Here is a 72,089-nt window from a genome sequence, read left to right as displayed (position 1 = left end):
CATTGATACTAGTGTCATTATACCGTGATTTTAGATCAAGCTGTTATTTTTACATTGCTGTGATTTTAATCATTTTAGATGATAATGACACTAGTGTGACAGTGTCATTATACCGTGATTTTAGATCATACTCAATAAAAGATAACGGTGCAGTACAATTGTTTTATGTAACGGATTCCTAACCTAACCTAAAATAATGCTGAGGATTTTCCTCACAATTGCTGTTAGTGTTGCTACCTGTGAGAGGAGTTTTTCGAAACTAAAACTGATCAAGAATTACTTAAGATCTACTATGAGCACCTTGCGGTTGAGAAGTCTTGCCATACTGTCTATAGAGCAACAATTGACAAATGAAATAGTTTTTGACAATGTCATTGAAGAATTTGCCAACAAAAAAACAAGAAAAGTTACTTTGTAGAAAGTTGTAGTTTTCATTTCAGAAATAAAGATGGTCCTAATTTTTTACACTTTTTTTACTTTTTTCCCTATCCTATATGTCGTTTTTGCCTTTTGTTTAACTGTTACTTATAAAGTTTAAGTATGTTTGGTGTGTATTTAAAGCATACTATATTTGAGTATGTGAAAGTACACTAATATTATAATGGTACACAAACTATTTAATATATATATATATATATAAAAGAGTGAGTCACTGTGCAATATGTATTTTTTGTGGGGGCACGGGGGGGGGCAAACTCAAGGGCCGCCCCGGGCGGCACACGCTCTAGCTACGCCACTGTTACCACTCAAGTTTTTATGTTGTTTATGATTATGTTCTGGGTACCAAGTTCTATCTACAGGAGCGAACACAAACACCTGTAGGGTTTTCGTAGGTTCTATTTACTGGACAAACAGAGATACACAAGCGAGTTGGCTCTCCTTACTCTCTCTGGGGGTCAACTAGCCTTTCAGGCGACATGTGGCAAGTGATACATTAGCAGCTTCCATATGTCGCCAGGCACATTAATTAAGCGTGTGGGACATGGTAAATACATCACCACATGCTGCTAGCTATGCTGAATAAATAATGTATATAAATGGTGCACATACATAATATACATACAGCATACATAATATACATACACCTCCCTCCCCCCCCTATACGCTCATAGCAATCTTGAGCGGACCTTTTCTTTTGGATCCGTTCTGAGCGTCGAGGGACTTGATCACTGGGGAGGGTATGGGATTCAACACTGGTGGCAGGGTCAGCAGAAGGCGTTGTTACGGGGCGGAGAAAACGGCGGTTCCTCCACCACACACGACCGCTGGGTAACCGCACCTGGTAGTCCCGTGACCTACCGAGACCCATGACTACGCCCACTTTGTCCCAATGTAGGGAGGTCGGGTCCTGAACACGGACTTGGGTGCCGACACTCAACCTGGGGAGAGAAGGGGCGTGGTCGTTGTAGCGGGCAACGACATCTTGAACACGTTCGGCGGCTCGGCGATCACAATCCTCTGTCTTGGCCTGCCACTCCTTGGAGAAGGACTGAGGGTGAGCAGGGACACAAGAACGGAGGGGGCGTCCATACAAGACCTGGGCAGGGGAGCGTCCGGTGTAATTGGGTGTGTTGCGGAGTTCAAGAAGACCCCGGTCGAAGGCCTCGCAGTCAATATTCTCAGAAGGGGCCACCTTAAGGATGAGGTGCTTCAGGGATTTGACAGCAGCCTCAGCGTGGCCGTTGGACTGCGGGTAATGGGGCGATGACAACACATGCCGGACTCCACATCGGTCAAGGAACACAGCAAAGTCCCGGCTTGGGAACTGGGGCCCTCCGTCGGTTCGCAGGCGCATAGGAACGCCCACGTCACGGAAGTAGTGGCGGAACTTGCTGATGGTGGCTGCAGATGTAGTATCATTGCCGCACTTGATGACAACCGGCCAACCAGAGAGACGGTCGACGATAACAAGGAAGGACTTTCCTGACACACAGAAAAAGTCGGCCGACACAGACTCAAAGGGGCGGGTGGGGTTGTCGTCACTCATGAAGGGTTCCTGCTGCTGGCTGGGTTGTAATACTTGGCAGGGCTCACACGCACGGACAACATTGGAGATGTCGGAGTCGATGCCGGGCCAGAACACAGTCTGTCGTGCACGTCGTTTGGTGGCCTCAGCTCCACGGTGACTGTCGTGAAGGCGAGCCAAGACGTGGGGACGTGAGGCAGCAGGGACAACTACACGTGCTCCGTACAGAACAAGGTCCCGTCGCAGTAGAGTTCATCGCGGAGTTTCCAATACGGGAGCAGGGTGTTGTGAAGGTCGTAGCGGTTGCTAGGAAATCCATTCCTCACACACTCGACGAGTCGGACGTAGGAAGGGTCATCTCGGGCCGCTGTTCGAAGGTCCTCCATTGCCTTGTCGTCATCTGGTGACAGGTCCGAACGAAGGGATTGGACGGCGTGTAGGGTGACCACAGTCCTGACGGAAAGAGCGAGGTCGGCGTCGAGCACATGGTCTTCTGGAGTAGGGCGGCTGACAGGAGAGCGGGATAAGGCATCAGGGATGCAGAGCTCCTTACCAGCACGCCACACTGCTGTGAAGATGTACGCCGAGAGCTTCTCTTTCAGACGCTGGAGGCGAGGGTTCTCAACGACGTCCAGCGTGTAGTGGTTGAGGATCGGGACAAGCGGGCGATGGTCGGTCACTGGGTGAAAGTGTTGCAGGCCTATGAGGTAAAACCTGCACTTGGACATCGCCCAAACCACAGCCAACAGCTCCAACTCAATAGTGGCGTAGCGCGTCTCAGTGTCAGAGAGGAAACGTGAGCCACACTGGATGAGCCGGAACTGCCCTCCACCATGATCATGCAATAGGGCGTATCCCACGCCGTACAAGCGTGAGGCATCTGTCTGCAGAACCGTCGGGAAGGCTGGGTCAAACGTGGCAAGGACAGGTGGACTAGACAGGGCCTGTTTCACTTGCTGGAAGGCCTTGTCGTGGTCGGGGGTCCACAGGAATGTCCTCTTGGGGCTCTTCAGGGGGCGAAGTGGTTGGGCAGCTGCGGAGATGTCCGGCGAAAACTCTGCTAACTGGTTGACGATACCGATGAAGGACCTCAAGTCGGTGAGGTTAGCAGGGGTGGGGAAATCCGTGATGGCGCGGACCTTCTCCGGGTCAGCTGCAATACCATTCCCTGAGAGGGTGTACCCACAAAAGTCCACTGAAGAGCTGGCCAGAACAAACTTGTCGGCATTTAGGGTGATGCCGTTCTTCTGGCACCTGTTGAGTACCTCTTAGATACGGCAGAGGTGATCCATGTAATCCTCATCATACACGAGTATGTCGTCGATCACTTTCACGCAGTTTGCCAGGCCTTGTAGAGCCATATCACCTCGAAGGCAGAAAGCATCTCCTGTAGCTGCGAATCCCATGGGGCCACGGCAATAACTGTAACGTCCATGCGGGGTAGTGAAATTTGTAAGTGGTCGGTCTTCTTCGGCAAGCTCTATCTGCCAGTATCCACACAGGGCGTCCATCGTCGTCAAGAAGCGCGCCTTCGGGTTCACACTGCGTATAGCTGCAAAGGGCGTGGGAGAAGGGTGCACAGGACGAGACACCTGGCTGTTGAGCTTGGAGAGGTCAGTGGGGATCCGAACACCACCTTTGGGTTTTGCGACGACTACCATAGGGTGACACCATGGAGACGGGTCATCACCGGCTGGTGCAATAATTTCTTGGGCGACCATGGAGTCCAGCTCGTTTTTGACTGGCTCGCGGAAGGCCAGGGGGACCAGTCGAGGGGTGTAGATATCGAAGGGCTTCGCGTCGTCCCTCAAGTGGATCCTCATGGGGGGACCTATCATCTTCTTGAGAGGCTTGGATTCCAGAGCGGACTTGGTCACCAGAACGTCGCTGAATTCCTTCAGGAAGTACTTCCGAGCATCCGAAGGAGAGGTGTCACTGGCAAGAGGCAGGGGTAGGGCAACAGCAGGGTAGTTGCTGCTCCCTTCGTACACCCTGTTGGCGTGTTTTACCTCGAGAATAGGTTTTGGGAAGTCTTGGGAAATGATGGCCAACTCATGACAATGTCTGTAGGACAGCAAAGGAGTCGGGACACCGTTATGCACATCAATCCAGGCTTGACACGACCTGTTGCCAAAGGTGACCTTTGCTTGGAGTGAACCTAGGGCTGGGGCCATCTGTGAACCATCTGCCGTGAAGCGGAGATCCTTGGGGGGCGGTCCTAGATGACTTGGAGAGAGCCCCAATCATTGCAAATGCTGGGGGCCAATGACTGTAGCATCAGCGCCGGTGTCGAGCAACATCTGAAGACGGGATGACACACTGCCGTAGGTCACGATGACGCTGATGTGCTGAGGAACTTTGGTCCTGGGACGCGAGGGGGAGCACACCTTCCTAATATGGCTCGAGCGTTGTCCAGGGTCGTCATGCTTCTGAGTGGACGACTGTGGGCGGCCCTCACTGGTGGAAGGGCGCTGCTGCTTCTGCCGACGCTGTCCCTCAGGTTTGTTGGTAGGGCAACACTTGTTGTAGTGGCCCAGACGACCGCACACATTGCACTGGACGCGTTTGGCTGGGCACCGTACTGTGAGTGACCAGTGGCCCTTACGGTCACAACTGTTGCAGGTAGACTCAGCAGCTGGACACACCTGTGTTCCGTGCTGCTTACCACAGTTGTTACAAAAGGAGCCGGGCGTGGGCGTGGTGGGCGAAGGCGTTGGAGTAGACTTCTTGTCCTTCTTGTACCGGGACACAGCACATACCGCTGTAGGGGGAGCTCGGATGGCAGAGGTGGCACACCTGGCAGCCTCATAGGAGCGACATATCGTCAACACATCCTTAAGAGAAGAGGAAGAGTCGAGGGAGGTGAGGCGTTGGACAAGCTCCTCGTCCTTAACACCCATCAGGATCACCTGCTTCAACTGGGTCTCCTTGCACTGCTGGTAGTTACCTGGGCATATATCTACCTCTTCCGAGGCTCTTTTGAGTCGTACATAAAAGGCATCAAAAGTCTCGCCCTCCATCTGTCTGCAGCTAAACATTTCCCTCCTGCGTAGAGCTTCATTCCGCTGCCCTTTGATGTGCCGTTGCAAAATATCCAGTACCTCCTCTACAGATAATGAAGAGGTCGGAGGTACCTGCAACGTATGTTCCATGACACGCTGTGTTTCTAAAGACAGGCACATATGCAGCTGAATAAGTTGTTTAGGCTGTGACAAGCTCTGGAGATCCACCATTGTAGCATAATCAGTCCAACCGTCGCCGCCATTCACAAAAAGTCTGGAAATTCACATCAGGCTTCAAGATGGGTGGTGTTTGAGCGGCAGCTTTAGGTGGGGCTGGGGGGTGTGAAGAAAGCATTGATGAGGTATCTGAACCAGTCAATACCGAGGCAGTGTTAGAGCCAGGGGCTTGGTTAACAGTGAGGCGAGATATCAAGGCTTCAAACCGTGCACTGTCTTCCAATCTCCGTTGGTGGTCTCTCTCTGTCTCAGCTTGCCTCCTTTTTTCATCCTCCACACGTATTTTAGCTTCGTCGTGACACCTTTCATCCCTCATACACTTCATTAACGCAATTATCTCTGAAGACAATGCTGAAGATCGAGGGGAAGGGCTGCACGATGTGGTGGGAGGAACTGGAGCCTCCTGTTCAGCCTGGTCATCCATCTCTGCAGAGCTGTCATCCGACTGACTCATCCAGGCGTTGGCTTCACGACTGCATAAGGCACGAGACATAATTACTTAATCTGTGTACTTTGTCTTAAATCAGTGTTGACCGGTCAGCCCGTTGTATCAACAAGATCTGTGACAAAAAAAAAGAATTAAATGCACAGATAAGTAGATTACAGTCGGCCCTTAACATACGCGGGTTTATAATACACGGATTTGCAAATACGCGGATTGCCCCGCCGGAGGAATATTCTGTACATTGAAGTAATTGAAGTACATTCAAATCGCACGGCACCGAACACGGGACACCGCCCGCTCCCGTAACCTCACACACACGCATAGCTCTCCCTCACTCAGTCAGTCTCGCTGTAACCACGCTTGTGTTGACATCAGCATTGTAGTTGCAAAAATATTACATTTCCGTGAATGTATTATATCAAGCACAGTATGAATAGAATATCACTAATATAAGAGTATTTTAACCAAAAACTACTAAAAAAACGAGTAACATATCTTGAACATCGGAAGGTTAGGTAAAGTCTTTTGTTTTCATGTAGTTTATCCTAATTTACATTGAAATGCATTACGTTTCAGCAAAACTACTATTTATTTCTGAGAATATGGAAATGTAATATTTTGCTGAAATGACGTACGTATTACAGTGGAAAGTGACGAAAGCAATGACTCGCTTTCTTTCGCTCAAAAGATGTTAACGTAATCGCTTTTCGAATGGTTTTCAGTTAAAAAACTGTTGTATTACAATAATATTCTATCCTAATTCACTTGTGATGCAACAGTTTTTTAACTGAAAACCATTCGAAAAGCGATTACGGTAACATCTTTTGAACGAAAGAAAGCGAAAGTCATTGTTTTCGTCACGATTTTATCCCACTTTCCACTATAATACGTACGTCATTTCAGCAAAAATATTACATTTCCTGTGAATGTAGTATATCAAGCACAGTATGAATATAATATCATTGTAATATAACAGTATTTTAACCGAAAACTATTAAAAAAATGAGTAACATCTCTTGAACATTGGAAGGTTAGGTAAAGTCTTTTGTTTTCGTCATGTATTTTATCCTATTTTACATTGAAATACATCACGTTTCAGCAAAACTACTCTTTATTTCTGAGAATATATTCATTCAGGCACAGTTTAGGTAAAATATACATGTGCTGTAACATTTTTTTAATTGAAAACGATTCGAAAAACACGTACCCTCTAGCCCTGGGAGGAGCTGTTTGGTGCTTAAGACGATGACAAGGAAAATGATTTTGATGGATTTTAATGAAAATATTCAGAAAGACCCTGGCACTGTCAAGGAAAGTGGCTGCTGAAGGCTTCCGGGACATGGCAGAGGACGAGATTAGGGAGTTAATTGAAGAGCACGACACTGAGCTTACCGAGGAGGATCTACAGGAGTTAGTAGACTCAGGCAAGGAAGAGGAAGAGGAAGAGGATGAGGAAGAGCACCAAGAAATAACGTTGGAGAAGTTGGGGGAGATGACCAGGAATATTGAGGCACTGAAAAACCTGGCCTATAGTATGGACCCCTCCATGGTGCGTGCCCTGAAATTCATGCGAGGGATGGATGACGTTTTCGCTCCATACAAAAACATCATGGAAGAAATGAAAGAAAAAGACGACAACTCCCCATCACCATGTTCTTTGATCACCGAAGGAGAGATTTAACACCATCAATCACTGGCGGCAGTGAGGAAGCAGCTGAATCCACCGTCGCCCCCACTTCACCACCCGTTATGGAATTGAGTGACGATGAGCCCGATGACCCCCGTCCTGTCGCCGAGGATAGGTACTGTACAGTAAAGTGAAATTTTCATCTCTTTTTTTTAATAGCTTTTCTTGCCATGTTTATTGTTTGTAAAAATGCACAGCACAGTACAGTTCAGTACTGTACATAGGAAGTGGAGGTGCAGTTATTCACAAAACATTTGTGTTCGTTGTCGGCAATAGTGACGGGGTGGAGGCAGAGGGGGTGGAGGAGGCAGAGGAGGTGGAGGAGGTAGAGGAGGGAGCGAGTTGGGAGGAGTGGTGACCTTGGACGCGGGAGCAGGGACGAGTGAAGATGCCAGCCAGTACATTACGGGTGTATTAATTGTTTTTATAGCTATTTTTGCATTTTTATATTAAATATTGTACATTACGTTTCAACAAAACTACCATTTATTTCTGCGAACATGGAAATGTAATATTTTTGCTGAAATGATGTACGTATTACAGTGGAAAGTGGGATAAAATTGTGACGAAAGCAATGACTTTCTCTTTTTTTCGTTCAAAAGATGTTACCGTAATCGCTTTTCGAATGGTTTTCAGTTGTGGGATTATAAGGCTAATGATAGGATAGAATATTATTGTAATACAGTACGAGTACAACAGTTTTTTAACTGAAAACCATTCGAAAAGCGATTACGGTAAAATCTTTTGAATAACGAAAGAAAGCGAAAGTCATTGTTTTCGTCTTTCCACTGTAATATGTACGTCATTCCAGCAAAAATATTATATTTCCATATTTATTTCTGAGAATACCTATATTCATTCAGTCACAGTTAAGGTAAAATATACTTGTGATGTAATATTTTAATGAAAATACCAGGTATTTAGAAATACGGTATCATAGTTTTCTTTTGTTTCAAATTTAATTAACAAAGATTGATGTTTCAAATGTAATGAACAAAAATTTATGTACAGTATCTATAAATAAACTTTAAAGAATGAATACTTTATGTTTTACATCGTCCTGTGCATACCATACCATGGATTTGGCTACTTTGGGCTTGCTATAATGACGCAAGAGATCTGCCCTGGCAACTGTACCAACACTCACAGCTGGTGGTGTGTTGGTGTGTCATTTCCATTGTTTACTGGTAGTTACTGGTAAATATTTTTCAACCTAACGAAACTATTACCCGTTTAGAGGTCAACCCCCAATTTTTTGCCAAATAATTTGGTCTTAAAAACTTGAACTACACACAGGTATATACGGTAAAAAAGGACATGGGGGGGGGGGCAGCACATATACACGGATTTTTAACATCCACGGGTATCTTTGTTACGTAACCTCGCGTATGTTAAGGGCCGACTGTATATATATAAAATATATATAAAGGGATGACTGCAGTCAATGTGTTCGTGCATGTATGTGTGCGCGCCTCGGGCAGTGTCTCGCTGGGAGGTAGAGGCGGCGACTCAGTCAGTCGTCAGTTACCCTCTAGACGCGGTCAGAGGAGGCTGCACTGAACTCTACTCCTCACAAATGCCCTGAACATGCCTTCCACCTTGGGAATCCTTTAAAACAAGGTCACACACTTATGGCACTACACACACAATGCACTTATACACTTCACAGGAACTTGCTGTCACTGACGCTGCTCAAAGTTGCTATAAATTCTTGGAAACGGCCATTAGCGGTTGACGACAGAGCAGGGGTCCACAAGCCGGTCTTGCCACAAACTTTACATTTCACTTGTATAATGATCCAGTTAATTAACACACTGCGCCATGTATATGTTCTGGGTACCAAGCTCTATCTACAGGAGCGAACACAAACACCTGTAGGGTTTTCGTAGGTTCTATTTACTGGACAAACAGAGATACACAAGCGAGGCGGCTCTCCTTACTCTCTCTGGGGGTCAACTAGCCTTTCAGGCGACATGTGGCAGGTGATACATTAGCAGCTTCCATATGTCGCCAGGCACATTAATTAAGCGTGTGGGACATGGTAAATACATCGCCACACGCTGCTAGCTAGGCTGAATAAATAATGTATATAAATGGAGCACATACATAATATGCATACAGTATACTCATTGCCACTCACTCAAATACTACTTAGTGCAGGAAGAACTTTTTCATTGTTACTTAACACAGGAGGTGCTTGCACTGTTACTTAACACAGGAGGTGCTTTCACTGTTACTTAATACAGGAGGTGCATTCACTGTTACTTAATACAGGAGGGACTTTCACTGTTACTTAGCACAGGAGGGACTTTCACTGTTACTTAACACAGGAAGGACTTTCACTGTTACTTAACACAGGAGGGACTTTCATTGTTACTTAACACAGGAGGGGCTTTCACTATTACTTAGCACAGGAGGGACTGTTACTTTGCACAGAAGGGACTTTCACTGTTACTTAACACAGGAGGGGCTTTCACTGTTACTTAGCACAGGAGGGACTTTCACTGTTACTTAACACAGGAGGGACTGTTACTTAGCACAGGAGGGACTTTCACTGTTACTTAACACAGGAGGGGCTTTCACTGTTACTTAGCACATGAGGGGCTTTCACTGTTACTTCGTGCAGGAGGGGCTTTCTCACTGTTACCTAGCACAGGAGCGGCTTTCACCTTACTTAACAGAGGAGGGGATTTCACTGTTACTTAGTGCAGGAGGGGCTTTCTCACTGGTACTTAACACAGGAGGTGTTTTCACTGTTAACACAGGAGGGACTTTCTCACTGTTACATAGCACAGGAGGAACTTTCACAGTTAACACAGGAGGGACTTTCTCACTGTTACTGTTATATCGTGAGTCCATTAGATATGAAACATCTATCTAATGAACTGTTTAGAGGTGAGTCCATTAGATATGAAACCTCTATCTAATGAACTGTTTAGAGGTGAGTCCATTAGATATGAAACCTCTATCTAATGAACTGTTTAGAGGTGAGTCCATTAGATATGAAACCTCTATCTAATGAACTGTTTAGAGGTGAGTTCATTATATCGAGAGTCCACTGGATGTGAAGCCCCCATTTAACGGGTTATATGGAGAGTAGTCCTGTACTCAGAAGTCCAGGTTCATGATACAGTATTTGAAAACTCTGGCTGCACTGAACAAGGATATAGTACATCAGAATTTAGCTATTCCTTATATGGAATTTGTCCCTTGTTCAGAATTTATCCCTTATTCAGAATTTATCCCTTATTCAGAATTTGTCCCTTGTTCAGAATTTGTCCCTTGTTCAGAATTTAGCCATTATTCAGAATTTGTCCTTTATTCAAAATTTATCCATTATTCAGAATTTATCCCTTATTCAGAATTTGTCCCTTGTTCAGAATTCATCCCTTAATCAGAATTTGTCCAATATTCAGAATTCATCCCTTTTCAGAATGTATCCCTTATTCAGAATTTACCCATTTTTCAGAATTTATCCCTTTTCAGAATGTATCCCTTATTCAGAATTTATCCCTTATTCAAAGCTTTTCATTCAATCTCATTTATTTCTTGTTTTTGCTTGAAGGCTGAGTGGCACCCTAGGAATGGTTCGTTTGTTGTTCGTGCTCAGACCAGCGAGGCAGCCCGCACGGCCTCTCATCACCACAAAATCTATTTTGGGAGGCTACCAGATGTACCATAAAAAAGACAGAGTCAATTTTATTATTAAAGTCAATTTTAAGCCTAAATAAGTGTTAATACGGGGTATTTGAATGGTGTAAGTTGGATGGTCCAGAAGGTGTACTGTATAGTAGAGTTTGTTCCTTACACTGGTGGAATACAAAATGTTAAGTTTTATATTATATATAATATATATACAGGTATATATATAATATTATTATAATTATATTTATATTTTTTTACGGGGATTAGCCCACCCAGACACAGGTCACTGACCGGCATCAGGGCCTGGGGGGTGAAAATGTAATAATAATAATAATTCACATTTAAAAAAATTATAATAAAAATACAATTAAAAATAAAATAATAAAATAATAATGATAATAATAATAACACTAATAATAATAATAATAATAATAATAATAATAATAATAATAATAATACTGTAATAAAGAACCATAAAGAAATGCAAAAAATAAAAAAACAATACAGTCAACCCTAACTTTACGCGGTTAATGTAACCCACAGGGTACCGCGGAAAGTGAGAAACGCGTAAAGTGAATAACATAACATATGGGATTAAATGAAATAGAGACCAGCTGACCCCCAAACTCCACTTTTTCCAACACAATACCTATGTTCTAGTAAAAATAACATCTTAATTTTATGATGGTACATGCACACAATTAATACTTAAGAGAAATAGAGAAATACAGTCGCCAAGTTAATGTCCATTCAAATAATGGACATGACTCCCTCCCCCTCTTCTCACACTGCACTGCTGGCTCTTCCCTCTGAGAAATTTTGGGGGGAAAACCAGGTATAGTAATAAATAATACCTCAAACTAAAGTTAGGATAATATAATTGACATTGCTGGATTCCTTGTAAGACCAGGAATATTTTGAATATAAATGTCATATATTTTTCACAAAAGATAACATATTTACTCAGAGTGAACATTATATCTAAAAATTTTGTCTAATGCAAAATATATGATGTTTATATTCAAAATGATCATCAAATTGTAAGAATTCCAGCAATGTAAATTATATTCTGGCCGGGTAATTTGTATGAATTTTATGAGCTAAAATAAAAATCTTCAGTTAATAAAAAAAATATATTCTTCACACGGTAACAGATGGTCGGTCGCCGGTCCCCCCCTCCCCCCCCCAACCCCTGCCAACCGTCCCTACTACATAAATGTGTGGGAATACCAGACTGTTTACCTTTTTAGTAATAAATAATAAATCAGACGAAAGTTAGGATAATATAATTGACATTGCTGGATTCCTTGTAAGACCAGGAATATTTTGAATATAAATATCATATATTTTGCACAAAAGATAACATATTTACTCAAGAGTAAACATTATATCTAAAATTTGTATGTCTAATGCAAAATCTATGATGTTTATATTCAAAATGATCATCAAATTGTAAGAATTCCAGCAATGTAAATTATATTCTGGCCGGATAATTTGTATGAATTTTATGAGCTAAATAAAAAAATTATACTTCACCCGTGTAAAGGGGTACACCCACCGCGGAATGTGAGCATCCTGGGTTCTGGCAGGGCACCGCGTAAACGTAGAAACGCGGAATGTGGGACCGCGTAAAGTGAGGGTTGACTGTATATGTATGTTGTGTTGTCACAGTAAGAGAAACAATTGAGACCCTGCAATTGTGTATAAATGAGGCAGAAAGTCAGATCAGCAACCTGGGACTTGGTCACAATTTTTGTGATGCCATATGGCAGCAGGGTCTACCTTAGACAACATTTAATAGTGTAATATAGGTTGGATAAATAATAATTTTTTGATTTAAATTAGTAGTTTTATTTTTTATAATAAAACCATTTACTCGGCAGTTCTTGCGTGTGTAGTCAACTCTGACCAGATAACTTGTGTCTTACCCGGTGGGGGAGGGGGGGGGCATGCTTCACTAGTGTTTGTTGTTTATACAGTATTTGCCTCAAAATGTACTTAAAATCAGGAAAAATTAAAGGTGTAATGAGTCATGCACTGTAACTACCATAAAAACTGTAGTTGACAGATGTAAGTTATATAGTCCAGTATATCTTCCACAGTGACTAACTTACACTATCATGTACCATCTCGATGTGTTGTCCTTCACCTGTAATGACCCAACTAGGTGAAGCACACACCCCTGGCTGCTGTTATACAATATGGTCTTCATTGCCACAAGAAGAGAAGAACTTTGTTGGTTTATAAAAAAATTTTGTTTACATTCCTTCTTGTGTAAACCCTATTATATAATCATTGTTCTCTGATAAAGTAGTGTTTCTTATTTGACTTGTGCGAAGTTGTTTTGTTGGGGGGGGGGGCTTACACACTGTGGCTGTCTACAGGAGTTGTATCTGCACCTGACACTTTAGTTTTTTTTAGTTTAACAAATTTATTGACAAAGCTTGTAGTACAGTTTGTCTATTCTGAGTAATTCAGTCACTTCTTGACACTGAGGGTGGTATCACTTCTCACTGCCACACAGGACAAAGGTTCGTACACAAAGAAATACATCATATTCATTAATAGTATATATAGGTCAGAATCATGTGGGTGATGTCACTGTTCGTTGCCATGCAGGACAGTGGTTCATATACATTGGACGTCATATTCTAATTGAAGACTAATCAGTGTGGGCCAGCAGCAAATTTGGGATAAACTGCAAGAATGTCCCCAATCACCCCTGATTCAATGTAGTAATTACAAAGTTCATGATACAATAAGCCAGGTGGCCTGAAGTCTTTAACAATGTCACAGTCAATAATATAGTGTTCAAGTGTATGCTTTAAAGGTTTATCACAAAGTTTACATGCTGAGTGTTCCGGTATGGGTACAGCATTACTAACTTGCCAGATGTGCCTGTATTCTAGCCTATGTTACGAGTTGGGGATTTAGAATATAGTTAAAAGTCTACCCAGATCCCAACAGGCAACAACAACAAAAAACAAAGACAATCGGACTATAAAAGGGTAGACAAAGGATGCGAGTTTTTGTTGTGTATAATAAAGTACCATAAATCCCTTAACAAAATATTCAGCTTCCTATAAATTACCCTTAACCGTACTTAACCTAAACATTAACAGTATATACATATTAATACAACATAAACAATTTTGAAGCAAGTGGACGTGGGGGAGGCAATACAAGATTACAAATACTTAAGTGAGGAGCTTAGATGGCTGACAAGTAAGGCTGAGTATTGTAGAAGACGGTAGGTAGTCACTGTGCCGTAGGTTTAGAGGATAGATGATCCTGTGGTCACTTCCCAGAGTGTAGTGCTCTCTCCTCGAATTGGAGCTCACAAAGAAGACTTGGAGGAAGTGACGCAACAACCAGGTTATGGAGAAGGGAAACCCCGGAGTGTTAACTAAGACGAGTCATACTCGTGTCTCGTCCCTAGATGGCGTTGCTCGTGGTGCTGGGTAGGTAGATCAGGACAATTGGTGGAGGGGTTCGTAACACACCCCCCCCTCCAAAGACCTCCGTAGCGCGGGCGCGAAGGAGGTGATCACCTGGTGCGTCTGGAGAGTAGCTGCTGTATTTCCACTGGAGCTCGGGATAAGGAGTCCGCAATCATGTTGTCCACCCCCTTTATGTGCCGGACTTGTAGATTATAGGGCTGGGTGAGGAGAGCCCAGCGGAGGATTCGCTGGTTGGAGGTCTTGTTGGTTTGGATGAACGTGAGTGGGTTATGGTCGGTGAAGACTAGGGTTGTTTGTGGGCAAGACTGGAGGTAACATTCAAACTTCTTTATTGCCAACACCAGAGCCAGGGCCTCCTTCTCTATGGTCGAGTAGTTGGTCTGATGTTTTTTCAACTTGGCGGAGTAGTATGCCACAGGGTGAAGGACATCAGTGGTTGGGTCGGGTTGTAGGAGCACAGCCCCCACTCCGACACCGCTAGCGTCGATTTGCAGATGGAAGGGCAAGGTGTAGTCAGGGGGGTGGACTACAGGCTTGGAGGCAAGGAAGGCTTTGAGGCGGTGGAAAGACTGGTCGCACCTCTGGTTCCAGATGTAAGGGACCGCAGAACTGGTAAGGTCTGTGAGGGGTCCGGCCACGCTGGAGAAGTTACTGCAGAACCGACGGTAGTAGCCGCACATCCCCAGGAAGCGCATGAGTTCCTTCCTCGTCCTTGGAGTGGGAAGGACAAGATGGCTTTAACGTTTGCGTCCTTGGGTCTCACCATACCATGCCCAACGATATGTCCCAGGTAAGTTACTGAGGCCCGGCCAAAAGCAGATTTAGCCAGGTTTATGGTGAATCCAGTCTCTTGCAGTCGTGCCAACAGTATCTCCAAACGCACCAGATGTTCGTCCCAGCCGTCCGACACCACCACCAGGTCATCCAGGTAGGCGAACGTCCCACCTAGGTCCTGAATTAGGTAGTTGATGGCCCTCTGGAATGTGGCCGGAGCATTAGAAAAGCCAAACGCCATAACCAAATATTGAAAAAGACCAAATGGAGTTATAAATGCCGAGATTATTTTTGCCCTATCCGCGAGTCCCACTTGATAATATCCTTTCAACATGTCCACCGTACTGATAAATTTGGCACAGCCTATGCTGTCTATTATATCTTCAATCAAAGGTAAAGGGTAGGAGTCTGAGACAGTGACCTGGTTCACTTTACGATAGTCGGTACAGAAACGAAAAGTGCTATCGGGTTTTGGAATGAGAAGGCAAGGTGAAGCCCAGGGGGAGGTACTAGAGTTGGCTAAGTTATGTTTTAACAAAAAGTCTACCTCCTTTTTCATAATCTCTCTTTTTTGTGGATTTAGTCGATAGGCTGATTGCCTAATGGGTTGTACATCATCTGAGATTAGCTTAATATCATGTTTAAGTATATTGCAAAAACCTGGGAGGTCGGACGTGACTTTAGGAAATAACTTAGCGAGATCTTTTGCTGGAGATGGATTCAAAAAGAAAAATACTCATCCAAGTTGTTGAGTATGTGACTGTTAGCAGGGTTTTCTTTAGGTAGAGTCGGTCTCAATAGGTCATGTCTCTGTCTCTCAGCTCCGGCCTAGTAAAGAGCTTCTTCATACAGCCACAGGTAGGCTTATAGCCTCTGGGATGTCTTCCTCTGACTGCCTGGAATGGTGAAATTTCATGAAGTTAATGTGAACAAGTTGTGAATCTTTTCCTGCGATCAGGAGTATGGACTATATAGTTGGGAAGATAGTTTATTAGCGATGATTTGAAAGTTTTGATGGAACCGTTCCAAAGCAGGACGGTGGGTATTGACCGAAAGTGCCTGTGTAAGGTCACTGAGTCTTTCATCACCTGTTTGAACACAAATGGATCAGGTGTTGGGCTTTAATGAGGAAACCATCCCTACTAATGGTCTTATACAGATCTTCTCATGGGTAGGAAGATATTGGAGGTGGTTTCAGATGAGGGCCCATTTCCTTTTACTTTGTGACCGGGTGACAGCACAAGATAGAAAAGGTGAGGAATAGTTTTTCTGGGTCAGTGGTGGAGTTGACTGAGTAAGGAGGTCGACTGTCTTTATGTTTAGAACCACTAGATCTCCTACCAAGTCGTACCCAATAATATATGAATGCCGCTCACAGGCATGGATCTTTCTAATGGCTACTTGCACTTCCCCAGTAATCAAAGGGACATTGGAGGTGCCGCTTTAGCTAAAGGGATGGGAAGAATGGGATGAGGAGATCTGAAATTAGAACGCACTCATTGAAGCGTCATTGAATATATCAGGAATGACGTTAAACGGGAGGATAGATTATTGCTCGCCCGTATCACGTGAGTATCACGAATAGGGAAAGACAGAGACCCCTCTATGGTCAGAAATTTTTTCCCTCCATAGGTTAATGAAGAAAAGTCACGATGGGCCTTTCATTGGTGCTATGGATTTGGATTTGGGATCCAGGGGGAACTACTTTAACGAGTTGACACTTTCGGTGTTTACAAGACTGGATCGTATGGCCTGGTTTTACAGTAAGAACAATAAATCTTAGTTTGCATCAGGGAGGTAGGTGTGGGACGGCACATTACCACCACTCGTCCCCAAGGTTATCATCAGGAGGACCTAACATGCGGAAGTACCACGTTCCCTACGGCACAGTGACTCCACCAACCAGGCGTCGCATCAGCCAGCTCAACACGCCGTCTAAATTAACCTCTCCGCTCCTCCACATGCTTCAAAGATGTGAAATGGTATCTTGCTCTTCCACTCCTCCAGGACTACCAGAAGTTTAACGTCCTAGAGGTGGCCAGAAAACCTAGATAAATTATTAATGGTGAAGATAAGATAGTGGATTACCTAGAAATATCGACGGTGGATAACCCAGTCGGAAACTTGCAGAAGTTATGCCTAGAAATTACACTTATGAATATTGTATTGTTCTGAGAATATCCTTAGATGAGGATAAGGGCATGAAAGGGAAGAAGTATTACGGCATTTATATAAAGATCCGGATTAACAGCGAGATACTTGAAGAGGAAGAGCGTATTCGTCATTAATATAAGATCGAGTTAACAACCCTGAGATACTTGAAAGAGGAAGGCGTCAGCATTAATATAAGATCCGGATTAGCAACCCTGGTGATAAACCCAGGAAGAGGCGTATTCGGCATTAATATAAAGATCGGATTAACAGCCTGGGAATACTTGAAGGAAGGCGTACGGCATTTTATATAAAGATCCGGATTAACAACCCTTGAGTTTGGTATGATTGACCTAGATGAGATAATAGAAAAGAAGAACAATAAGGTGAAACTTTTATAATTATGGGGTCGTGGTAGAGGCAGGGGCGTCCAAGATATCTTCACCTAAACTAGTGACTATGAACAGCCTACTCTAGGTGAGGTGACGATGCAACAGATCCGGATTCTTCCTACACTCGATAAGACTTACTACTGCGACTGCCGCGATGTAACAGGTAAGCCTTATGACACTTGGAACCTAATATCTCGTCATCACTCTTACTGTCTGCGTGCATACCAATATATGCAAAACACATGAAGAACTTTAAACCGTAAAGCAATTGTGACCAAGTGACACAGGAGAATGAAATTAACCAAGGAGTAACAAGGAGGAAGGAATATGGTACTTAAGGTCGGGTCCTGTCACAGTGTATTTGTTACGAGTGAGGTTAGAATATAGTTAAAAATCTTTCACCCAGATCCCAGGCAACAACAAACTAAAGACAATCGGACTATAAAGGGTAGACAAAGGATCGAGTTTTTGTTGTGTATAATAAAATACCATAAACCATATAAAATATTCAGCTTCTATAAATTACCTAAACCGTGTAACCTAAACATTAACAGTATATACATATTAATACCAGCATAAACAATTTTTGGAAACAGAAATTGGACGTGGGAAGACATGCAAGATTACAAATGTAAGTGAGGGCTTAGATGGCTGAGCTAGGCTGAAATATTGTGAAGACGATGGAAGTAGTCACTGTACATGAGTTTAGAGGATAGATGACCCAGTGGTCACTTCCCAAGTGTGGTACTCTCTCCTCAATTGGAGCTCACAAAGACTTTAGAGGAAGTGATGCAACAGCAGGATATGGAAAGAAACCGGAGTGGTAACTAAGATGAGTCATACTGTTGTCTCTGGAGTCCTAGATAGGCGTTGCTTCGTGATGCTGGGTAGGTAGATCAGGACAGTGGTGGAGGTTATGGCTGGAGGCGTGACCCTAATTCTGGCCACGACTACATCACATTGTCTGGTTCTGTCCTTATGCCATACCGGTACCTCTCGTCACAAAATTTATCATATTTACTAACGCTACAACTGTCAGGTCTCTGCATTTTCTCAGTTCTTCTAGATCAGAGTTCATGATTCTGACTTGAATGTTTTTAAGTACAGCATTAGACAGGCCAAGGTCACGGTCAACATTTTCTTTCTTACTTGCCTCATTGGCCAGTCTCTCAAATGATACCTAATTCCAACATGGGACGGAACCACACAAATTCGATACGAGAGTTGTTTTCATTGGCAGTTATCACATTACAGAACTTGTTTACTATGTCTTTATTTTTTCTTCTCTTAGTTTCTTATTTTTGCTAGGTTCCTGTATTAGGTGCAGTACAGTGTGTTGTTGTTGCCTTCATTTTTTGTCCATTAATATCTTGAAGGAATGGTGGCTGAGTGGGCATAAAAACTGAGATTATTATTTTTTTTTTATTTGCCCCGAGGGGCTAGTTTATTGGGCACCCCCCTACATCCTGTGCAAGGTGAAGCGCTAAAGCGTTTACAGTGCCCATCTGGAAAGCATGCTTAGTTCATGCTTGCCTTTATGACTCATGCAATAAGGGCATAAAAGCCTGAAGGGTCATGGGTTTTGTCAGCAAGTTACATATAGTGACAGAAGAGATGGAAATTCTGTACAATTTATCTGTTTATGGCAGCAAGGCAGGTCCCTAATAATGTCAAGTGCCAGGCCTGTCTCTAGGAGGAGGATATCTGGTCAGGAGGGAAGAGGTGTTGGTAACAGGGTCATCATTGGTTTGTTGGTAAGAAAGTCAGGAGTTACCCTGAGTTTGGGTAGGACCTGGAAGCAGAGACTGGGGTGTCGGGCATTGAGGTCCCCCACAAGGAGGGTGGGGGTGGAGGTGTTATGTTGTGGTAGGACAGGTACAGTAGAGGTAGAGGGAGGCACATAGGCATTGACAATATTGAGGGACATACCTTTTAGTGTGATTGTGATGGCGTGTACGTCGGTGGTGTCGGCTTCAAGGGGGACGTCGAGAGGTTGGTAGGGGACGTCCTTGGCGTAGATACGTAGTTCATGTGCATGTACTCATGATGGTGATCCATTGATGCGGAGAACTGAAGTGGATGAGCCCCAGGTGCCGGCATGCTGGTCGGGGACGGGGAGCCGGGAGTGGTGTGCTCGGGTCCAATAGGGGGCCCTGGTGGAAACAGCTCAGACATGAGCAGGCACGGCTTGCGGTGGGTGGACAGAATGAGGCACCACTTGTGGTGATGGGGCAGGATGTGGCACGGGGGCAGCCGGGCACATCGGGACAGGCTCGGTGGCGTGGATGCCAAGCAGCGGTGGAGTAGGCCGTGAGCATGAGGGGCACAGGGGGGCTACCAGCATGTGTCAAACCAGAAGAGGGGGATGACTGGGTAGCAGCTGGAAGCAGGGATAGTCTGTGTAGGTTGAAGATGGCGGTACAGAGTGTATCAAAGAGTCTTTAAATACGGTTGGTAAATTCTTGAAGGATATGATCTGTGTCGTGTCACCGGAGGTTGTGGGGGGCACCGGTGGGAGCACAAGGCCTGACAGCGTCAGAGTAGAGACGGGGAGGAGGCCCAGTAGTGGTTGAATTAGGAGACGGCCAGGGCTGCTGTGTTGCAGCCAGGCAGGGGCAGGTGTTGTTGAAGAAGGCGTTGCTTGAGACAGAGGGGACGCGACCCGGTAGGCTGGAGGGGAGTTTGAGGTTGACGCAGCCTTCGGGAAGGTTTTTCCCCTGGGACAGGCGGACGTTTGGGGCATTGCCGTGAGTCAGCATTGTGCCAGCTACCACAATTACAACACCTGGGGTCAACAACATAGCCACCACCTCATTGAGGTGGTCTTGATTTTCTGGGGACAGAAAGAGGAGTGATGGTTACTTGAACAGCAGCGACATCTGGGATGATCACATTGGCAGCAGGCAGTGAAGGTGTGACCCCAATGGGAGCAGAGGACACAAAAAGCAGGCCCGGGGTGATAGGGTTCTGCTTACAGTGGAGGGAGGACTGGGTGGGCCTCAACAGTGGTTGGTCACTCCCTCCCCTTCCATTTAACTATGACAGCTGCTTGTGGGGTCTTCCCCCCGTAGTGTCGACGTATATCTTAAACTTCAGCGTTTAGGGGGAATTGTTTAACTAGGGTGTGGGAACATTCTGCTATGTCAGCAGGAGGAGGCACGAGGACAACCCCGTCAAATCCAACAGTACAAAGTGTTTCATAGACCTCCAGAGTCTGACACTTGATAAAGTTACGGTTCTTACCTTTTCGGAATTGAATGGCGAGACCGTGTTGTCTGCAGTACTTTATCATCCAATTAAATCGTTCCTCGGCGGTTTTCAATGAGTCCTTGCGGAAATGCAGATTCAGCTTAATTGGTTGGTTGGCAGAGGGGAGGGTGGGAGGGGAAGCTCGCTGCTCTTGGCATTGGTGTTGCCACTCCAGTGTTCCATAGAGACATTACTGTCACTGTCACTGAGGTCTGACTCTTGCAGGGTGTGGGATGAACTATGACTATCCGTATCAGAAATGTATGTATCCATAGAGGGGACGCCTCTTCTGGGGCCATCCTTCCCCCCACCATTGCTAGCAACACTTGCCAGCGAGGGGGGTAGCAGGGCTGTCGGGATTTCTGACTCTTGTTTATCGAACACGCTGATTGGTTCAAATCCGGTAATTCGTCTGCTAATCGGTAAATTGATGGTGTAATCAGTAAGCGTGACTTTAGGAAATAAGCTTTTTCATGGCTAAAATACTCAGAAATAAATTGTAGATGTATTTAATTACCTTACCTACAATTTACTACCGATATTTTAGCAGAACTATATTCTGCTGAGTCACACAACTCAAGCCATGTTACAATGTGTAAAATAAGGTGATGTCTATATTTCTTGTGCTTAGTTATGCTTCAAATTTTAAATATTTGTATTTTTTTATGTAGAGGTTGACATCCTTATCCAAAATCCTTGGGACCAGAGGCATTTCGGATTTCGTAATTTTTTCAGTTTTCAGAATGGTTAGTTTTTTTTTTTTTTTTTTTTTAGCCCATCCAGGGCACAAGTCACTGACCCACATTGGGGCCTGAGAGGCGAAAATAATATCAATAATAATAATAATAATAATAATAATAATAATAATAATAATAATAATAATACAGGTACACACCATAGGTTCAGGTCGTGTTTCTCACTTTTTATCTTTTTTCATTCTTGTATTTCTTTTATTATTATTATTATTATTATTTTATTAATACAGTATTATTGTTACCATTATTATTTTATTTTGGTGTATTTTTTAATTAAAATTTTTATTTACTATGAATAATTATTATTATTATAATACAGTCAACCCTCACTTTACACGGTCCCACATTCCGCATTTCCACGTTTACGCCGTGCCCTGCCGGAACCCAGGATGTTTCACATTCCGCGGTGCGTGTACCCCTTTACGCGGAGTGTCCGGCTCAACGCTATTTTTAGATTCGCCTGCTCCCGCCTCCTCCCTCCTCCGCTTCCGGCTGCCGCTGCAAGGTTGCGCAGTGCATGTCTCTGTTATGCTATCACTAACGCCATAAGACGTATCGACTGTGAATGGCCATGCATCCCTACCTCCTCCGCTAGCTGTAATTGGTTTAAAAGTAATATGACGTGGTCTACCCGGGGGAGGGAGGGAGGAGGAAAGACGACGCTTGACCTAGCCGCGGCAGTTTCATCCCTCCAGACCACACCGTAATCGTGCATCATTGTTCTGTAAAATGGCTTCCGGCCGATCACCGCCCCCAGAGAGAAACCTTTCCCTGCCTGGACCCAGCTGCCCTAAGCCCAAGAAGACACAACGTTCCTTGCTACGAGGTGAAGTACAAGATCATCCAAGAGTTAGAGAAAGGAACAAGACAGGCTGATTTGGCGCGCCAGCATGGTGTGAACTAAATCTACGATCCGGACGATAAAGAAGGATGGAAATAAGATAAAGGAGCACATGAAGATCACAAAGTCTGCCAGGTGCTTCTATGATCAAGTATTTTCGAACCAGGTGCTTCTCAAGACGGAAAAATTACTTGAGCTACTTTGGTGCGTCAGGCGCGACGGAACATGGCGGTCGACACGCGCTCTGTTATAAGTACGTACGTGAACTGTATGCTGCAGTGTCACGAAAGATGGGAATTGTTGTGCTCCAAACCCTTTAATGCTTCCTCTGGGTGGTTACAGAGGTTAAGATCCAGAACAAGATCACCAATATCAACATTGGTGGTGAAGAAGCTAGTGCTGACCGTGTTGCTAGGGAATTTCCCTCACTTTTACGTGAGATTATGGAGGAAGGACAGTACACCGGACAACCAGTGCGTTTAACATGGACGAATTCGGTCTTTTGGAAAAGCTACCTTCCAAGACCTTCGTTGTGAAGAATGCCAGCAAGATTCGGGGCCGGAAGATGCAGAAGGAGCGCATCACCATCCTGTTCACCACCAATGCCTCCTGCAATTCGTAAGTCGCTATCGTGATCCACACAGCCCGCAAGTCAAGACGCTCTACAAGAGCATGGACATGACCAAGCTAAATGTCCACTGGCTGACCGCACGTAAGGCGTGGATGTTCTCTACACTGTCCCTCTCCTGGTTTGATGACTGTTTCTGCCTGATGTAAAGAAATTCTGTAAAGCAACAGAATGTGCCATCTAAGATTTTGTTGCTGCTGGACAACTTAATTGGTGACACTTCGCCCCTACTGTTAGATCGTCACCCAACGTAAAAAGTGGTCTTCCTTCCTCCCAACACTACATCTATATTACAGCCCATGGACCAAGAGTTAATCTGTAATGTAAAAGCTGCATTCTCAACAACAAAATTCAAGCTCCTGAACGACTACACCAACACCAGGGAAAAGTTGGGCGTAACCTGAGTGACACCACCAACGATAGCAAGAGCGAAGACGACGAGGATCAAATAGTTGGCAGAGCAAAATACTTTTCAAACAATTCTGGAGAATATTCAACATCAAGAAAGCTGTGGACTTCTTTGGTGGAGGCATGGGATCAGCTGTTCAGCAACTGTTCGTCACGCATGAGACATGTGTTGCAAGGCATTCCGGCGTAAGGCAGAGTCAATCTGTGACTGGTGAGGTTCAGACTGTTGCAGTAGCAGTGATCTGCCAGAGAAGCTGCGCAGAGTGTTACAGCTGCAGGCTTTCCGAGACCACCAACGACGACATCCTGAGGTGGCTGGTGATCCTGATGTGACTACCGACGATGGTAGATGATGATGACGTCAGTGAGGCAGGTGGTGCGTCATCCCAAGAAGAACACCGCTTATCCCATAGTAATGTTAGGGGTGCCATCAAGTGTGTCGAGAAATCAAGCTCCTCCCTTTCCGGGACGACCATGACGCAAACAGGTATGAAATCTTCACTACCCAGCTGTTGCAGACTATGGAGCCCTACTTCAAGGTTCATCACGACAACATAAACACTCAGCCGTCAGCAAAGCATAACAGAGTTCTCGTCAAGCAACCCACCACAGCCAGCCCAAGCCAGTGATATGACAGAGTGTAGAGACAGTGAAGATGACTTTGAGGGATTTGTCAGGGAGGCTCTGGACAAGTGTGGATGACAGTGATGGTGACTCTCACCTGAGGCCAGTAGCCTGCCCCTCTCTGCCTCGGAACCAGCCTCCATCCCCGTATGCCGACCCATCTCTTCTACTAACGTAAGTGTTCAACCTAACTTTAGTTTCTTCAACTAACCTTTATTTTTCCTAACTTAACCTTTATTTTTCCTAACCGAACTTAACCACGTAAAGTGAGGGTTGACTGTAATTAGTATTACCATTACATTTCGCCCCCAGGCCCCGATGTGGGTTAGTGATCTATGCCTGGGTGGCTAACCCTGTATATCTAACAACAACAACAACAAAAAAAAACTCGGTTTTCGAAATTTCGGATAAAGGGTTGTCAACCTGTATTAAAAAAATAAAATTGTTGGAATGTTTTGGTGATTTTTTTATTCGGTATTATCGAAAAGTAATACAAATTACAATTGATAAAATACAAATCTGATGTGATCTCATATAACACTCTGAATGGTGTTAATGCAGTGTTTATTATTCAGAAATTTATAAAACTAAATGAGGACTATTATGAGGACTATTCTAATATAATTACTGTATCTGGATTTCGTTACCCCTCACTGTAATGATCGTGATAACGGCTAACCTGAAAACCTTAAGGATTCATATTACGCTCAAACGTCCACAAAACCTTCTGAGTCCCCCAGTGGAAACGTCCCCGTTTCTGTTTCCCCGTCTTTGTCTTATTGGAACTTTGAATATAATCCACGGTTTAGTAGCAGACGCTGTATGCTGGACCTGTAACATCCAACCCTTTGTAATCAATTTAATTTTGCATTTGATAGCTGAGTCAGAATTGTTAGTGAAGATAATAGTAGGAATGAAAATGAGTTCATAGTCTCAGTTTCAACGTCAGAGTGTACAGTAAATTAATTCATCGGAATAGAAGTAGGTGGACTCCCTGGTCTGTTTTGAGTGAGGCCCCCGATTTCTACCGTTAGTGAGTGCCCGTCCTTCATCCATACAGGTATGCCATTCCACGCTGTGTTGTAATTCCGCCCTTCTTTAAGTAATTTGACCCAATTAATAGTTGATTGTGCAAGTGTTACAGTAACGTAGTTGACATGCTCTGAGTGAAGTCATATTTACGTCTTTAACGTCCCCTGAAACGTGATGTTGTTGTCACCGTTAGTGAGTCCCGTCCTTCATCCATACAGGTCCCTAACGCAGCCTAGGCCGTGTCTGTAGCGTGATGTTGTATCCACTTGTCTGGGGAGATGTCCGAGGTCCAGTAGGATCTGTTACCTCGTGAGACCCGGCCGTCAGACACTTCAGACTACCTAGATAGCTCGTCTGGCCCTAACGCTCGGCCGGCGAGGTGACCCCTGATCACCAAGCCACACACCACTACCAGCCCCCATCATTGGTGGATGAGTGTCTAACTCAGTGGAGCCTATTTGTTGGTGGAATTAATCCACTGGGATCTCCAGAGTTCGTCGGAAGTACCCATGGTGGCTGGACCCCATGGCGTTGCTTGAGTATCACCTGACGACTGAGTGTGTGATAGCCTTGGTCTTTATGGTCTAAGTGACTATAATAGTTGTGTTTTATGAGTATGTCCACCCAGTAGGGTTGGTGTTATTATGTCACCCAGTAGCGGTGTGAGTATGTTGAGCCTGAGGGCCTAGTACTAGATTTCGTCTGTTGGTACAAATAAATTCTTTCTCCTAATTTATATTAATGTTTAAATAAATTTTTATTTGTATATTGTGTCTATTATTTACCTACAGTATTTACCGTTATTTCTTCCCTATTACTTGATACTATCATTACATCTACCCACGATCCTCCTCTCGTCACGCTACCAGTGGTAATAAGTATGAGAGTACAAGGAATTGTTACTGGCACACAGACCAGGCCCTCATAAATGGTGGCAGTTAGGCCCTCATAAATGGTGGCAGCCCAGGCCCTCATATCACCACACATTTTAATATAGAAATTCGTAATATTACATCATGTTCTCGCAACCAATCACAACGCGAGCAGTTGAACCAATCAGCGTGTTCGGTAAACAAGAGTCGGAAATCCCGTCAGCCCTGGTAGATAGAGACTGAGGTGGCTTTTGTGTGATGATCGAGAGGAGAGGAGCACATTCTCTTTCTCATACATACATACGGTATATCTCCTCCCTTCCTTAAATGTTTGTCATCCTCATATTATATTAACAACAACAACAACTGAAGTACATTTTGAACAGCCCCCATAATCACACACACGAGTAACATGTTATCACCAGGTTTGGTCCAAGAGATAGTGTACTGTATTTGTTAAGGTGATTTCACATAGAGTTAAGGACTCATCTAACTGGTTAAGTTAGGTTAAGTTGGGTCACTTAAGTCACTGCAAACAGATGAGTTGTTAGGAGTTCACATATTACTGTACAGTATTATGGAAAGGAAGGCAGGGACATGAGTAAGTCTTCCATTGTTCTTCATGAGTAAGTCTTCCATTGTTCTTCATGAGTTTATCCTTCATTATCCAGTGTTAGTACGAGGAAGCTGCACTCAGAGGAGAGAGATATGCAATTACCTCTATACCACTTACTTTTAAGCACCTCGGACGACATTACTCAGTCAAGTTTCTATCTTGAGGTAGCGGATGTCTGCCCTTCCAGAGGTCACATCCCCACGTTAAAGAAGCCACAAGTTCAGAAAATTATCCGAGTGAACTTTTTAAGAGTGACATTTCAGAACTCTGGGAATAACCTGCCAGGGAGTGTTGTGACGGCACCAAGTGTGAGCTGTTTCAAGACCAGACCTGACCAACACTGGCGTAGGTACAAATACATTCAGGAGCCACAACATTCCCAGAACAGACCGACCTCCTGATAGGTTTTACTGCTAAGTGAATTTTATTACATACTTTACTGTATAGTTAAGGAAGGCAATACTGTTCAGTATAATGCATGGATGTGTATACCTGGACCTTACTTCATACTGTGGCTCATGTTCACCACACCGATGTTCTTCAGCAATAGTGTTGATAATCAAGAGGCATCTTTAACAAAATTAATCAGAAATGTGTCCCGGGTGTGTCTCGTAAGTTTAATTGTTGATGAATAGTTTCTTGACTAACCTGGATATATGCCCCAAAGACTTTAGTTATAGAAGTGCAGTAATATATTATAACAGTTTTATACTAGTCTTTAATATGTTGTTGAAACTAAATGAGTGAAGGGTGATTGACCTTCCCAGTATACTGCCAGATTCTGGGGTCACTAATTCTAAGGGGATAACTTAACTATAGTCTTAATTTTAAAGGTTGCTGCCACCAGACCCCCTCTGGGCAGTATGTAGTTCGTTAGGTAGCGGGCAGAGTGGACTCGGCATTGGGTTGGGCTTTTCATTGACCAGATCGATAAGGGGTAAAGAAACAATAACATGTCTTAACTAATTTATTCCTTATAAAACATATTGCATTCCATTAGAATATAAGTGAGTTGGCCTTCCTCAGAAGAACAACTATGATTTTGGTTACACTGCTCAACAACAGACATCTTACATTAATTGCGTGTCATCCACATATTTATTGCGCATAACGATCGGTGACCTCCTTACCTCGGTCATCCCTTCTTACACTCAACACATCAGACTGCTCCACCTGTTAGAGTATAACACCACCTGTTACATTAAAAAAAGAGTTGGCCTTCATCAGAAGAACAACTATTATTTTCATTACACTTCTCTTGATGAGCAGATGGGGATACTTCCCAGGTAATCATACCACTTCTGGTTCCAAGCCTGGTATTAGGAAGTCGCTCCACGTAGCGATGCACTGGGCCGAGCTCTTTTCTTTTATTTTACCATCCAGATATTCTTTTCTGTTATTATTCTTCAATTCTTTATTTATAAATCTACTTTATACTCTTGCTTATATTCTTATATAAGTAATTTTTTTCTTAGTTATGTATGTTTTTTATATTAAACTTTCATGGTGTATTTATTTAATAATTTCTATGCTGTGTCTTTAGTTCCACAATGTATATACATGTCTTTATCTTTTTCTTGCACTTTCTAAAGTCTTTTCATTTCTCTTCACATACTGTATATTATATTTTCTGGAATTTATATGTCCACCTTTCTGAAGTATACTCTGTTTTTACTTATATTCTCATACATGGGTTAGTCTGGGAACCATGTTATTCTTAGTACACTTATTATACTGTACTTAAGGGTAGGCTGCCACCACCAGACTTTTGCTGAATATAACATATCTCATGGAAAGCTGGTAGTGTGTGGTAGATGCATATAGGCACTTGAGTAAGTATTATTTTCTGGGGAACCAATGTTTTAGAAGGGATAGAGGGTGATACTCTGCAGATTAATAACACAATATTAACACAGTGAGTGAATAAGATGTATCTTAAATTCACTCAGACAAGATCAAATCTCTCAGGTCTACTGTACCATTGACAAAACAGAACCACACTACTATTAATTCATCAAAACACTTCAAGTACTTATTACCTTATTAAAACAACTCCACGCATTGCAATATTTAACTATTTAATACTCATTACCTCATGAGACAACGGTTATATTATTTCTCTGACAGGTAAGATTCAGTAATAATTACACACGGTCTCGCCTTTATATAAGTAAAAAATTACATCTTTCAATTCTAGGTTACAACATTTAACAATCATTATATTATTTCATTGTCATTGTAAGTGAGTATGAGGACACTTGACACCTTTGCCCGAATTAAAATAGTCTTTATAACAACATGCTGCTTCGGTATGACTAACGTGACACTTTTAATTATATCTAGTGGTTTGGTGGACTCAACTCCGAGAATAACAATAACCCTAGTACCACCAATATCTGCGGATTCAATACTTAACCTGGGGATGACTATATTTGCCAGTCATCCCAAGCATGGATATTACTTGCCCCATACATAGCCAAGAACAGTAGAGGGGCCACGATCACACCCACGGAGTCCACAGGCCAAAGTTGCTTACAGGCTCGTGCCTGAAGGAGCGCCCGGCCGGCCCTGGCGTCTGCCAGAGCGAATCTTCGCCACCTTAAGCGACATCCTCGAGGAAGCCATCATGCCCATAGGCGGCTCCCTGAACCTCAGTCGTGCGTTGCCAACACACAAACAGCGTCTGGAGACGTGGAGGAGAAATCGCCAGAGGGAGGAATATTTAACCTCATCATATACAAAAGAGCGTCTGACACGGTCTAGACGCAGATCTAGATTCTATGTTACCTGACTTAATTGGCACAGAAGATACTTTGTTAAAACATGAACACTGATATTATTCACAAAAATCGACTAAGTCAAACTGAATTAACACAACGGCGAAACAATCATCTACATACCTGGAGACGTGGAGGAGAACCAGAGGGAGTGATTTTTCCCCGCGCGTTGGCAACATACGGGCCTGAGGGCATATCAGCCCCAGAAAGACTAATCTTACTAACAATAGACCTTCTATTCAAAGTGGTCGCTGGACACCTAGCTGTGACCGCCGTGTCAGGTCAGGTTAATTTTCTACGTCAATCTTTATGATCTAATCAGAGATTGAGTTTGTCAGGAAAAATGTGAAATGGAGTTATATATGCATTCGCAACTTTACTCGCCTGACCGCAGACCGCATTCTGGCCGAAACAGCCATTAAGTCTTGGAGAATTTCGAGTTTGACAGGAACTGTTCAGGAGATTAATGACTTTCTTAAATAGACAACTGACGCTAACTAAACTACAAACATCAGATTCTGGATGTTTTGGCAACAAAATAATATAACTTCAGGGAAGGATCGAAATTCAGGATACTCCCCACGAACGACATAAAATATGCCACTTAGCTGGCCAACTCGACACTTACTACTCTACTTGGACAAGTTTACCAACAATAAGGACAGTTGAAGCTTTCACCATTCACCACAATGGATCTTGAATGTTCCAACTGTAAACAACAGACATATCTAGGTTGTTTCACCAATTGCAACCACAGCTGCAATTCTCAAATTCTGTCATTCTATGAATAAAGTCTCGGTTACATTCAAGATTGTGGGAAAACGGCAGACTCAGGCGTCCTGAAGCGCTGAGAAAACGGACTCTTCAGATGGGGAACTTCAATAAGAAAGCATAGCTACATGTTTTGTGAGCTATTGAGCGTAATGGCGAATCGTCTGATTTTACGTTAACTGACGTGTATGACCGTGGTCATTACAGCGAAACTTCTCAAGTATACAGTGATTTTCTCCTATCCTGGGTGGTGATATGTAGGGTATCTACAGATCCACAGTGGAGGTGCATGACCACTGTGGTGTGGCCTTCACAGTGCGGTCATGGCTGACGCCCGGAAGGCGCTCAGAACGCGTCGACCTGTGTTGGGAAGAGTCGAGGCATCACTAAGAATACTGCCTGAGGGGCTTTCGTCACCACTCACTAGTACACTATGACTTCACTTTATAACATCAGGCAAGGTTTTAAGATGTAAAAACTGCGAGATAAGTCTTTTTAGGACTGAATAAAGCATGAAGGACACTGACCTGTGTTGGGAGAAGTCGAGTCATCATCACTAAGGGTGATGTCCCGACTCTCGTGCCTTCCGTTTAGGCCTACAGTTTCCAATCTTTAATTTTCACTGAATTCTTATGGTTCTCACATCTCCATTTTCGTATCTGTTGTGACCTTATGCTTTATAAATACATATCTTAATCCTAAATTAGACACTAAGGTAAGGTTCTGGTTTGATAGTTCCTGGGTAAATTCATTGGGTTATAATGTCAATGCGGCATGCCCGAGGCGGCCTTGGCGCCAACCCGAACAAAACCTAGCGTCGTATTTTCATGGCGTAGGTATACAAGATATTTTCTTTGAAGCATAGCTTCTGGATCACTTATAACACTTCACATAGGTCTGATACATTTATCCTTTTTCCAGATCATTGTTCTCTTTGTATTTTCATCTGATACCTGTAGTTATGTTCACTAATTGTTTACAGACGTAAATAGTATGACCTTCAAACTACGATCTACACTTGGCCCGATAGTATACTATCCATATCAATTGACCTTCCCAACCATCCTATAGATACCTTGAGTTCTCCTTAATGCTATGAGTACATACAATTATTATATAACCGTACCTGGGTACAATTCAACAAATGATTCAGTAACATTGAGTAGGTGAGTTATTCCTTATCAATGTTTCCCGTTTTCTGAGATTCTACAAGCGCGGTGGATTTGAATGTTATATAGCGTAATATGAATTAAAGGTTTTTCTTTTTTAGGAATGACAATGATGTGCGCAGTACACCAGTAGGAACATAAAAAACAAAACACCAATGTAGTTATGATGAGTTTGACAGCCTTGAGCCTGACCGCACTACTTGTAAACTTTATGGGTGACCCGATTTCACACCTCCCATTACATCCTCACTTGCCTTATGCACAACTCCTACAGGTCTCCAGTCGTCCCTGACAGATATCCCTCCAACTAGAGACAGGCCTGGCACTTGACATTATTAGGGACCTGCCACGCTTTGCCATAAACAGAAATTGTATTAACTCTCCACACACACACACACACACTTCATGTCACTATATGTAACTTGCCGACACAACTCATAGCCCTTCAGGTACTTAAGTCCTTAATTGCCCGAGTCGAAAAGGCAACCATGAGCTACGCATGCTGTCCTGTTGGACGCTGTAAACGCTTTTGCGCCCACTTTGCACAGGATGAAGGGGGTGCCCAATAAACTAGCCTCCTAGTGGGGCAAATCGGAATGGAGATGAGTCTGTTTGGAGAGAACAGTGAAGTGATATGTATTGGCTGAACATCTCTTTAACCCATAAATTTATATCAAGAGGGTGGGGACTATGTCGTGGGAGGGGGTGGAGAGAGGAGGTGTGGGTGGGGGGTGGAGGTGGAGGGAGGAGGAGTGTGTGGGTGGAGGGGAGGGGAGGGAGGGGGGGTGGGGGTGGGGAGGTGAGGGGAGGGAGGGAGGGGTGGGGGAGGGGTGGGAGGGAGGGGAGGGGGGGTGGGGGTGAGAGAGGAGGGGAGGGGGATGGAGGGAGGGAGGGTGGGTGTGGGATGAGGGAGGGAGTGTGTGGGGTGGGGGGGTGAGGGAGGGAGGTGTGGGGGTGGGGTGAGGGAGGGAGGTGGGGTGGGGGAGGAGGGAGGGGGGGGATGAGGGAGGGAGGTGTGGGAGGGGGAGGGGAGGGAGGGGGGGTGGGGGGGTGAGGGGAGGAGGGGGTGGGGGTGAGGAGGGAGGTGGGGTGGGGGTGAGGAGGGAGGGGGTGGGGATGAGGGAGGGACAAGGGGAGGTGGGAGAGGGAGTGTGGGGGTGGGAGGAGGGGAGGGAGGGAGGGGGAGGTGGAGGGAGGGAGGGGTGGGGATGAGGGAGGGAGGTGTGGTGGGTGAGGGAGGAGGTGGGGTGGGGGGGTGAGGGAGGAGTGTGGGTGGGGGATGGGGAGGGAGGAGTGTGTGGGGTGGAGGTGGAGAGGGAGGGAGGGTGGTGGGTGGAGGTGAGGGAGGAAAGTGTGTGGGTGGGGATGAGGGAGGGAGGGGTGGGGGGGGGAGGGGAGGGGGAGGGGGGGTGGGAGGGGAGGGAGGGAGGGTGGGTGGGGATGAGGGAGGGAGGGGGGGTGGAGGGTGAGGGAGGGAGGTGTGTGGGGTGGGGATGAGGGAGGGAGGTGGGGTGGAGGTGGGGGAGGGAGGGGAGGTGTGGGGTGGGAGGTGAGGAGGAGGTGGGGTGGAGGTGGAGGGAGGGAGGTAAGCGGTGTGGGGTGAGTATGAGGGAGGGAGGGGTGGGAGGTGGAGGGAGGGAGGGGGGGTGGAGGTGGAGGGAGGGAGTGTGGGGTGGAGGGGTGAGGAGGGAGGTGTGGGGTGGGGGTGAGGGGAGGAGGTGTGGGTGGGAGGTGAGGGGAGGGAGGTGGGTGGGGATGAGGGAGGGAGGTGGGGGTGGAGGTGGGAGGGAGGGAGGTGGGGGTGGAGGGGTGAGGGAGGAAGTGGTGAGGGTGAGGGGAGGAGTGTGGGGGTGAGGGGAGGGGAGGGGGGGTGGGAGGGGGAGGGAGGGAGGGGGTGGGGGGGGGAGGGGAGGGAGGGGAGGGGGTGGGGAGGTGGGGAGGGAGGGAGGGGGTGGAGGGGTGAGGGAGGGGAGGGGGTGGAGGGGAGGGAGGGAGGTGGGGGTGGGAGGGGAGGGAGGGAGGGGGTGGGGTGGAGGTGAGGGAGGGGAGGGAGGGGGGTGGGGTGAAGGGAGGGAGTGTGTGGGATGAGGTGAGGGAGGGAGGGGGTGGAGGTGAGGAGGGAGGGGGGTGGGGATGAGGGAGGAAGGTGGGGGTGGGAGGGAGAGGGGAGGGGGGGGGGTGGAGGGAGGAGGGGTGGGAGGGGGAGGGAGGGAGGGAGGTGGGTGGGGGTGGAGGGAGGAGTGGGGGTGGGAGGTGAGGGAGGAGGGGGGGGAGGAGGAGGGAGGTGTGGAGGTGAGGGAGGGAGGTGTGGTGGGGTGAAGGAGGGAGGTGGGGGTGGAGGTGAGGGAGGGAGTGTGGGTGGAGGTGAGGGAGGGAGGGGTGGGTGGAGGTGAGGGAGGGAGGTGGGTGGGGGGTGAGGGAGGGAGTGTGTGGGTGATGAGGGGAGAAGGTGTGGGGTGGAGGTGAGGGAGGAAGTCTTTGGTTGGAATGTTGAAAAAGGGTGGGAGTGTGTGAAGGTGGAGGGAGTATGGATGGAGAGAGAAAGTATGTGGGTGGAGGGAGACAGTATGTGGGTGGAGGGAGGGAGACAGTATGTGGGTGGAGGGAGGGAGACAGTATCCACAACTGTGGTAACACAATGCTTACCCTGCATCATGACTCACTCGGGGACAACACTAATTATAATTTGTTGCGTCATTACTGCCACATTAATCATTAGCTTCCCGTTGTTGTCAAAAGAATTATAGCGATTGTTTCGTAAAAAATTGTATTGACCAACAGCAGCTATGACATACTGCTTGGACCTGGGACAGTGTTTTACCTGAATATGTGACCTTGCTTGTAGCAGTAGTAGTAGTAGAGTAGGTAGTAGTAGTAGTATAGTAGTAATAATAATAATAATAATAATAATAATAATAATAATAATAATAATAATAATAATAATAATACAATAATAATAATAATAATAATAATAATAATAATAATAATAATAATAATAATAATAATAATAATAATACAGTACAGTATTAATAATAGTCACTAATAATGCAAATAATATTAATAGTCATATATAATTACTACTACCTTTGTTGGTAAGTGAACACCTCCTTTACCGAGGCCAACAGGCAACAGTGCCTGCTGACCATTATCAGGCACTGCAGTGAGCTAGACACAGCAACAGTGCCCGCTGACCATTATCAGGTACTGCAAGGAGCCAGATTACAGGCAACAGTGCCCGCTGACCATTATCAGCACTGCAAGGAGCTAGAACAGGCAACAGTGCCGCTGACCAATATCAGGCACTCAAGGGAGCAGGACAGGCAACAGTGCCTGACCATTACCAGGTAAGGAGCTAGACACAGCAACAGTGCGCTGACCACACATCGGGTAAGGGAGCTAGACACAGGCAACAGTGCCTGCTGACCATTATCAGCACTGCAGGCAACAGTGCCTGCTGACCATTATCAGGCACTGAGGAGCAGACACAGGCAACAGTGCCCGTTGACCACATCAGCACTGTAAGGAGCAGACACAGGCAACAGTGCCTGCTGACCATTATCAGGCACTGTAGGAGCTAGACACAGCAACAGTGCCTGCGACCATTACTGTGGTAAGGAGCTAGGACACAGGCAACAGTGCCTGCTGACCATTTCAGCACTGTAAGGGAGCTAGACACAGGCAACAGTGCCTGCTGACCATTATCAGGTAAGGCGGGAGCAGACACAGGCAACAGTGCCTGCTGACCATTATCAGGCACTGCAGGGAGCTACACGCAGGCAACAGTGCCCGCTGACCATTATCAGGTAAGGAGCTAGACAGCAACAGTGCCTGGACCATTATCAGGCACTGCAAGGGAGCCAGACAGGCAACAGTGCCTGTTGACCATTATCAGGCACTGGTAAGGGAGCTAGACACAGGCAACAGTGCCCGTTGACCATTATCAGGCACTGGGTAAGGGAGCTAGACACAGGCAACAGTGCCCGTTGACCATTATCAGGCACTGGGTAAGGGAGCTAGACACAGGCAACAGTGCCCGTTGACCATTATCAGGCACTGGGTAAGGGAGCTACACACAGGCAACAGTGCCTGCTGACCATTTCAGTAAGGGAGCTAGACACAGGCAACAGTGCCTGCTGACCATTATCAGGCACAGGTAAAGGGAGCTAGACACAGGCAACAGTGCCCTGCTGACCATTATCAGGTAAGGGAGCTAGACACAGGCAACAGTGCCTGCTGACCATTATCAGCACTGGTAAGGGAGCTAGACACAGGCAACAGTGCCCGCTGACCATTATCAGGTAAGGGAGCTAGACACAGGCAACAGTGCCTGCTGACCACAGCACGGTGGAGCCAGACAGGGCAACAGTGCCCGTTGACCATTATCAGGCACTGCAAGGGAGCTAGCATCAGGCAACAGTGCCTGCTGACCATTATCAGGCACTGGTAAGGGAGCTGACACAGGCAACAGTGCCTGCTGACCATTATCAGGCACTGCAAGGGAGCTAGACACAGGCAACAGTGCCTGCTGACCATTATCAGGCACTGCAAGGGAGCAGACACAGGCAACAGTGCCCGCGTGACCATTATCAGGCACTGCAAGGGAGCTAGACACAGGCAACAGTGCCTGCTGACCATTATCAGGCACTGGGGAGCTAGACACAGGCAACAGTGCCTGCTGACCATTATCAGGCACTGGGTAAGGGAGCCATAGACAGGCAACAGTGCCTGCTGACCACATCAGGCACTGCAAGGGAGCCTAGACACAGCAACAGTGCCTGCTGACCATTATCAGGCACTGCAAGGGAGCTAGACACAGGCAACAGTGCCTGCTGACCATTATCAGGCACTGCAAGGAGCTAGACACAGGCAACAGTGCCTGCTGACCATTATCGCGTAAGGGAGCTAGACACAGCAACAGTGCCGTTACCATTATCAGGTAAGGAGCTAGACACAGGCAACAGTGCCTGCTGACCATTATCAGGTAAGGGAGCTAGAAGGGACAGCAACAGTGCCTGCTGACCATTGCAGGAGCTAGACACAGGCAACAGTGCCTGCTGACCATTTCAGGTAAGGGAGCTAGACACAGGCAGCACTGCTGACTGCCATTGTATGGAGCCAGACAGGCAATGCCTGCTGACCACAGGGTAAGGGAGCTAGACACAGGCAACAGTGCCTGCTGACCATTATCAGGCAAGGAGCTAGACACAGGCAACAGTGCCTGCTGACCATTATCAGGTAAGGAGCTAGACACAGGCAACAGTGCCTGCTGACCATTATCAGGCACTGGCAGGGAGCCACACAGGCAACAGTGCCCACCATTATCAGGCACTGCAAGGGAGCTAGACACAGGCAACAGTGCCTGCTGACCATTATCAGGCACTGCAAGGAGGCCAGACAGGCAACAGTGCCTGCTGACCATTACCAGGTAAGGGAGCTAGACACAGGCAACAGTGCCTGCTGACCATTATCAGGTAAGGGAGCTACACAGGCACAGTGCCTGCTGACCATTATCAGGCACTGCAGGGAGCTAGACACAGGCAACAGTGCCGCCTGACCATTATCAGGTACTGCAGGGAGCGACGGCGCAAACAGTGCCTGCTGACCATTATCAGACCGGTAAGGGAGCTACACACAGGCAGCCTGCTGACCATTATCAGGCACTGCGGGAGCTAGACACAGGCAAGCAATACGCCAACAGTGCCCTGACCACATTAGGTAAGGGAGCTAACACAGGCAACAGTGCCTGCTGACCACATCGTGGGCGATGACACAGGCACAGTGCCTGCTGACCCACATTGCAGGCGGAGCGAGACACAGGCAACAGTGCCTGCTGACCATTATCAGGCACTGTAAGGAGCCAGACACAGGCAACAGTCCGCTGACCATTTCATGCGGGGGAGCAGACACAGGCAACAGTGCCTGCTGACCATTGCACTGCATGAGGCGCAGCCGTGACCAATACTGGGAGAGATACAGGCAACAGTGCCTGCTGACCATTATCAGGTAAGGGAGCCAGACAGGCAACAGTGCCTGTTGACCATTATGTAAGGGAGCCAGACACAGGCAACAGTGCCTGCGACCACACGGGGAGAAGCACGCTGACCATTATCAGGCACTGGGTAAGGAGCTTACACGGCAACAGTGCCTGCTGACCATTATCAGGTACTGGGAGCGAGCCAGAGGCAACAGTGCCTGCTGACCATTATCAGGCAGCTGGGTAGAACAGGCAACCGCTGACCATTACAGGCACTGGGAAGGACAGACAGGCCACGCGCCTGACCATTATCAGGTGGGGAGCCAGACAGGCAACAGTGCCGCTGACCATTATCAGGCACTGCAGGGAGCTAGACACAGGCAACAGTGCCCACACCATTATCAGGCACTGGGGGAGCGACACGCGCAACAGTGCCTGCTGACCATTACCAGGTTAGGGAGCTAGACACAGGCAACAGTGCCTGCTGACCATTATCACAGGTAAGGAGCTAGACACAGGCAACAGTGCCCGTTGACCATATCAGGCACTGGGTAAGGGAGCTACAGGCAACAGTGCCTGCTGACCATTATCAGACGTAAGGGAGCTAGACACAGCAGTGTCCTGACCATTATCAGAGTGGGAGCAGACACAGGCAACAGTGCCTGCTGACCATTATCAGGCACTGGGGATAGAACAGGCCTGCATCCAGTGGGAGCTACACACAGGCATGCCTGCTGACCATTATCAGGCACTGCAAGGGGAGCGACACAGGCAACAGTGCCTGCTGACCATTACCAGGTACTGAGCAGACACAGGCAACAGCGCTGACCATTATCAGGCACTGCAGGGAGCAGACACAGGCAACAGTGCCTGGCAACAGTGCCTGCTGACCATTACCAGGTTAGGAGCTAGACACAGGCAACAGTGCCTGACCACATCAGGCACTGGGTAAGGAGCCACACAGCAACAGTGCCCTGCCACCACATTATCAGGCACTGGGTAAGGGAGCTAGGACACAGGCAACAGTGCCTGCTGCACCACCATCAGGCAAGGAGCCAGGACACAGGCAACACAGTGCCTGCTGACCTCATTATCAGGCACTGCAAGGGAGCAGACACAGGCAATGGTGCCCTGCTGACCATTACCAGGCACTGCAGCGGGAGCTAGACACAGGCAACAGTTCCTGCTGACCATTATCAGTTACTGGGCAAGGAGCTACACACACAGGGGCAACAGCCTGCTGACCATTATCAGGCACTGCAAGGAGCTAGACACAGGCAACAGTGCCTGCTGACCATTACCAGTAAGGGGAGCTAGACAGGCAACAGTGCCTGCTGACCATTATCAGGCACTGCAAGTGGGAGCTAGACATGTGCGCAACAGTGCCTGTTGACCATTATCAGGCACTGGGTAAGGGAGCTAGCCACAGGCAACAGTGCCTGGGACCACACAGGTGTAAGGGAGCCAGACACAGGCACAGTGCCCGTTAATATTTCAGCACTGCAGTGAGCTAGACAGGCAACAGTGCCTGCTGCTGACCATTACCAGGCACTGCAAGTGAGCTAGACACAGGCAACAGTTCCCTGCTGACCATTATCAACAGGTACTGGGTAAGGGAGCTAGACACAGCAACAGTGCCTGCTGACCATCAGGTAAGGAGTTTAGACACAGGCAAATAAGCCTGTTGACTATTATCAGGCACTGGGTAAGGGAGCTAGACATTGGCAACAGTGCCTGCTGACCATTACCAGTGCACTGGGTAAGGGAGCTACTACAGGCAACAGTGTCCGTTGGACCATTATCAGGTACTGGGTAAGGGAGCTAGATACAGCAACAGTGCCCGTTGACCATTATCAGGCACTGCAAGGGACACACAGGCAACAGTGCCTGCTGACCATTATCAGGCACTGGGTAAGGGAGGCTAGACTCAGGCAACAGTGCCTGTTGGGACCATTACCAGGCACTGCAAGGGAGCTACACACAGGCAACAGTGCCTGCTGACCATCAGGCACTGGCAGTGAGCTAGACACAGGCAACAGTGCCTGTTGACCATTACCAGGCACACTGGGTAAGGGAGCTAGACACAGGCAACAGTGCCTGCTGACCATTACCAGGCACTGGGTAAGGGAGCTAGACACTGGCAACAGTGCCCGTTGACCATTATCAGGTAAGTGAGCTAGACAGGCAACAGTGTCCGCTGACCATTATCAGGTAAGGGAGCTAGACACAGGCAACAGTGCCTGCTGACCATTATCAGGCACTGCAAGGGAGCCAGGACACAGCACAGTGCCCTGCTGACCATTATCAGGCACTGGGTAAGTGGAGCTAGGACACAGGCAACAGTACTGCTGACCATTATCAGGTAAGGGAGCTAGACACAGGCAACAGCCTGCTGACCATTACCAGGCACTGGGTAAGGAGTTAGACACAGGCAACAGTGCCCGCTGACCATTACCAGGTAAGTGGGAGCTAGACACAGGCAACAGTGCCCTGCCAAGACCATTATCAGGTAAGGAGCTAGACAGGCAACAGTGCCTGCTGACCATTATCAGGCACTGGGTAAGGGAGCTAGGATGACAGGCAACAGTGCCTGCTGACCATTATCAGGCACTGGGTAAGGGAGCTAGACACAGGCAACAGTGCCTGCTGACCATTATCAGGCACTGCAGTGGGAGCTAGACACAGGCACAGTGCCTGCTTAACACACAGGTAAGGGAGCTAGACACAGGCAACAGTGTCCGCTGACCACATCAGGTAAGGAGCTAGACACACAGGCAACAGTGCCTGCTGACCACACAGGTAAGGAGCTAGACACAGGCAACAGTGCCTGCTGACCATTATCAGGTAAGGGAGCTAGACACAGGCAACAGTGCCCAAGCTGACCATTATCAGGTAAGGAGCTAGACACAGAAGCAACAGTGCCTGCTGACCATTATCGGGTAAGGAGCTAGACACAGGCAACAGTGCCTGACCATTATCAGGCACTGAGTAAGGAGCTAGACACAGGCAACAGTGCCTGCTGACCATTATCAGGCACTGGGTAAGTGGAGCTAGACACAGGCAACAGTGCCCGTTGGACCATTATCAGGCACTGGGTAAGTGGGAGCTAGATACAGGCAACAGTGCCTCGTTGGACCATTATCAGGCACTGCAAGGACACAGGCAACAGTGCCTGTCTCATTATCAGGGTACTGGGCAAGGAGCTAGACACAGGCAACAGTGCCTGCTGACCATTATCAGGTAAGGAGCCAGATACAGGCAACAGCCCGTTGACCATTATCAGGCACTGGGTAAGGGAGCTAGACACAGGCAACAGTGCCCGTTGACCATTATCAGGTACTCAGTAAGGGAGCTAGACACTGTGTGGGGTTGTGATTGGTCCTTTCCAACTAAGAAGACGTTTAGTAAATTCCTTCATAATATTATTATCGTCATCAAGGTCGCCCTTTTCAACGCCTGGTGATACGGTGTCCCACTAGGACACCGTATCACCAACCCAGTTTTACAGAGTCAGAACTGGACATTATATACTGTATAGGACTACCAGGCACCCTGTTAGCTGGCCAGGCAGAGTCACAACCCTCCGTGTGGTGTAGTGGGCGACACAGTACACTGTGTTGAGGTAGAGTATTGTAATTACTCAATAATCTCCAGTTAGCGATGTAGAGCAGACGGTGAGGGTGAGAGAATAAGGGGAGGTGGTCCGTGGGGAAGTGAGGGGAGAGAGAGGGTAGCTAAAGGGGGGATAGGAACAAAGGGTGTTGATCTAGAGGGAGGAGAGGTGAGGGGAAAGAGAGACAGGAGGTATCTAAGGGGGGTGGTGAGAGCCTCAGGGGAGAGGAACATCTCACTAATGAACCTTGGCTCCTCCACCACTTCCCCCCCCTTCTCCTTCTCTCCGTTACACAGTTGTCACAGTTTTTCGTCTCTGTCACATAATGTTTAGTTCACTTTCGTCTTAATTAACGAAAATAAATGATGTTCCCTCAAGTGTTTATTTAAATGAGTGTGTACAAGAAGCTGATTTACCCCGGGAGAGAGTTAATGACTTCTGTTGTGTCTGGTCACCAACGGGTCTGTTGATCAACGGGTCTGTTGTGTCTTTGATCAACGGGTCTGTTGTGTCTGTTATCAACGGTCTGTTGATCAACGGTCTGTTGTGTCTGGTTATCAACGGGTCTGTTTGTGTCTGTTGATCAACGGGTCTGTTGTGTCTGTTGATCAACGGGTCTGTTGATCAACGGGTCTGCTTGTGTCTGGTTATCAACGGGTCTGTTGTGTCTGTTGATCAACAGGTCTGTTGATCAACGGGTCTTTTGTCTGTTGATCAACGGGTCTGTGTCTGTTGATCAACGGGTCTGTTGTGTCTGTTGATCAACAGGGCTTGTGTCTGTTGTTGATCAACGGGTCTGCTTGTGTCTGTTGATCAACAGTTTTTATGTCTGTTGATCAACAGGTATGTTTGTTTCTTGATCAGCAGGTCTGTTTGTGTCTGGTGATCAACAGGTATGTTGTGTCTGTTGATCAACAGGTCTGTTTGTGTCTGTTGATCAACGGGTCTGTTTGTCTGTTGATCAACGGGTCTGTTTGTGTCTGTTGATCAACAGGTCTATTTGTGTCTGTTGATCAACAGGTCTGTTTGTGTCTGTTGATCAACAGGTATTTTGTGTCTGGTGATCAACAGGTATGTTTGTGTCTGTTGATCAACAGGTCTTTTCTGTTGATCAACAGGTCTGTTTGTGTCTGTTGATCAACGGGTCTGTTTGTGTCTGTTGATCAACGGGTATGTTTGTTTCTGTTGATCAACAGGTCTGTTATCCTGTTGATCAACGGGTCTGTTTGTCTGTTGATCAACAGGTCTGACTATGTTCTGTTGATCCACAGGTATGTTTGTGTCTGGTGATCAACAGGTATGTTTGTGTCTGTTGATCAACAGGTCTGTTTGTCTCGTTGATCAACAGGTCTGTTATGTCTGTTGATCAACAGGTCTGTTTGTGTCTGTTGATCAACGGGTCTGTTGTGTCTGTTGATCAACAGGTATGTTTGTTTCTGTTGATCAACAGGTCTGTTTAACTCTGTTGATCAACAGGTCTGTTGTTTCTGTTGATCAACGGGTCTATTGTCTGTTGATCAACTTGTCTGTTTGTGTCTGTTGATCAACAGGTATGTTTGTTTCTGTTGATCAACAGGTCTGTTTGTGTCTGTTGATCAACGGGTCTGTTGTCTGTTGATCAACAGGTATGTTTGTTCTGTTGATCAACAGGTCTGTTTGCGTCTGTTGATCAGGTCTGTTTGTGTCTGTTGATCAACAGGTCTGTTGTGTCTGTTGATCAACAGGTCTGTTTGCGTCTGTTGATCAGCAGGTCTGTTGTGTCTGTTGATCAACAGGGTCTGTTTGTGTCTGTTGATCAACAGGTCTGATAGTGTCTGTTGATCAACAGTTTGTTGTTTCTGTTGATCAACAGGTCTGTTGTGTCTGTTGATCAACGGGTCTGTTTGTGTCTGTTGATCAACGGGTCTGTTCGTCTGTTGATCAACAGGTCTGTTTGTGTCTGTTGATCAACATCTGTTTGTGTCTGTTGATCAGCAGGTCTGTGTGTCTGTTGATCAACAGGTCTGTTTTCTGTTGATCAGCAGGTCTGTTTGTCTGTTGATCAACAGGTCTGTTTGTGTCTGTTGATCAACAGGTCTGTTTGTGTCTGTTGATCAGCAGGTCTGTTGTGTCTGTTGATCAACAGGTCTGTTTGTGTCTGTTGATCAGCAGGTCTATTGTGTCTGTTGATCAACAGGTCTGTTTGTGTCTGTTGATCAACAGGTCTGTTGTGTCTGTTGATCAACAGGTCTGTTTGTGTCTGTTGATCAGCAGGTCTGTTTGTGTCTGTTGATCAACGGGTCTGTTTGTGTCTGTTGATCACGGGTCTGTTGTGTCTGTTGATCAGCAGGTCTGTTTGTGTGTTGATCAACGGGTCTGTTGTGTCTGTTGATCAACGGGTCTGTTTGTGTCTGTTGATCAACAGGTCTGTTGTGTCTGTTGATCAGCAGGTCTGTTTTGTCTTTGATCAACGGGTCTTGTGTCTGTTGATCAACGGGTCTGTTTATGTCTGTTGATCAACGGGTCTGTGTCTGTTGATCAACGGGTCTGTTTGTGTCTGTTGATCAACTGTCTTTGTGTCTGTTGATCACAGGTCTGTTTGTCTGTTGATCAACAGGTCTGTTGGCTGTTGATCAACAGGTCTGTTTGTGTCTGTTGATCAACTGGTCTGTTTGTCTGTTGATCAACAGGTCTGTTGTGTCTGTTGATCAGCAAGGTCTATTTTGTGTCTGTTGATCAACGGGTATGTCTTGTGTCTGTTGATCATGAGTCTGTTTGTATCTGTTGATCAACAGGTCTGTTGTGTCTGTTGATCAACAGGTCTTGTTTGTTTCTGTTGATCCATCTCATTTTGTGTCTGTTGATCCCAACATGTCTGTTTGTGTCTGTTGATCCAGCAGGTATGTTTTGTGTCTGTTGATCAGGTCTGTTTGTGTCTGTTGATCAATTAGGTATGTTTGTTTCTGTTGATCAACAGGTCTGTTTGTTCTGTTGATCAGCTTGACTCTTTGTGTCTGTTGATCCAGCAGGTCTGTTTTGTTTCTGTTGATCAACAGGTATGTTTGTTTCTGTTGATCAACGGTCTGTTTGTGTCTGTTGATCAACTTGTCTGTTGTCTGATGATCAACAGGTATGTTTGTTTCTGTTGATCGCTTGGTCTGTTTTGTCTGCTGATCAACAGGTCTGTTTGTGTCTGTTGATCAACAGGTATGTGTGTCTGTTGATCCAACTGGGTCTGTTTGTGTCTGTTGATCCAACAGGTCTGTTGTGTCTGTTGATCCTTAGGTATGTTTGTTTCTGTTGATCAACTGTCTGTTTATTTCTGTTGATCAACAGGTATGTTTGTTCTGTTGATCAACAGGTCTGTTTCATTCTGTTGTCAACAGTCTGTTTATTCTGTTGATCAACAGGTATGTGTTTCTGTTGATCAACGGATCCTGTTTGTGTCTGTTGATCAGCAGGTCTGTTTGTATCTGTTGAGTCAACAGGTATGTTTGTTTCTGTTGATCAACAGATCTCATTTGTGTCTGTTGATCAACAGTATATTCTGTTGATCAGCAGCAGCAGGTATGTTATTCTGTTGATCCTTAGTATGTTTTTGTTTCTGTTGATCAACAGATATGACTGTCTGTTTAACAGAGTCTGTTTTGTGTCTGTTGATCAGCAGGTATGTTTCGTTTCTGTTGATCACGGGTCTGTTTGTGTCTGTTGTCCAACAGGTATGTTTGTTTCTGTTGATCAACAGGTCTGTTTGATAGTGATCCACAGGTATATTATTTCTGTTGATCCCAGGTCTGTGTTTGTGTCTGTGATCAGCAGGTATATTTATGTCTGTTGATCACAGGTATGTTTTGTTTCTTGTTGATCCAACAGGTATGTTGTTTCTGTTGATCCAACAGGTCTGTTTGTGTCTGTTGATCGCAAGGTATATTATGTCTGTTGATCAACAGGTATGTTTGTCTGTTGATCCATGAGTATGTTTCATGTCTGTTGATCAACAGGTATGTTTGTGTCTGTTGATCAACAGGTATGTTATGTCTGTTGATCAACTTGGGTCTGTTTGTGTCTGTTGATCAGCAGTACCTGTATCTGTTGATCAACAGGTATGTTTGTTTCTGTTGATCCAACGGGTATGTTGTTCTGTTGATCAACAGGTATGTTTGTTCTGTTGATCAGCAGTTCTGTTTAATGTCTGTTGATCCAGCAGATCTCTATTTGTGTCTGTTGATCCCAGCAGGTATCATTTCTGTTCATCAACGGGTCTGTTTGCGTCTGTTGATCAGCGGAATCTGTGTCTGTTGATCAAAGGCCCGTTTTGTGTCTGTTGATCCCAACAGTTCTGTTTATGTCTGTTGATCAACAGGTCTGTTTGTGTCTGTTGATCCCCAGGTCTGTTTGTGTCTGTTGATCAACGGGTCTGTTTGTCTGTTGATCAGCAGATATCATTTGTTCTGTTGATCAACAGGTCTGTTTGTGTCTGTTGATCCCAGCAGGTCTGTTGTGTCTGTTGATCAAGGGTATGTTTGTTTCTGTTCTCAACGGGTCTGTTGTGTCTGTTGATCAACGGGTCTGTGTACTGTTGATCCCTGGATCTGATTAATGTCTGTTGATCAACAGGTCTGTTTTGTCTGTTGATTGTCTGTTGATCAACAGGTCTGTTTGTGTCTGTTGATCCCAACAGTTGTCACTATTTCTGTTGATCAACAGGTCTGTTTGTCTTTGATCAACAGGTCTTTGTGTCTGTTGATCCAACGGGTCTGTTTGTGTCTGTTGATCCAACAGTTTTTCTATTTTGTGTCTGTTGATCAGCGGGTCTGTTTGTGTCTGTTGATCACAGCTTGGATATTTGTCTCTGTTGATCCATGGCTGTTTGTCTGTTGATCCAACAGGTCCTCAGTGTCTGTTGATCAACTTGTCTATTTGTCTATTGATCCAACAGATCTGTTGTGTCTGGTTATCAACAGATCTGTTTGTGTCTGTTGATCAACGGGTCTCTTTGTGTCTGTTGATCAACAGGTCTGTTTGTGTCTGTTGATCCATGTTGCTTGTCTATTTGTGTCTGTTGTCAACAGATCTGTTTGTGTCTGGTTATCAAAGATCTGTTTGTGTCTGTTGATCCAACAGATCTGTTTGTGTCTGTTGATCCAGGTCTGTTGTGTCTGGTTATCAACAGGTCTGTTTGTGTCTGTTGATCAACAGGTCTATTTGTTTCTGTTGATCAACGGGTCTGTTTTGTGTCTGGTTTTCAACAGGTCTGTTTGTGTCTGGTTATCAACGGAATCTGTTTGTGTCTGTTGATCAACTTGTCTGTTGTGTCTGTTGATCAGCGTGTCTGTTTGTGTCTGGTTTTTCACTTGACTGTTTGTCTGTTATCAACGGGTCTGTTTGTGTCTGGTTATCACGGGTCTGTTTGTGTCTGTTGATCAACGGGTCTGTTTGTGTCTGTTGATCACAGAATGCTGTTTTGTCTGGTTATCAAGGGTCTGTTGTGTCTGTTGATCAACAGGTCTGTTTGTGTCTGGTTATCAAAAGGAGTCTGTTTGTGTCTGTTGATCCAGCCTTGGGTCTGTTGTGTCTGGTTATCCAAGGGTCTGTTGTGTCGGTTGATCAACGGGTCTGTGTCTGCTGATCCAACAGGTCTGTTTATGTCTGTTGACCAACGGAGATGCCATTTGTTGTCTGTTGATCAACGGACCTGTTTCTATCTGTTGATCAGATGCTGTTTCTGTCTGATGTCCAACAGTTGTTTTGTTGATCAGCAGGTCTGTTTGTGTCTGCTGATCAACGGGTCTGTTGTTTGTGTCTGCTGATCACGGGTCTGTTTGTGTCTGTTGATCAACGGGTCTCATTCTATCTGTAGATCAACAGGTCTGTTTGTTTCTGTTGATCAGCAGGTCTGTTCTATCTGTTGATCCAGGGTGTGTTTCTATCTGTTGATCAACGGGTCTGTTTCTATCTGTTGATCAACAGGCTCTGTTTGTGTTTTGGTGATCCAGCAGATGCCATTTAATGTCTGTTGATCCAGCAGGTCTGTGTCTGCTGATCAGCAGGTCTGTTATGTCTGTTGACCAACGGGTCTGTTTGTGTCTGTTGATCAACGGACCTGTTTCTCCTCTGTTGATCAACGGGTCATTTTGGGTTTGTTGATCCCTTGAGTCCTATTCGTGTCTGTTAATCCACGAGTCTGTTCATGTCTGTTGATCTACCTCTTCCTCCTCCTCCCTCTTCATCTACCTCTTCACCTCCTCTTCATCTACCTCTCCCCCCTCTCCTTCCTCTACCTCCTTCCCCCTCTTCATCTACCTCCTTCACCCTCTCCTTCATCTACCTCCTTCACACTCCTTTATCACCTCCTTCACCTCTCTTCATCTACCTCCTCCTCCTCTTCCTCTACCTCCCTCCTCCTTCTCCTACCTCCTTCACCTCCTCTTCATCTACCTCCTTCCTCCTCCTCTTCATCTACCTCCTTCCTATTCATCCCTTTCCTTCCCCTACCCCTCCTCTTCATCTACCTCCTCCACCTCCTCTTCATCTACCTCCTTCACCTCCTCTTTCCTCTTCCACCTCCCTTCTACCTCCTCCACCTCCTCTTCATCCCTCCTTCACCTCCCTTTACCTCCCTCCTCCTCTTACCTCTCCACCTCCTCTTCATCTACCTCCTTCACCTCCTCTTCATCCTCCCTTCACCTCTCTTCATCTACCTCCTCCCCTCTCTTCATCTACCTCTCACCTCCCTTCATCTACCTCCTCCACCTCCCTCTTCATCTACCTCCTTCACCTCCTCTTCATCTACCTCCTTCACCTCTCTTCATCTACCTCCTCCACCTCCTCTTCATTACCTCCTTCACCTCCTCTTCATCTACCTCCTTCACCTCCTCTTCATCTACCTCCTTCACCTCCTCTTCATCTACCTCCTTCACCTCCTCTTCATCTACCTCCTTCCATCTCTCTTCATCTACCTCCTTCCCTCCTCTTCATCTACCTCCCTCCACCTCCTCTTCATCTACCTCCTCCCCTCCTCTTCATCCCTCTCCCTTCACCTCCCCTTCATCTACCTCCTTCACCTCCCTTCATCTACCCTTCACCTCCCCTTCATCTACCTCCTTCACCTCCTCTTCATCTACCTCCTCCACCTCCCTCTTCATCTACCTCCTTCACCTCCTCTCATCTACCTCCTTCCTCCCTCTCATCTACCTCCTTCCTCCTCTTCATCCCACCTCCTCCACCTCCTCTTCATCCCCCTCCTTCACACCTCCTCTTCATCTACTCCCTCACCTTCTATCTACCTCCTTCACCTCCCTCTTCATCTACCTCCTTCTCTCCTCTTCACCTCCTTCCACCTCCCTCTTATCTCCTTCCCTCCTCCCATCTACCTCCTTACCTCCTCCTCTCCTCCTCCTTCATCTACCTCCTCCACCTCCTCTTCATCTACCTCCTTCCTCACCTCCTTCATCCTCATTACCTCCTCTTCATCTACCTCCCTCCACCTCCCCTTCATCTCTACCTCCTTCCTCCTCTTCATCTACCTTCACTCTCTTCATCTACCTCCCTCCCCTCTCTTCATCTCATCTCCTCCCCTTCATCCTACCTCTTCACCTCCTCTTCATCTACCTCCTTCACCTCCCTCTTCATCTACCTCCTCCACCTCCTCTTCATCTACCTCCTTCCCCTCCTTCATCTCCTCCCTTCACCTCCTCTTCATCTACCTCCTTCACCTCCCTCTTCATCTACCTCCCTTCACCTCCTCTTCATTACTCCTCCCTCCTCTTCATCTACCTCCCTTCACCCCTCCTCCTTCATCTACCCTCCTCCTCCTTCATCTACCTCCTCCACCTCCTCTTCATCTACCTCCTTCACCCCTCTTATCTACCTCCCTTCCATCTATTTATACTCCTTCCCCTCCTCTTCATCACCTCCTCACCTCTCCTCCTCTCCTTCATCTACCTCTTCCATCCCTTCATCTACTCCTACCTCCCCTTCATCTACCTCCTTCACCTCCTTCATCTACCTCCTTCACCTCTCTATCTACCTCCCTCCACCTCCTCTTCATCTACCTCTCCTTCACCTCCTCTCTCACCACCTCCATCTCTCATCTACCTCCCCTTCACCTCCTCTTCATCTACCTCCTCCACCTCCTCTTCATCTACCTCCTTCCACCTCCTCTTCATCTACCTCCTCCACCTCCCTTCATCTACCTCCTTCCACCTCCTCTTCATCTACCTCATCTACCTCCCTCTTCATCCTACCTCCTTCTCCTCCTCTTCATCTACCTCCTTCTCCCCTTCATCTACCTCCACCTCCTCTTCATCTACCTCCTCCACCTCCTCTTCCTCCTCCTCCTTCACCTCCCCTTCATCCCCCTACCTCCTTCACCTCCCTCTTCATCTACTCCCTCCACCTCCTTTCATCTACCTCCTTCACCTCCCTTCATCTACCTCCTTCACCTCTCTTCATCTACCTCCTCCACCTCCTCTTCATCTACCTCCTTCACCTCCTCTTCATCTACCTCCTTCCTCCTCTTCATCTACCTCCTTCACCTCCTCTTCATCTACCTCCTTCACCTCCTCTTCATCCTACCTCCTTCCCCTCCTCTTCATCTCTACCTCTTACTTTCTTCATCTACCTCCTTCACCTCCCTCTTCATCACCCACCTCCCACCCTCCTCCTCCTTATCTACCCCTCCCTCCACCTCTCCCTCTTCATCTACCTCCTCCACCTCCCTCTTCCTCCCCTACCTCCTTCACCTCCCCCTTCACTACCTCCTTCACCTCCCCTTCATCTACCTCCTTCTCCCCCCTTCATCTACCTCCTTCACCTCCTCTTCATCTACCTCCTCCACCTCCTCTTCATCTACCTCCTTCACCTCCTCTCATCTACCTCCTTACCTCCCCTCTCATCACCTCCTCCTCCTTCATCTACCTCCCTCCACCCCCTCTTCATCTACCTCCTTCACCTCCTCTTCATCTACCTCCTCCACCTCCTTTCATCTACCTCCCTTCCTCCTCTTCATCTACCTCCTTCACCTCCTCTTATCTACCTCCTTCCCTCTCCTCTTCATCCTCTTCCTCCCTTCATCTACCTCCTCCTCCATATTTACCTCCTCCACCTCCTCTTCTCTACCTCCTTCACCTCCTCTTCATCACCCTCCTTCCTCCTCCTTATACTCTTCCCCTTCTACCTCCCCTTCACCTCACCTCCTCTTTCCACCTCCTTCCTCCCTCTCTCCTCCTCCTCCACCTTCATCTACCTCCTTCACCTCCTCTTCATCACCTCCTTCACCTCCTCTTCATCTACACTCCTCCACCTCCTCTTCATCTACCTCTCCTTCACCTCCCCTTCATCTACCTCCTTCACCTCCTCTTCATCTACCTCCCTCCACCTCTCTTCTATCCCTACCTCCTCCACCTCCTCTCTACCTCCTTCACCTCCTCTCATCTACCTCCTACCTCCCTCTCCATCTACCTCCTTCACCTCCTCTTCATCTTCCTCCACCTCCCTTCATCTACCTCCTTCACCCCTCCCATCTTCACCTCCTCTCACTCCTCTTCATCTACCTCCTCCACCTCCTCTTCATCTACCTCCTTCCTCCTCTTCATCTACCTCTTCACCTCCTCTTCATCTCTCCTTCACTCTTCATCTACCTCCTCCACCTCCTCTTCATCTACCTCCTTTACCTCCTCTTCATCTACCTCCTTCACCTCCTCTTCTATCTACCTCCTCCACCTCCTCTTCATCTCCTCCTTCACCTCCCCCTTCATCTACCTCCCTTCCTCCTCTTCATCCTACCTCCTCCACCTCCTCTTCATCTACCTCCTTCTCCTCTCATCTACCTCCTTCACCTCTCTCATCTACCTCCTTCACCTCCTCTTCATCTTCATCCACCTCTCTTCATCTACCTCCTTCACCTCCTCTTCATCTACCTCCCTTCTACCTCCCTCTTCATCTACCTCCTTCACCTCCTCTTCATCTACCTCCTCCACCTCCTCCTTCATCACCTTCCTCCCACCTCCTCCCTCTTCATCTACCTCCTTCACCTCCTCTCCATCTACCTCCTTCACCTCTTCTTCATCTACCTCCTTCACCTCCTCTTCATCTACCTCCTCCACCTCCTCTTCATCTACCTCCTCCACCTCCTCTTCATCTACCTCCTTCACCTCCCTCTTCATCTACCTCCTTCACCTCCCTCTCTACCTCTTCACCTCCTCTTCATCACCTCCTCCCCTCCCTCTTCATCTACCTCCTCCACCTCACCTTCTCCTCCCACCTCTCCTTCATCTCTCCTCCCCTCCTCTTCCCACCTCCTTCACCTCCTCCTTCATCTACCTCCCCACCTCCTCTCATCTCCTACCTCCTCCTCCTCTTTCATCTACCTCCCTTCACCTCTTCATCTACCTCCTCCCACCTCCCTCTTCATCACCTCCTTCACCTCCTCTCATCTACCTCCTTCCCCTCTTATCCCATCTCACACCTCCTCTTCATCTACCTCCCCTCCCACCCCTCCCTCTTCATCTACCTCCTTCACCTCCTCTTCATCTACCTCCTTCCACCTCCTCTTCATCTACCTCCTTCACCTCCTCTTCATCTACCTCCTTCCCTCTTTCTTCTCCTTCCTCTACTTCACCTCCTCTTCATCTACCTCCTCCACCTCCCTCTTCATCTACCTCCTTCACCTCTCTTCATCTACCTCCTCCACCTCCCTCTTCATCTCCTCCTTCACCTCCTCTTCATCTACCTCCTCCACCTCCCCTTCATCTACCTCCTCCTCCTCTTCATCTACCTCCCTCCACCTCCTCTTCATCTACCTCCTTCACCTCCTCTTCATCTACCTCCCTTCACCTCCTCTCATCTATCCTCCACCTCCCTTCATCACCTCCTCACCTCCTTCATCCATCTCCTTCACCTCCTCTTCATCTACCTCCCTTCCTCCTTCATCTACCTCCTTCCTCCTCTTCATCTCTTCCATCCTCTTCATCTACCTCCTCCACCTCCTCTTCCCTCTACCTCCCTCCAACCCCCTCCCATGGTCTCAGCTTTCCCTCATTACCTCACCCAATCAGAGGATAAGGTAGAGAATGAGAAGTGAAATGATGGGGGGTGAAATGATGGGAGAGTGAGAAAGATGGGAAGGTGGGAAAGGGAACAGAGGGAGGAGGAAGTAAAACAGAAGAGCGGATGAGACAAGTGGGACAGGAAGAGGCGAGGAGGAGGAGGAGGAAGGAAGGAGTCAGCACCGCCAGTGGGAATTGAGACAGTCCCTCTTTCCTCCTCCCATGGCTCTTCGATAACCAATCCCAAAGGTGAATTTATCCCGAACCTAATTATGATTGGCCGAGAAACGGGATCTTTTATCATCTTCCTCGAGTTATATAACATAACAAACGAATAGGTTTCCGTGTGTCACGCCTCTACTATAGCCAATCAGGGACTGGTTTTAACACGCATCTAATTGTGATTGGCTCTAGAGATAGGCAAACACACAAACAAAGCCAAAAAAAGATACGTTAACACACACACACACACACATAGTCATTAAGCGTCTTGTAACAAAAGAAGCTGCCAAGACCATAACTATCATCTGTTAGGTCGATAGTGGTTGTGATGGTGGTAGATGTCGAGATAGTGGTGGTGGTGGTGGTTGTTGCTGGTGTCTGGTAAAGGAGTGAGAACTTGTGGTACAGTGGTCAGGATACTCGCCTCACAATCGAGTGGTCCCTAGTTCGATCCTCTGGCAGGGTGAAACTATGGGCAAGTTTCTTTACATTCTTTACCTCTGTCTACCCAGCAGTAAGTGGAGACCTTGGCATATAATGATTTTCGGATCGTGTTTCGGGGGTAATGGTTAGCCAGTGCAGTTGCCTCGTTAACTTAAGGGACAGCCACTACAGGTGAAGAAGATCAAGAGACGTGATGGTCCCTGTGTACGTTCAGGTCAACAATGAAAAGTTGTACTGACACACCACTTTACTACTGTGTGTGTGTGTGTGTGAGAGTGTGTGTGTGTGTGTGTGTGTGTGTGAGAGAGAGAGAGAGTCCAATAAATCACAAGACAACACAATACTCACACACCTGGAGGCTCGCCCACGACTCCCAGCTTACCTGTCAAGAAAGAGGAAAGAATTTTTAGAAAAGAAAATAATACAAGTAATGGTAAGCATTTTCAATAATAATCAAATAATACTAATGATTATAATAATGTGACACAGAATTACTAGCAGCACCACTGACGAGGATGGTAGCAGAGCCCTGTAAACATGTCATCAGCAGGCACCTGGGTTTTGTTCCGACGACCACACCTGTACGTTACTAAGTCTGGTCGATTTGTTCCGAATTACTATGACATCTTTCAAGACTTCCAGCAACGGCCAAGAGCTTTACTCCTGGATGTTAACACAGCTAAATTTAAAGACAGCGGTTTATCATTCAACAGCTTCCCACAAACACCCACAACAGCTGACTGGCCGTGATAAACAGAGAACTTCCCATCCCCAAAAAGTCTGAGTGTAGCAGCGAGCGTTTCATTTCTGGTAGGGGGCCGCGGGTCTCGCCTTTGTCATGCATTAAATTCGTTTTCTTGCAGGGAGATGGGATAGAAAGTCGATGTTTCGTATTTCTTAACCGTAACATCGTAATAGTTTCTGATCTGAAGAATAACCCCAATGTTCATACGACAGTTTTGTTGATGTAAAGTCACTCAAAACAATTATCTATACAAAACCGAGTTGAGAAAATATGACACAAAGGACAAAAGATTTTGACGACCCTACCGAGACAACAGGAGTCACAGTGTTCATTCTGAAATTCATCGATCACCCCCAAGTAGAGAGAGTATTTTTGAGTGACTGTACATGGTGACTGTCAACCGCTGATCACCGTACAGTATCAGGGATGATGATGGTAAGATTCATCCAGTCCCCAGTCAGCTTGAAGGTCCAGCACGCTAGGCAGACCAAAACTAGGCTCAGATAACAACAACAACGACAACGACAATAACAACAACACCAATGTCACCTGTGAGGGGGCGGTGGGATAGGTGAGAACTATTTGTCTAAGTGTTGAACATGCTGCCGAGTACGAGAATAAAGGTACAGTAAAACCCTCTCAATAAGGTAATGGAAATAATAAACCCTCTTAATAGCGGACTTCTCAATACAGTAAATCCTCTCAATACCGGACTACTCCATATTGGATACAGTAAAACCCTCTCAATAACAGACTTCTCAATAAGATGGTGAATACAGTAAACCCTCCCAATAGCGGATATTCTCAACAACAGAATCTTCCCATTGATGGACAGGACTTACAATAATTAGTCAGGGATTAGGAAGGCTTACTGTGCAGGAATATCTCACACCACTTACCACCACTTACTTACACATTCCAACAAGCCAACACATCTCACAACACTTACCACCACTTACCTTCACACTCCAACAAGCCAACACATCTCACACCACTTACCACCACTTACGTACACACTCCAACAAGCCAACACATCTCACACCACTTACCACCACTTACTTACACACTCCAACAAGCCAACACATCTCACACCACTTACCACCACTTGCCTACACACCCCAACAAGCCAACACATCTCACACCACTTACCACCACTTGCTTACACATTCCAACAAGCCAACACATCTCACATCACTTACCACCATTTACCTACACATTCCAACAAGCCAACACATCATTACAACAATAATTAAATACCCATCCCCACTACCAGCTCAGTATGCCTCTGTGATAACACGGTCTGAAGTGTAATTATAATTATAGTACGAGCCATGACCACTTTAATGCTATATATAATTACACCAATTCCCCCCCCCCACCCTGACAAGCGGCTCATGTGCTGTAAAAATAATATAATAATTAAGCTTTACACGTTCATCAGGCTTCCCGCCCTCCATACTTGTTTTACAGAAGTGAGAATGAAAATTAATTAGCACTCGTGTATTACTGAACAGATACATGGAGTCCTATGGTGTGCCAGAGCCCCACTATACATGGAGTCCTATGGTGTGCCACAAAGGTCTACGGTACTATACATGAGTCTATGGTGTGTGTGCCAGGCCACTATACATGGAGTCTATGGTGTGCCAAACCCACTATACATGAAGTCTATGGTGTGCCACAGCTCCCTATACATGGAGTCTATGGTGTGCCAAGCTCCACACATGAGAATCTGGTGTGCCACAGCTCCACTATACATGGAGTCTATGGTGTGCCACAGCTCCACTATACATGGAGTCTATGGTGTGCAGACTACTATACATGGAGTCTATAATTGTGCCAGAGCCACTATGGAGTCTATGGTGTGCCAAACTCCACTATACATTTAGGTGTGCTAGAACCCCACTATACATGGGGTCCTACAGTGTGCCAAAACCCACTTATACATGGATCCTACAGTGTGCCAGAGCCCCCACTATACATGGGTCCTGTGGTGTGCCAGAGCCCCACTATACATGAGGTCTATGGTGTGCCAGAAACCCCACTATACATGGGTCCTATATGTGCCCAGAGCCCCACTATACATGGGTCCTATGGTGTGCCAGGCTCACTATACATGGAGTCTATAATGGTGTGCCAAACCGCACTATACATGGAGTCTATGGTGTGCCAGAAACCCCACTATACATAGAGTCCTGGTGTGTGAGCCACTCCACATGGAGTCTATGGTGTGCAGGCTCACTATACATGGAGTCCTACGGTATGCTGAACCCCACTATACATGGGTCCTGGTGTGCCAGGCCCCCACTATACATGGGTCCTACGGTGTGCCAGAAGCCCCACTATACATGGAGTCCTATGGTGTGCCAGAAAACCCCACTATACATAGAGTCCTATGGTGTGCCAAACCGCACTATACATGAGTCCTATGGTGTGCATTCTTATACATGGAGGCTATGGTGTGCAGAGCCCCACTATACATAGAGTCTATGGTGTGCAGAACCCCCACTATACATGGAGCACCTGGTGTGGGCCCACTATACATGGAGTCTATGGTGTGCCCACTATACATGGGTCTATGGTGTGCAAGCCCCACTATACATAGGTCTATGGTGCCAGAGCCCTATACATGGAGTCTATGGTGTGCAGACCCCACTATACATGGAGTCCTATGGTGTTGAAACCCCACTATACATGGGTCTATGGTGTTATACACATAGGTCCTATGGTGAGCCAGAGCCACTATACATGGAGTCTATGTGCCAGAGCCTACATGGGAGTCCTATGGTGTGCCAGAACCCCTACATGGAGTCCTATGGTGTGCCAAACCCCACTATACATGGAGTCTATAATTGTGCAAACCCCACTATGGAGTCCTATGGTGTGAACCTCTATACATGGGGTCTATGGTGTGCCAGAACCCCACTATACATAGGTCTATGGTGTACAGCCCACTATGTGAGTCTATGGTGTGCAGAGCCCCACTATACACTTGGAATCTATGGTGTGCCAGAACCCCACTATACATGGGTCCCCTGTGGTGGACCCCTATGGAGTCCTGAGTGTGCCAGAGCCCCACTATACATGGAGTCCTATGGTGTGCCAGAGCCCACTATACATGAGTCCTATGGTGTGCCAAGCCCCACTCATAATGGGTCTATGGTGTGCAGAACCCCACTATACATGGAGTCTATGGTGCAGGCCCCCACTATGGAGTCCTATGGTGTGCCAAACCCCTATACATGGAATCTATGGTGTGCCAAACCCCACTATACATGATCCTATGGTGGAGCACATGGAATCCTTGGTGTGCCCCACTATACATGGAGTCCTATGGTGTGCCAAACCCCACTATACATGGAGGCCTATGGTGTGCCACAGCTCACTCATACATGAGTCCTATGGTGCCCAGAGCCCCACTATGCATGGAGTCATATGGTGTGCCAGCCCCTATGCATGGAGTCATATGGTGTGCCAGAGCCCCACTATGCATGAGTCATATGGTGTGCCAGAGCCCCATATACCTGTATATTTGGGTGTAGTTATTCTGTCAGGGTTGTAATATATTAGGTGAACAAAAACCAAAAACCAGTACAGTTTTACTTCGGACGTCGTGGATAATTTCAGTAATGATATAGTGATGAATTTACATATTTGGTTTATGTATATTTACTGCTGGTTTTCATCATCAGATACATACTGGCTTGTCTTCATAATCACCCATACACACTGGCTGCCTTCATCATCATATCCCACACTGGCTGCCTTCATCATCGCCTTACACCCTGGTGGTCATCATACCCACAAGAGGTCAGGGGAAACTGGCCTATCCACTGCACTCTCAACCACTCTGACCGCCCTAGCAACCTGCAGCTCAGACAAAGCGGATCCGTTGCTGGGTGGGTCATCAACACTGGCTCATCTACCAACAGATTTTCCCATTATGTCTTCAAAGACATTGAGGACTCTGTGATGTAAGAAAGCAGCTGAAGACGTTTCTTACTGATTATATTCACAAAAGGAAATGCCTTTTTGTGAGGAAAACCGAGTAGAAAAACAACATTGTTCCATTGAAGTGTTCTTGTACCCATAACATCAAAAGTGATGTACTAAATGATTTTAAACATATACCCAATACACAACCCCCGATTTTTCGGGTTAGAATATAGTTTATCGACACGTCAAAGTTCAAAAGACTCAGGGTAGAGAGGGGCCGGGGAGGGAGCGTAAAACGCATTTAACTCTCGCTTTTGATGCGCGTCGACAAAACCAGACCAGATAATAAAACGGGTAAAGAAGCTACTGTACAATTACATAACATAAACTGAAGTACATTTAAAACGTATTACTAGTCTCCAGGTATAAAATTTTGCCGAATAAATTAATACATCGATAAAAGCCTCGGATATTGGTTTCACGTTTCGAATGGTGTGCTTGTCGTTCTCATGATAAGTACACAAGTAAAATACCTGTACACATAAAGCCCACTTACAGTACACATTGCCGCAGTGGTAGACCAAATAACCATCCATTACCACTCCTTGTACATTTAACCATAATATAATAGTTGAATTCCAGTTATAGTGTTTATGGTCGTAGCATCACTACTACAGACTGCTAATAATCTAAGGATGAAGAGGTGTAGTGAACGTGTATTTAATGCCGAAGTCAAACTGAAAATGAAAACAGAGGCTATTAATGCAGGATGGGTTTTATTAGTCCCATTAGTTAAAGTGGTGAGAATCTATACAACTTGTCTTTAATACTTGCCAAGTGATATCTCCTGGTACCAGAATCTTCAAACGACACCCCCAACAGACACAAAACACTACTAAGCATAACAAAAAAACAGCTCAACTCTCACACATATTTAATTTTTCATTAAGTTCTGATGAGTAAATTTTTTTTTAATCATTGAAATCTCGCGCGCGTGACCTCCACTCCACTCCAACACTGCCGGGACCTCTCACTGCTCAGCCACTCCAGCACTGCCGGGACCTCTCACTACTCAGCCACTCCAGCACTGCAGGACCTCTCACTACCCAGCCACTCGCACTGGGACCACCTTGTAATGGCGCCAACACCCAGGGACCTCTCACTGCCCAGCCACTCAGCACTGCCAGGGACCTCTCACTACCCAGCCACTCAACACTGCCAGGACCTCTCACTGCCGGCTGCTCGGCACTGGGACCTCTCACTGTCCAGCCACTCAACACTGCCGGGACCTCTCACTACCCAGCCACTCCAGCACTGCCGGGGACCTCTCCTGTCAGCCACTCCAACACTGCCAGGATTGCTCTCACTGCCCAGCCACTCCCAACACTGCCAGGACACTCTCACTACCCAGCCACTCTCCAACACTGCCAGGACCTCTCACTATCCAGCCACTCAACACTGCCAGGACCTCTCACTGCAACCACTCCAAGCACTTGCCAGGACCTCTCCCGCCGCCCAGCCACTCAGCTTTGGGACCTCTCCTGCCCAGCCACTCACTTGCAGGACCTCTGGCCTCCTCCTGGGCCTCACTATCAAGCCCTTAACACTGCCGGGATTCTCTGCCCGGCCTCAAGCATGGGACTCTCACTGTCCCGGCCACTCAACACTGCAGGACCTCTCACTGTATCTGCCCAGGACCTGCCACTGGCCATCGCACTGTGGGACCTCTGTAACCATCAGCACTTTCTCAGCCACTCAACACTGCCAGGTTCTCCGCCATCATAAACTGCCAGGATCCTCTCACTGCCCAGCCACTCCAGGCACTGCCAGGACCTCTCACTGCCCAGCCACTCCAACACTGCCCGGGACCACTCTCCTACTGTACTACTAACTGCAGGACCTCTCACTACTCAGCCACTCAACATGGGACCTCTCGCTGCTCAGCCCACTCCAGCACTGCCAGGACCTCTCTTCTCAACCCTCCAACACTGCCAGGACCTCGCCAGCACGCTCAGCCACTCAACACTGCCAGGACCTCTCCTGCTGGCCTCAACACTGCCCAGGACCTCTCACTATCCAGCCACTCCCAGCACTGCCAGGGCTCCTGCTGCCCAGCCACTCAGCACTGCCAGGACCTCTCACTACCCAGCCACTCCAGCACTGCCAGAGACTCTCACTACCCAGCCACTCAGCACTGCCAGGCCTCTCACTACTCAGCCTCACTGCCAGGACCTCTCCTTCCTCCAGCCACTCAGCACTGCTAGAGACCTCTCACTACTCAGCCCTCCTTACTGCCCAGGATCACTGCCCAGCCACTTGCTCCACTTTTCCACAGGACATCTCACTACCCAACCCTCCAACACTGTCAGGACCTCACTACTCAGCCACTCCAGCACTGCAGGGACCTCTGTACTACCCAGCCACTTACTTACTGCCAAGGTTTCGCCACTACCCAGCCACTCAACACTGGGGCCTCTCACTGCCAACCACTCAACACTGCCAGAACCTCTCTTTCTGTACTCAACACTGCCAGGACCTCTCACTGCTCAGCCATAAACACTGCCAGAACCTCTCACTGTCAACCACTCAACACTGCCAGGACCTCTCCTACCCAGCCACTCAAGCAACACTGCAGGGCCTCTCACTACCCAGCCACTCAACACTGCCCAGGACCTCTCACTACTCAGCCACTCAGCACTGCCAGGACGCCCGCCACTACCCAGCCACTCAGCACTGCAGGACCTCTCACCTACTCAGCCACTCCAACACTGCCAGGACCTCTCCCCTCCCAACCACTCAACTGCCAGGATCTCACTAGCCATGCACTCAGCACTGCCAGGACCCCTCTCACTGCCCAGCCACTCAACACTGCCGGGACCTCTCACTACTCAGCCACTCAACACTGCTGGGACCTCTCACTACTCAACCACTCAACACTGCCAGGGCCTCTCACTGCCCCAGCCTCCAGCACTGCTGGGACCTCACTACTCAGCCACTCAGTACTGCCAGGACCTCTCACTACCCAGCCGCCTCAGTGCTGCCAGGACTCTCACTACCCAGCCACTCCAGCACTGCCAGGACTCCACTGCTCAGCCTCAGCACTGCAGGGCCTCTCTGCTATCCAGCCACTCACTTGCTGCCAGGACCTCTCACTGCCCAGCCTCCCAGCTGCCAGGACCTCTCCTTCCTCAGCCCTCCTTGCTGCCAGGGCCTCTCCTGTCAAGCCACTCCAGCACTGCCCAGAGCCTCTCACTACCCAGCCTCAACACTGCGGGCCTCTCACTACCCAGCCACTCAACACTCTGGAACCTCTCACTTCCCAGCCACTCCCAGCACTGCCAGGACCTCTCACTACCCAGCCCAACACTGCCAGATCTCTCCCACCCCATCCACTCAACACGGACCTCTCACTGCCCAGCCACCCAACACCCACTCTCACTACTTGCAAACCACCTCTCACTTTCTCAGCCACTCCAACACTGCCCAGGACCTCTCACTACCCAGCCATCCTTTACTGCAGGACCTCACTGCCCCAACCACTCCCCTCCAGACCTCCATTCACCCAGCCACTCGCACTGCCAGGACCTCACTACCCAGCCACTCAGCACTGCCAACTCTCACACCCAGCCATCAACCTGCCAGGACCTCACTGCCCAGCCACTCAACACTCCAGGACACTCTCACTGCCAACCCACTCAGCACTGCCAGGACCTCTCACTACCCAACCACTCCAACACTGCCAGGACCCTCACTACCCAGCCACTCCAACACTGCCAGGCCTCTCAACTCAGCACACCACACCCTGCCCTCTCACTACCCAGCCACTCATCTCACTACCTCTCCACTGCAGCCACTCCAACAATCCCAGGACCTCTCACTACCCAGCCACTCAACCTGCACCTCCCACTGCCCAGCCACTCAACACTGCCAGGACCTCTCACTATCCAGCCACTCCAACACTGCCCAGGACCTCTCCTACCCAGCCCCAACACTGCCAGGACCTCTCACTCCCAGCCACTCAGCACAGGCCTCTCTCACTACTCAGCCACCATTAACCACCCGGCACCTCTCACTGCCCAGCCACTCCAGCACTGCCAGGACACTCTCACTACCCACCCACTCCAGCACTGCCAGGACCTCCTCACTACCCAGCCACTCCAGCACTTCAAGAACCTCTCTCACTACTCAGCCCTCCATCACTGCAGCCCATGACATCTCACTACTCAGCCCCAGCACTGCAGGCCACCACTCCTCACTGCCCAGCCATCAGCAACCTCACTTTATCCAGCCACTCAACACTCCAGGACCTCTCACTACCCAGCCACTCAGCACTGCCAGGACCTTTCACTACCCAGCCACTCTCCACATGCAGGACCTCTCACTACCCAGCCACTCCAACACTGCCAGAACCTTTCACTACCCAGCCACTCCAGCACTGCCCAGGACCTTTCACTGCTCAGCCACTCAACACGCTGGGACCTCTCACTGCCCAGCCACTCAGACCCTGGGACCTCCTCTCACTACTCAGCCACTCAACACTGCCAGGACCTCTCACTACCCAGCCACTCAACACTGCCAGGACCTCTCCTGCTACTCAGCACTGCCAGGCCTCTCACTACCCAGCCACTCAACACTACTTAGGACCTCTCACTCCAGACACTCAACACTGCCAGGACCTCTCTTTCTCAGCCACTCCTTACACCCCAGGATCTCTCACTACCCAGCCACCAACACTGCCAGGACCTCTCCTGCCCAGCCTCACACTGCCGGGACCTCTACTACTCCAGCCACTCCTTGCAGGCCTCTCACTACCCAGCCACTCCAACACTGCCACGACCTCTCACTCCAGCCACTCAGCACTGCTACGACCTCTCCTGACCAGCCACTCAACACTGCCAGGACCTCCTCTTACTCAGCCACTCCCAGCACCACTAGGACCTCACTGCCCAGCCACTCAGCACTGCCAGGGACCTCTCACTACCCAGCCACTCCAGCACTGCAGGACCTCTCACTACCCAGCCACCAGCACTGCCAGGACCTCTCACTACCCAGCCACTCCAGCACTGCCAGGACCTCTCACTACCCAGCCACTCAGCACTACTAGGACCTTTCTCTCTTACAGCCACTCAGCACTGCCAGGACCTCTCACTGCCCAGCCACTCCAGCACTGCCAGGACCTCTCATTACTCAGCCTCAACACTGCCAGGACCTCTCACTACTCAGCCACTCAGCACTGGGGCCTCTCACTGCACCCAGCCACTCAACACTGCCGGGACCTCTCACTATCCAGCCCTCCAGCACTGCCAGGACCTCCTCACTACCCAGCACTCAACACTGCCAGGACGTCTCACTGCCCAGCCGCTCAGCACTGCCAGGACCTCTCACTGCCAGCCACCAACACTGCCAGGACCTCTCTATCCACTCACTCAGCACTGCCAGGACCTCTCACTACCCAGCCACTCCAGCACTGCCAGGACCTCTCACTACCCAGCCACTCAACACTGCCAGGACCTCTCACTACCACTCCACCTTTGCCAGCACCTCTCACTACCCAGCCATCAGCACTGCCAGGACCTTCACACAGGCACCAACACTGCCAGACCTCACTATCCCCCACCAGCACTGCCAGGACCCTCACTATCCAGCCACTCCAGCACTGCCAGGACCTCTCACACTATCCCTCCTCCAGCACTGCCAGGACCTCCCACTACAGCCACCAACACCACACGCCCCACCCCAACCGCTCACACTGGGACCCCCACACTCCACCAACCACTCCTGCCAGGACCTCTCACCATCCACTCCACCAGCACTCCCAGGACTCTGCAACACCAGCCACTCAGCACTGCCAGGACCTCTCACCCTACCCAGCCACTCAACACTGCCAGGACCTCTCACTGCCCAGCCACTCCAACACTGCCAGGACCTCCTCACTTCACCAGCCCTCCAACACTGCCAGAACCTCTTCACTGCCCAGCCACTCAGCACTGCCAGGACCTCTCACTATCCAGCCACCCACTGGGACCTCACACACCATCTCCACTCCACTGCCAGGACCACTCTCACTACTCAGCCACTCAGCACTGCCAGGACCTCTCACTACCCAGCCACTCCAGCACTGCCAGGACCTCTCACTACCCAGCCACTCCAGCACTGCCCAGGACCTCTCACTACTCAGCCACTCCCAACACTGCCAGGACCTCTCTGCTACCCAGCCACTCAGCACTGCCAGGACCTCACTACCCAGCCACTCAACACTACCCAGGACCTCTCACTATAGCCACTCAGCACTGCCAGGACCTCTCACTACTCAGCCACTCCAGCACTGCCAGGACCTCTCACCTACCCAGCCACTCAGCACTGCCAGGACCTCTCACTACTCCAGCCACTCCAGCACTGCCAGGACCTCTCACTACTCAGCCACTCAACACTGCCAGGATCTCTCACTACTCAGCCACTTAACACTGCCAGAGACTCTCACTATCAGCCACTCAACACTGCCAGGACCTCTCCCACTACTCAGCCACTCAGCACTGCCAGGACCTCTCACTACCCAGCCACTCAGCACTGCCAGGACCTCTCACTACCCAGCCACTCAGCACTGCCAGGACCTCTCACTACCCAGCCACTCAGCACTGCCAGGACTCCTACTGCTCAGCCACTCCAGCACACCAGGATCCTCTCACTACTCCAGCCACTCCAGCACTGCCAGGACCTCTCACTCTCAGCCACTCCAGCACTGCCAGGACCTCTCACTATCCAGCCACTCCAACACTGCCAGGACCTCTCACTATCCAGCCACTCAACACTGCCAGGACCTCTCACTATCCCCCACTCAGCACTGCCAGGACCTCTCACTACCCAGCCACTCCAGCACTGCCAGGACCTCTCACTGCCCAACCACTCAACAATGCCAGGCCTCTCACTACACAGCCTCAGCACTGCCAGGACCTCTCACTACCCAGCCACTCAGCACTGCAGGACCTCTCACTACAGCCTCCAGCACTGGGACCTCTCACTACTCAGCCACTCCAGCACTGTGGGACATCTCCTACCCAGCCACTCAGCACTGCCAGGGCCTCTCACTCCCAGCCACTCAGCACTGCCAGGGACCTCTCATTGCTCAGCCACTCCAGCACTGCCAGGGCCTCCCACCCAGCCACCAGCAACAGGACCTCTCACTACCCAGCCTCCGCCTGCCCAGGCCTCTCACTACCCAGCCACTCAGCACTGCCAGGACCTCATCACTCCAGCCACTCCAGCACTGCCAGGACCTCACTACCAGCCTCAGCACTGCCAGGACCTCTCACTACTCAGCCCTCCAACACTGCTAGGACCTCTCCCACTACCCAGCCACTCAACACTGCCAGGACCTCTCACTCTCTCCACCCACTCAGCACTGCCAGGACCTCTCACTACCCAGCCTCGCACCGGGACCTCTGCTCACCACCAGCACTGCCAGGACCTCCTCCTATCCACCCACTCCAGCACTGCCAGGACCTCTCACTACTCAGCCACTCAGCACTGCCAGGACCTCTCACTACCCAGCCACTCAGCACTGCCAGGACCTCTCACTGCCCAGCCACTCAGCACTGCCAGGACCTCTCACTACCCAGCCACCCAGCACTGCAGGACCTCTCACTACTAGCCACTCAACACTGCCAGGACCTCTCACTGCCCAGCCACTCAGCACTGCCAGGACCTCTCACTACTCAGCCACTCCCAACACAGCCAGGACCCTACACCAGCACCCAGCTGCCAGACCCCCACCACTCAGCCCCCAACACTGCCAGGACCTCTCACTCTCAGCCCTCAACACTGCCAGGACCTCTCACTGCCCAGCCACTCAGCACTGCCAGGACCTCTCTCTACCTTCCAGCCACTCAGCCTTTCACAGGACCTCTCCTCCCAGCCACCCCCAGCACTGGACTCTACTACCCAGCCCACAAGCACTGCTGGGACCTCTCACCACAGCCACTCAGCACTAGCCAGGACCTCTCACTGCCCAGCCACTCAGCACTGCCAGGACCTCCTCACTACTCAGCCACTCAGCACCTTGAGAACTCTCACTATCAGCCACTCAACACTGCCAGGACCTCTCACTATCTCAGCCACTCAGCACTGCCAGGACCTCTCACTCCATCCCACTCCAGCACTGCCAGGACCTCTCACTACCCAGCCACTCAGCACTGCCAGGACCTCTCACTACCCAGCCACTCAGCACTGCCAGGACCTCTCATTGCTCAGCCACTCCTATTGCCAGGACCTCTCACTACCCAGCCACTCAGCACTGCCAGGACCTCTCACTACCAGCAACCAACACCAGGACCCACATCATCAGCCACTCCAGCACACTGCCAGGACCTCTCACTACCCAGCCACTCCAGCACTGCCAGGACCTCTCACTACCCAGCCACTCAGCACTGCCAGGACCTCTCTCTACTCCAGCCCTCCAGCACTGCCAGGACCTCTCACTGCCCAGCCACTCCCAGCACTGCCAGGACCTCTCACTACCCAGCCACTCAACACTGCCAGGACCTCTCACTACCCAGCCACTCAGCACTGCCAGGACCTCAACACTCAGCCACTCCAACACTGCCAGGACCTCTCCCACACCCAACCACCAGCCACACCCAGACCTCACCCCAACCACCCCCAACACTGCTGGGACCTCTCACCACCCAGCCACCAACACTGCCAGGACCTCCAACTATCCTCAGCACTGCCAGGACCTCTCACCACCCAGCCACTCAACACTGCCAGGACCTCCCATTTCCAGCCACCAGCACCGCCAGGACCCTCACCATCCACCCACACCACCGCCAGGAACTCCACCACCAGCCACCCAGCACTGCCACCCACTACCCAGCCACTCAGCACCAACCCCCCAACCACCCAAACCCCCTCACTACCCAGCCCACCAACACTGCCAGGACCTCTCACTCACCCAGCCACCCAACACTGCCAGGACCTCTCACTACCCAGCCACCCCAGCACTGCCAAGCCTCTCACTACCCAGCCACTCAACACTACCCAGGACCACTCACTACTCCAGCCACTCAACACCTGGGACCTCTCACTACCCAGCCACTCCAGCACTGCCCAGGACCTCTCACTACTCCAGCCACCTAAGCAAACAATTACACCAGGATCACCAGCTGGGAGGTGACAATTAGTAACACATTAAACATCATTAAAGACACGGAATGGGGCCCATAACACAACTCATTAAGGAAACATAACATAACTTTAAGACTTAGAGAACAGAACCAAAGAAAATGTTACAAATTTCTTCCCATGTAGTTAATACTGGGACTGATAAGAAACGTCCCTACACCCACTCACTTTGAGTAAAGGCGAGGATGTGTCTCATCTTAGAGTGACCAGATTTTTTTGCAGGTTTTTGTACGCCTGCTTGTGTGTGTGGCGTGTGTGTGTGTGTGTGTGTGTGTGTGTGTGTGAGTGTGTGTGTGAGAAATATATATGAGAATGTGTGTGTGTGTGAAGTGTGTGTCTCATGTGTATCAATGTGTGTGTGTGTGTGTGTGTCACGTCGATATGTCACATAAAAACTGCCGTGTTTAATTCGATTTACTTCTACACACAAAGTTAACGATCTTCTGAACCATACGAGTCTCTGAAAAAAAAAATCGAAGGAAAAAAAAAAAGACAAACTTAAAAAAAAAGCAGCTTATGCGAGAAAAAAGAGACAGGCTGTATACGACCATCACACAAATGAGGCGGCAAAACACTGAAAATAATCTATAGAAAAAAGATGAAAGAGTCATAAGCGTGAACTTTCTTTTGTATGCATTGAAATCCTGATTTGCAAATGTAAATATACATGATCATATCTGTGAAACATAACTGAAGCGTCTTCAAAGGGTGTTTAAAGGGGGAGCACTGGAAGATGAAGACCAGGTATAAATACTGCAGCATAAACAGCTGACGGGGGTAAACAATAGCAAACTGGTCACTTCTTTGGTACAAATTACCATTCTTACGTGACGAAACAATCTGAAAATAAAATCCTTGATCGGTTTTGTTTGTTTACACACACACACACACACACACACACACACACACACACACACAACTCTCCTTACAATATAAAAACAAACACAGCCCCCCTCCCCACACCCCAAAATCCCCAAAGTGCTCTGAAATAATGAACAGTCCTTCCGGCTCCTATGACAACTGCTAAGAGAAATTTCGTATTGAATTTGTGTGATACCGTCCCAGTGATGCAAGGTATCATGACTGTGCTATAGACTGACCAATGAGGCATGTAAGAAAGAAAATGTAACCGACCTTGGCCTGTCAACACTGCACTTAAAAACATACAAGTCAGAATCATGAACTCTGATCTAGAAGAACTCAGAAATGCAGAGAGAGACCTGGTAGTTGTAGCATTAGTAAATATGACAAATTTTAGGATAAGAAGTACCGGTATGGCCAGCACAAGGACAGAACCAGACAATGTGGATGTAGTCGGGCCAGAATTACTGGGATACAGACAACATCTGGCAAGTTAGTAACGCTGTACCCATACCGAACACTCAGCATGTAAACTTTGTGATAAACCTTAAAGCATACAACTTGAACATTATATTATTGAATGTGACACTGTCAAAGACTTCAGCCACCTGACATTATTGTATCATGAACTATGTAATTACTACATTAAATCAGGAGTGCTTGAGGATATTCTTGCTGTCAATCCAAAATTGCTACCACACGATTAGTCCTCAAACAGAATATGACCTACTGTATATGAACCATTGTCCTGCATGGCAGTGAACAGTGATATACCCACATTAATATGACCTATAAATACTGTTAATGAATATGATGTATTCCTTTGTGTATGAAACTCTTATCCTGTGTGGCAGTGAACAGTGATATCACCCACATCAATATGACCTATGAATACTATTAATGAATATGATGTATTCCTTGCAGTATGAAACTCTGTCCTGTGTGGCAGTGAACAGTGATATCACCCACATCAATATGACCTATATACTGTATACTGTTAATGAATATGATACCTTTGTGTATGAACCTCTGTTCTGCGTGGCAGTGAAGTGATACCACCCTCAGTGTCAAGGCCTGACTGAATTACTCAGAATAGACAAACTGTACCCAGGCTTTGTAAATAAATTTGTTTAACAGTAATTAACAGAAATATACACACATATGCCCTCTCTCTCTCTTCTCTCTCTCTTCTCTCTCTATAAAATATCTATAAATTATTCATTTTAATTATTCATTCATAAACACTCACCTATTAAAGATGACTCTCATAGTGTACCAAGGAAAACAGAAATGTCTTTCCTCCTGCTCTCCCCCTCCCTCCCCTTTCTACTTTCTTTCTTTCATCCCATCTTTCTCTCCTTCAACTCCTTTTCCGTATCTCTCAGACTTCCCTCCCTCCTCCCCCTCCTCCATCCCCCTCCTCCTTCCCTCCATCACACACCACAATACTAGTTTACCAAATGATTTACATTTTGAGTTTCACATTTCCATCTGATACAGGCGGAAGATCATTATAGTGAGGGCCTCTCTCTCACCTGGGGAGGTGGCAGCTTTACTGGAGAGAGGGTGAGTGGGAGAGGTGGAGAAAGTGAGAGTAGAGGGGAGGTAAGAGTAGAGGAAAGAATGAGAGTGGAGGGAGAGGGTGAAAGTGGTGGAGAGTGAAAGTAGAGACTTTGGTGAGATGGAGGGAGAGTGAGAGTTGAGAGTGAGAGCAGAGGGAGAATGAGTAGAGAGAAGAGGGTGAGAGTGGTGGAGAGAGTGGTGGGACTTTGGTGAGAGGAGGGAGAGGAGGTTGAGGGAGAGTGAGAGTAGAGGGAGATTGAGTAGAGGGAGAGGGTGAGAGTGTGGAGGTGAGAGTGATTGGCACCCCACTGAAGGCTTCTCTTGCTAGGGTTGAAGCCTCGCTGAAGCCTCTGGCTCGCTTGACGGGAAACCTTTAGCTTAGCGAGCTTGGCTGATGCCTAGAGGTGGGGGTGGTGATGGGTGGAGGTGGGTGATGGGTGATTGTAATGATGGGTGATGGGTGGTTGTAATGATGGGTGATGGGTGGTATGGGCACGGGTGGTGGTGATGGGTTAGCTAGTGATGATGGGTGGTTGTGATGGGTGGTAATAGACACGGGTGGTAGTGATGGGTTAGTGATGATGGGTGGTTGTGATGGGTGTGTAGACACGGGTGGTGGTGATGGGTGTAGTGATGATGGTGGTGTGATGGGAGGTAATGGAGCACGGGTGGTGGTGATGGGTGTAGTGATGATGGGTGGTAATAGACACGGGAGGGAGGGGAAGGAGGAGGTAGGGTGAGGAGGGAGTGAGGAGGAGGGGTGGGGGAGGTGGGAGGGGGAGGTGGGAGAGGAGGGAGGAGGAGGAGGGAGGGTGAGGAGGAGAGGGAGGGAGGAGGAGGAGGATGCTGGTAAGCCTCATATCATCTCAAACTGGATTAAATAACTGCTGCAGTATGACGGAGACGTGGGGGAGGAGGAGGAGGAGGAGGAAGGAGGAGGAGAAAGAGATGAGATAAATAGATATAAAAGAAATATAACACATAGAATTCCTCACCAGGTCAGCCTCATCAGTATTCTCTCCTCTACAAAATATGACAATTTCTTTCCATTTCTGAACGACAAGGTAAGGAGGAGGGAGAGAGAGGTGGTGGGGCGGGAGGAGGAGGCGAGGAGGGCGGGAGGAGGAGGCGAGGAGGAGGAGGGCAGGAGGAGGAGGGCCGAGGAGGAGGAGAGGAGGAGGAGGGCGAGAAAAAAAATATATATATTCAAATTCTTCCAAGACACTGTATATTTTCCCTCCCCTCAAGACCTCCTATTTTATCCACTATTTACTCTACTCCCCAATCACTTCCAACTCCTTTTAAGTCAAGTGATCTAAGATGATGACGTTTTGAAGATTGGAGGTGTACAGCAGAACAGCCAGGTACAGTACAAAGAGGGGAGGTGGCGGTGCAGCAGAACCAACCAGGTACAGTACAAGAGGAGAAGGTGAGTGCAGCAGAACAGCCAGGTGCAAAGTACAGAGAGGAGGTGGCAGTGCAGCAGAACAGCCAGGTACACACAACAGTACAAGAGGAGGGTGGCGGTGCAGCAGAACAGCCAGTACAGTACAAAGAGGGAGGGTGGCAGTGCAGCAGAACAGCCAGGTACAGCATAAGGGAGGTGTGATTGCAGCAGAACAGCCAGGTACAATACAAGAGAGGTGGCAGTGCAGCAAGCGTAGTACAGTACAGAGGGGAGGTGGCGTGCAGCAGAACAGCCAGGTACAAGTCTAAAAGAGAGGAGAAACAAAACAACCAAAGGTGGCAGTGCAGCAAACAGCCAGGCACAGTACAAGAGGAGGGTGGCAGCAGCCAAACAGCCAGGTACAATTACAAGAGGAGGTGGCGGTGCAGCAGAACAGCCAGGTACAATACAAAGAGGTGGCGGTGCAGAACAGCCAGGTACAAAGGATTGTGATTGCGCAAACAAAAAACCAAAAAAAAACAGCCAGGTACAGTACAAAGGGAGATCGGCAGCAAACAGCCAGTTGACACCTAGGGAGAATTGGCGGTGCAGCAGAACAGCCAGGTACAGTCAAGAGGGAGATTGGCGGTGCAGCAGAACAGCCAGGCACAGTACAGAGAGGGAAGGTGTGACTGCAGCAGAACGCCAGGCACAATACCCAAAGAGGGGGAGAAGATGGAGGTGCAGCAGAACAGCCAGGTAAAGTCAAAAGAGGTGGCGGTGCAGCAGAACAGCCAGGTACAGTACAAAGAGATGGCGGTGCAGCAGAACAACCAATTACAGTAAAAGAGAGGAGTGGCGGTGCAGCAGAACAGCCAGGTGATACAAGAGGGAGGTGGCAGTGCAGCAGAACAGCCAGGTACAGTCTAAGAGGTGGCAGTGCAGCAGAACAGCCAGGTACAGTACAAGAGGGAGGTGGCGGTACAGCAGAACAGCCAGGTACAGTACAAGAGAGGGAGGGTGGCGGTCACAGCAGAACAGCAGGTACAGTACAAGGAGAGGTGGCAGTGCAGCAGAACAGCCAGGTACAGTACAGAGATGGCAGTGCAGCAGAACAGCCAGGTACAGTACAAAAGAGGAGGGTGGTGCAGCAGAACAGCCAGGTACAATCAAGAGAGGGAGGGTGGCAGTGCAGCAGAACAGCCAAGGTACATACAAGAGGGGAGGAGTGGCAGTGCAGCAGAACAACAGGCAAATTACAAGAGAGGAGAACAGCAGTGCAGCCAAGACAGCCAGGTACAGTAAAAGAGGGAAGGTGGCAGGCAGCAAGAACCAGCCAGGTACAGTAGGAGGTGGCAGTGCAGCAGAACAGCCAGGTACAGTACAAAGAGGGAGGGTGGCGGTGCAGCAGAACACCAGGTACAGCACAAGAGAGATGCGGTGCAGCAGAACAGCCAGGCCAGTCACAAAGAGGGAGGGTGGATCAAGCAGAACAGCCAGGTACAGTACAAGAGGAGGTGGCAGTGCAGCAGAACAAAGTACAGTACAAAGAGGTGGCGGTGCAGCAGAACAGCCAGGTACAATTACAAGAGAGGAGAATTGGCGGTCAGACAAACAGCCAGGCACAGTACAAGAGGT

Source organism: Homarus americanus, unplaced genomic scaffold (genome assembly GCF_018991925.1).
Source record: "Homarus americanus isolate GMGI-L3 unplaced genomic scaffold, GMGI_Hamer_2.0 scaffold2539, whole genome shotgun sequence".
Classification (NCBI taxonomy): Eukaryota; Metazoa; Arthropoda; class Malacostraca; order Decapoda; family Nephropidae; genus Homarus; species Homarus americanus.
This window is presented reverse-complemented; position numbering follows the sequence as displayed.